The sequence below is a fragment of the Crinia signifera genome, chromosome 11 (assembly GCF_055691185.1).
Source record: "Crinia signifera chromosome 11, ASM5569118v1, whole genome shotgun sequence".
NCBI lineage: Eukaryota > Metazoa > Chordata > Amphibia > Anura > Myobatrachidae > Crinia > Crinia signifera.
Window position 1 is genome coordinate 122777068 of NC_139227.1, and position 72089 is coordinate 122849156.

A 72089-nucleotide genomic window follows, 5' to 3' on the forward strand; every position below is an offset into this window, starting at 1 on the left:
GACTCCCTGAAATAGCAGCACTCTCCCTTTCTCCCTCATTAGTCTAGCAATCTCCCTCATGTCACCTAGCCCACATTACACTGTTACATCAGTTACCTCCCCTCCTGCATTCTGCAGGAGACTCCCTGACGTAGCAGCAATCTCCCTCTCTCCCTCAGTAGTCTTGCAATCTCCCTCATATCACCTAGCCCACATTACACTGTTACATCATAGTTACCTCCCCTCCTGCATTCTGCAGGAGACTCCCTGACATAGCAGCAATCTCCCTCTCACCCTCATTAGTCTAGCAATCTCCCTCATTCAACCTTGCCCACATTACACTGTTACACCATAGTTACCCCCCCCCCTGCATTTTGCAGGAGACTCCCTGACATAGCCGCAATTTCCCTCTCTCCCTCATTAGTCTAGCAATCTCCCTCATGTCACCTAGCCCACATTACACTGTTACATTTTTTGGGGAAAAAGGGACTGAGAGACAGATACATTTACATTGAATCACCAGCGCCATTTCCCAGCACTTTACCAAGTATAGTATCTCTTACTAACTGCTTTGGGCTCATCTACATTTGGATATAAATCATTTTAAAAGATTCCTCTCAGATGTAGCAGTACACACCCATACTTCTAGGTGCCACGTTCACAATCTCTTTTCACAATCTCTCCATATATGGAACTAGACACACCCTTTAAGTGGAGCATGACACGCCCCCCTTGATGGGGCGCTGTGCAAAATTTTGCTGCCAACTATAATCTCCCTGAAACTAGTTTTCAAAAGTAGGCAAGTTATGAGTAGTTCCTTCCAGAAAGTTCTGTTCCAACATATTTCCACAACTTATACATAAACTTCTGATACAAATGTCTCTCATACGCATTATAATAACATATAAACACTTATGTTTGTGCAGCTTAACGATGTATACTGTTTATATAAGCTGCTAATCGTCTCCTCGCCTCCGGTGGTGAGTGGCTTAAACACAGTTCCAGCTCCGATTTTTACGGTTTTTGTGTAATAAGCGCTGATTTGCATGTATGTAAATATATGCAGATTGTGTGCTTAGTTTTATTCCAGCACATCTGGCTCCCCTAAAGGGAACAGGGACTGGATAAGAAAGGAATCTACATAAATTATGATGCAGATTCCAGCTCGTGGCGCCGCATAATGAGGAAGGAAATAAATAATATGTCTCCGTTCTGTTCCGTCGTAGGAAAACACGGAGGCGGCAAAATGGCTGAAGCGCAGCGTAACCGTGATTGTGCTGACAATAAAGTTACAGCAGTCACCGGCCTCATGTTACATAAATGAGCAATAGGTTAATGATCCGCTCATCAGCAATCTGTCCCCCGTTAGGTGACAGGAGACGGGCAGTGAAAAGTTTAGGAGGGGGCTTCAACAATATGGAGTCTGGGATCCCAACGTTCTACTTCCTGTATGCTACAGCTGGGAACTCCTGATTTCTGCCACTGTTGCTGTGAGTCCAGTTTCAGGTCCGCTCCTGACTGGAATCCTGGCAGTCCCCCCCTGATGGTTGCCCTGGCGATGGCTTTGCAGTGCTCCCTGAATTTCTGTTTGGGGGCAGGAAATGCCTTGTTTTCTGGGTTACACCCAGCGGCTTAACTAGTACTCTGTGGGCCCCTTTGCAAAATTTTGCTAAGGCCCCCCCATTGTCAATACAATGCTTCTTAGGGCTGATTTAGTTCAGTGTGCTATAAATAGCGCACTGTTATGGAACTTATGTTTGAGAATACTGGTACTCAGGTATGTAGTCGCAAGTACCTGCATCCTCTAAAGTGCACTGGAGAGCAAAGGGGGGGGGGGGGGTGTTGTAGAGGAGGTTAGAGGAGAAGAGGGGGGTAGAGAAGGAGATGGGGGGTGTAGAGGATGAGGGGGCTGCACAGGAGGAGAGCGGGATTTTAGATTAGGAAAGAGGAGGGTTGTAGAGGTGGGTAGATGAGAGGGGGGGGGGGTAGAAAAGGAGAGGGGGTTGTAGGCAATGTTCCCTCTAATTTTACGAAGGCTGTGTGCGGCTAAAGATTTTGGCTGTGCAACTTTGGAAGGAAATTTAAATTTTTGTGCGTCACTTATATATAACTGGAAAATGACGTTCAGCATTTGTGTTAACTTTACTTCAAAATTATATTAAACATTTAAACATTCAAAACACAGCACACAATGTAGTTAATAGGTGAAACACACATTAATTGAGTCCACAACTGCAAAAAGGGACCATTGCTGCTTTGTGCGCTCTGTTGTAATGTCTGTGCGCACGCTCGTCGAGTTGTGTGCGTGCGCACAGCTTAGAGGGAACACTGGTTGTAGGAGAGGGGGGGTTGGTAGTGAAGGGAGAGCAGGGGTTTGAACATTTTGTGAAAGACATTAACCCCCCCCCCCCCCAGTCAAAGGCATGTAGCACCGGCTACGCTCCATCTGCACCGGGCCTCCTCCTCCAGACCCCAGCGCAAGGCCTCCTCCTCCTGATCCGTGGTACCAGGCTTTCTCCTCGTAGCACAGGGACTCCTCCTCTCGGTGATCCCCAGCGCAGCACCTCCCTGTGATCCCCGGAGTGTGGCCTTCTCTCCGAGAGCCCCGGTTCCGTACCTCCTCCTCCCTGTGATCCCCTGCCAGGAACTCCTCCTCTCCGTGATCCCCGGCGCAGTGCCTCCTCCTACCTGTGATCCCCGGAGTGTGGCCTTCTCCTCTCCGAGAGCCCCGGTGCCGTACCTCCTCCTCCCTGTGATCCCCTGCCAGGTACTCCTCCTCTCCGTGATCTCCGGCGCAGTGCCTCCTCCTACCTATGATCCCCGGAGTGTGACCTTCTCCTCTCCGAGAGCCCGGGTGCCGTACCTCCTCCTCCCTGTGATCCCCTGCAAGGAACTCCTCCTCTCCGTGATCCCTGGTGCAGTGCCTCCTCCTCCCTGTGATCCCCGGAGTGTGGCCTTCTCCTCTCCAAGAGCCCCGGTGAGGTGCCTCCTCCTCCCTGTGATCCCCAGCCAGGGGCCTCCTCCTCTTCGTGATCCCTGGCGCAGTGCCTCCTCCTCCCTGTGATCCCCGGAGTGTGGCCTTCTCCTCTCCGAGAGCCCCGGTGCTGTACCTCCTCCTCCCTGTGATCCCCTGCCAGAAACTCCTCCCCATGATCCCCAGCGCAGTGCCTCCTCCTCCCTGTGATCTCCGGAGTGTGGCCTTCTCCTCTCCGAGAGCCCCGGTGCCGTACCTCCTCCTCCCTGTGATCCCCTGCAAGGAACTCCTCCTCTCCGTGATCCCTGGTGCAGTGCCTCCTCCTCCCTGTGATCCCCGGAGCGTGGCCTTCTCCTCTCCAAGAGCCCCGGTGAGGTGCCTCCTCCTCCCTGTGAACCCCAGCCAGGGGCCTCCTCCTCTCCGTGATCCCTGGCGCAGTGCCTCCTCCTCCCTGTGATCCCCGGAGTGTGGCCTTCTCCTCTCCGAGAGCCCCGGTGCTGTACCTCCTCCTCCCTGTGATCCCCTGCCAGGAACTCCTCCCCATGATCCCCAGCGCAGTGCCTCCTCCTCCCTGTGATCTCCGGAGTGTGGCCTTCTCCTCTCCGAGAGCCCCGGTGCCGTACCTCCTCCTCCCTGTGATCCCCTGCAAGGAACTCCTCCTCTCCGTGATCCCTGGTGCAGTGCCTCCTCCTCCCTGTGATCCCCGGAGCGTGGCCTTCTCCTCTCCAAGAGCCCCGGTGAGGTGCCTCCTCCTCCCTGTGATCCCCAGCCAGGGGCCTCCTCCTCTCCGTGATCCCTGGCGCAGTGCCTCCTCCTCCCTGTGATCCCCGGAGTGTGGCCTTCTCCTCTCCGAGAGCCCCGGTGCTGTACCTCCTCCTCCCTGTGATCCCCTGCCAGGAACTCCTCCCCATGATCCCCAGCGCAGTGCCTCCTCCTCCCTGTGATCTCCGGAGTGTGGCCTTCTCCTCTCCGAGAGCCCCGGTGCCGTACCTCCTCCTCCCTGTGATCCCCTGCAAGGAACTCCTCCTCTCCGTGATCCCTGGTGCAGTGCCTCCTCCTCCCTGTGATCCCCGGAGCGTGGCCTTCTCCTCTCCAAGAGCCCCGGTGAGGTGCCTCCTCCTCCCTGTGAACCCCAGCCAGGGGCCTCCTCCTCTCCGTGATCCCTGGCGCAGTGCCTCCTCCTCCCTGTGATCCCCGGAGTGTGGCCTTCTCCTCTCCGAGAGCCCCGGTGCTGTACCTCCTCCTCCCTGTGATCCCCTGCCAGGAACTCCTCCCCATGATCCCCAGCGCAGTGCCTCCTCCTCCCTGTGATCTCCGGAGTGTGGCCTTCTCCTCTCCGAGAGCCCCGGTGCCGTTCCTCCTCCTCCCTGTGATCCCCTGCAAGGAACTCCTCCTCTCCGTGATCCCTGGTGCAGTGCCTCCTCCTCCCTGTGATCCCCGGAGCGTGGCCTTCTCCTCTCCAAGAGCCCCGGTGAGGTGCCTCCTCCTCCCTGTGATCCCCAGCCAGGGGCCTCCTCCTCTCCGTGATCCCTGGCGCAGTGCCTCCTCCTCCCTGTGATCCCCGGAGTGTGGCCTTCTCCTCTCCGAGAGCCCCGGTGCTGTACCTCCTCCTCCCTGTGATCCCCTGCCAGGAACTCCTCCCCATGATCCCCAGCGCAGTGCCTCCTCCTCCCTGTGATCTCCGGAGTGTGGCCTTCTCCTCTCCGAGAGCCCCGGTGCCGTACCTCCTCCTCCCTGTGATCCCCTGCAAGGAACTCCTCCTCTCCGTGATCCCTGGTGCAGTGCCTCCTCCTCCCTGTGATCCCCGGAGCGTGGCCTTCTCCTCTCCAAGAGCCCCGGTGAGGTGCCTCCTCCTCCCTGTGAACCCCAGCCAGGGGCCTCCTCCTCTCCGTGATCCCTGGCGCAGTGCCTCCTCCTCCCTGTGATCCCCGGAGTGTGGCCTTCTCCTCTCCGAGAGCCCCGGTGCTGTACCTCCTCCTCCCTGTGATCCCCTGCCAGGAACTCCTCCCCATGATCCCCAGCGCAGTGCCTCCTCCTCCCTGTGATCTCCGGAGTGTGGCCTTCTCCTCTCCGAGAGCCCCGGTGCCGTACCTCCTCCTCCCTGTGATCCCCTGCAAGGAACTCCTCCTCTCCGTGATCCCTGGTGCAGTGCCTCCTCCTCCCTGTGATCCCCGGAGCGTGGCCTTCTCCTCTCCAAGAGCCCCGGTGAGGTGCCTCCTCCTCCCTGTGATCCCCAGCCAGGGGCCTCCTCCTCTCCGTGATCCCTGGCGCAGTGCCTCCTCCTCCCTGTGATCCCCGGAGTGTGGCCTTCTCCTCTCCGAGAGCCCCGGTGCTGTACCTCCTCCTCCCTGTGATCCCCTGCCAGGAACTCCTCCCCATGATCCCCAGCGCAGTGCCTCCTCCTCCCTGTGATCTCCGGAGTGTGACCTTCTCCTCTCCGAGAGCCCCGGTGCCGTACCTCCTCCTCCCTGTGATCCCCTGCAAGGAACTCCTCCTCTCCGTGATCCCCGGCGCAGTGCCTCCTCCTACCTATGATCCCCGGAGTGTGACCTTCTCCTCTCCGAGAGCCCCGGTGCCGTACCTCCTCCTCCCTGTGATCCCCTGCAAGGAACTCCTCCTCTCCGTGATCCCTGGTGCAGTGCCTCCTCCTCCCTGTGATCCCCGGAGTGTGGCCTTCTCCTCTCCGAGAGCCCCGGTGCTGTACCTCCTCCTCCCTGTGATCCCCTGCCAGGAACTCCTCCCCATGATCCCCAGCGCAGTGCCTCCTCCTCCCTGTGATCCTCAGTCAGGGGCCTCCTCCTCTCCGTGATCCCTGGCGCAGTGCCTCCTTCTTCCTGTGATCCCCGGAGTGTGGCCTTCTCCTCTCCGAGAGCCCCGGTGCCATACCTCCTCCTCCCTGTGATCCCCGATGCTGTCTTGGCTCCATCAGTTTGTGCAGTTCTGTTCTGTTGAGCGCCAGGTCTCGTGCTCACACTCAACAGAGCTGCACGAACCGACGGAGCCAAGACAGTGTAGCAACCATTGCCGCACTTTATTTAAAAAAAAAAACTTCAGGAGGGTGCAGGGGAATGCCTGCTGGGTGCTCGGGGCCCCCCAAGCCACCGGCCCCATAGCAGCTGTATGATCCCCTGCACCCTCTGTAGTTTCTATTCATAGGCCCATAGAGGCTCACTCGGGTGCGGTAGGAGGTGCTTTCATTCACGCGTCCTTGGAAGCAGCGGTGACAGGGCTCTATGGTGATGAGGGCTCTATGGTGATGCAGCAGCAGGCATCTATTACATGCAGACATCTCCTGCTGCAGTAGCGGTACGAGCTGTGTCATAGGACGCAACACCGGATCGCTCTCCCACCATCGGGTGGCTTGTGTAACCTAGGGAGTCACACCAGCCAGGATCTCTGTTCTACACCGGAGATTCAGGACCTCTACCCACCTGCTAAACAACGGGGACAGTCTGCTGATATCCTGCTGTCGGCATTGCAGGACCCGCATATATCACACTCGCCAGGGCAGCCGAGAGGAATGCCGGGCCCCGGTAAAATGTTGGCGGCGTGTCCTAATTGCGGGAGGCGTGACCACCTCCTGCTATTGGGCCACGCCCCAAAATCGTTTAGGGGGGTGTGAAAAACCCACTTTAATGTCGAGGGGGGAGTGTCACCCCCCCCTCAGCACATACCTACAGCATGTGCTGTGCTGACAGCAGGCTCAGCATGAGCTCTCACTGTCAGTGAGATGCTCATGCTGGGCCTGCTGTCAGCTCAGCACATGCTGTATGTGTGTGTTGCTGCTCGGGAGAGATGGAGGGGGAAGGGGGGTTGGATCAGGGCCCCCTCAAGCAAGCCTGGGCCCGGGTAATTGGTACCTGCTCCCCCCCCCTCTCGGCAGCCCTGACACTCGCAACCGCACATGAATGAGCCTCATAAAGGGCAGATCTTAGGGCCTAACCCTAATCCGCTAGGCTAATAGACATGTAGTTCCCCGTGTATGGGACTCGCCAGTCATACTGCCCATGTGCATGTAATGCTGCTATACACACGTGTATGGGCGCTCAGGGACTCACCAGTCATACAGCCCATGTGCATGTAATGCTGCTATACACACGTGTATGGGCGCTCAGGGACTCACCAGTCATACTGCCCATGTGCATGTAATGCTGTTATACACACGTGTATGGGCGCTCAGGGACTCACCAGTCATTCTGCCCATGTGCATGTAATGCTGCTATACACACGTGTATGGGCACTCAGGGACTCCCCAGTCATACTGCCCATGTGCATGTAATGCTGCTATACACACGTGTATGGGTGCTCAGGGACTCACCAGTCATACTGCCCATGTGCATGTAATGCTGCTATACACACGTGTATGGGCTCTCAGGGACTCGCCAGTCATACTGCCCATGTGCATGTAATGCTGCTATACACACGTGTATGGGCGCTCAGGGACTCCCCAGTCATACTGCCCATGTGCATGTAATGCTGCTATACACACGTGTACGGGCGCTCAGGGACTCCCCAGTCATACTGCCCATGTGCATGTAATGCTGCTATACACACGTGTACGGGCTCTCAGGGACTCGCCAGTCATACTGCCCATGTGCATGTAATGCTGCTATACACACGTGTATGGGCTCTCAGGGACTCGCCAGTCATACTGCCCATGTGCATGTAATGCTGCTATACACACGTGTATGGGCGCTCAGGTACCCACCAGTCATACTGCCCATGTACATGTAATGCTGCTATACACACGTGTATGGGCTCTCAGGGACTCGCCAGTCATACTGCCCATGTGCATGTAATGCTGCTATACACACGTGTATGGGCTCTCAGGGACTCGCCAGTCATACTGCCCATTTACATGTAATGAAGGTTATACAGCTGGCTGTAGGATGTAATGCAGGGTTGCCGACTTTCAGATTCTCCTCTCCGGGAGAAGCCCAGACAGGAGACTTTCAGCAGCCGTTTGGGGGCGGGGCTTGACAGTGATGTCATTACGCGATTGTGACATTTTAGCTCCGCCCTCTCATCTGAGACCCACGGATTGCGACATTTAATTGCCACGAATGGATTGCAATGTGCTTCCTAGGGTGCACGGACCGGGTCGCTACCACGGGTGCTGTGCCAAGAGCTGCCACTTGTTGATGGGGTAGTCAGCCCCAAAAAGACCAAGGCAAAAAGAAAAAGAAAAAAGTGGTGCTGGTTTTGATGAAATGATCATACAATTATTTAATATCAATTAAAAAAACATAACATAGATAAATTATTACAACAATCAGATAAAATGGTGATTTGATATCTGGACTGGAGGCTGAATGGAGTGGGACCAATGAATGGTTAGTCTTGGCAAATGAAGATATGGCTATTGTCTGAGATAATTCAGGTTGCCCGGTGGGCTGATAGTTACCACTGGTAGAAATTTGGTCCAATCCCGAATGCTGAATTGCAGAGTAGTCCTCAAGTAAATGCGACAGTGGGGCCAAAGTTGGTCGGGGACCCGAATGATGTGATGGGGCTGGGAGCAGTTTCAGCCACAGTTATCTCATGTCGCTAAAGGCTGCAATATCAGGGATGGCATATGATGGCAGGTGTCCTCCGGGTTGGTAGGTTGTGGGACCAACTGGTCAATGGTTTCAATTTGTTGTGACCAACCTTGATACCTGCATGAAGATGAACCCACGTGGTAACAGAAATAATGAACCGCAATTGCGGAGATGATGGATAAATTGATATCTTTCAGGGTTGAGGGTGGGCAGCCCAGAGCACTAGAAAGTCCAAGTGATGGAGGTCCAATAATGATCAGCTGGTCCGGTCCAGGCTATACCCCTAACGCGTTTCACTGCTTGTATAGGTGCAGCTTTGTCAAAGGTAGAATGAGTACTATTCACCATGGGGTTTATATACCCCTGTACAAGTGATTAAGACATAACACCTGTGTAGCTGTTTTACATATAATTAAACATAAAGAAATAAGTATCAACAGAAGGCAAACATCAATGATTCATATTTTAAAACGAATACATATCAATAATTGTAAAAACGAGTATTCCTTAATGTAGTTTAAGGATTTAATCTTCTGACAGAAGAAAAGCAAATAGCCAATCAGTTTAGGAGAGAGAGGGATTAGCATAATTCTATTGAATGGTAACCATGGTGATCGGCAATTCATCCAATTGCCACGATCAGGGGACGCAGTGAGGGGGATTTTCGGGAGACTCCCAGCCATTCCAGGTCATGCACATCGTGAGCAGGTCATAAGACGGTCGTACGACCTGCTCAGGAACTGCATCCGATCTGATCGCGACCCGTAACCACATCCGATCTGATCGCGACCCGTAACCACATCCGATCTGATCGCGACCCGTAACCACTTGTATGGTCGTTTTACAGATCCTAGCTGCTGCAGGTAGGATCTGAGAAACGACCCGCTGGGCCACGCATCGGATCAGGATCGGATCATAAATGCACTGAAATGGCCCAAAACATGCCCAATTTACATAAAATCGGTCGAGATTGTATCTAAATTGGCTTATTTTGGGCCAAATCATTCTAGTGTGTACCCCACATAAGGTACAGTGACACCACTGGGTAGCAGGATAAGGCATCTGGGTAGCAGGATAAGGCATCTGGGTAGCAGGATAAGGCATCTGGGTAGCGGGATAAGGCATCTGGGTAGCGGGATAAGGCATCTGGGTAGCAGGATAAGGCATCTGGGTAGCAGGATAAGGTATCTGGGTAGCAGGATAAGGCATCTGGGTAGCGGGATAAGGCATCTGGGTAGCGGGATAAGGCATCTGGGTAGCGGGATAAGGCATCTGGGTAGCAGGATAAGGTATCTGGGTAGCAGGATAAGGCATTCATGACTGTAAGGTTAGGGTGGCTTGAACTAGGGGCAAATTCAGGTCTTAGTTTTTGTTTTTAACTATATTGTTATACATACACAAGAGATCTTAGAATTGCCTTGGTAGGGCAACAAATGACTTGGGACATGAGCCCCAACAGGCCAAACAAATAATGTAAATTGAATTTCATCATTTAATCATCATTCAATCATTCAATGTGATCAGGGCCGGTGCAAGCCCCCCGCCCGCCCCAGCAGGGGGGGGGGGCAGCGTTAATAAACGGGTGGGATGGGGGGAGGGGAGAGGGAGGAGGATTACATACTCACCTGCTCCCCGCTCCCTGCTTTCTGGTACCTTTCTATGGTACCTCGGCGGTTCAGTACCGCCCTCCAGTGCTGCCTAGCGGTGGCGCCGGCCCTGCTTGTGGTGTTTTAAAAAACTTGCCCAACAGTGAACAGATATTAGTGATAAAATGCAGGTTATTTATTACCACAGTAGGCTGATCATGTGACTGGCATAAGCAGCCTTTGTGATGTCACTGAGCCCTGATTCAGTCACTGTTCATATCAGCTATATAGGTTTATACTGTACCCCATCTCACAATGGGGCAGATGTATTTATCCTGGACAAGAGATACAATGGAGATAAAGTAAAATGAGATAGTGAAAGCACCGGCCAATCAGCTCCCAACTGTCATTTTCAAACACAGTTCATTGGCTGGTGAACGCAAGTCAGCAGTCAGTGGACATACTTAGGGCAACCACTTAAGGTCGACAGAACTTTGGTCAACACATTTAAAAGGTCAACATTGCTAAGGTTGACAGGGTCGGAAGGTTGACGTAAGCATTAGGTCGACAATGGGAAGGTCAACAGTCAAATTAGTTTTTCATGTTTTTTTCATGCCCACTAGGGCGCGGAGAAGGAATAAAATATCCTGCCGAGCGCAGCGAGCCATGCAAGGTGACGCGATACACCCATACTGTGTCGACTCACCTCAAAATTTGGGACAAAAAAAAAAGTAATTGCCAGTTGCAACTGACATGGCCACAGAAAAGTCTTATACACGGCCTCCATCGATGGTGGAGATCTGATGGTGATGCGCTGATGGTATTTGCCACGTGGTGCTTAGCATTCTGGGTATATGGGGGTGCAGCCACCAGGTAAATCTCAGGCCCTGTGTGTAACAGGGGTCTGTGTGCTCTGTGCAGTGAATGAACTGGGGAATATTCTCTGTCACTTTCCCATTGTACAGTAGATAAAGCGGATACATATGATATATTCCAGGCAGATGTTCTTCTACTATTTCATTTGTCAATCAGTAGAGTCACAGATTGAGCCTGTCTTAATTATACTACCCCTGCTGTGTTTATGGAACAGCTCCCCTCTGCCCATATGCCAGACTGTTCCTTAAATCTTCCCAAATATGCCCAAGTATCCACCCAAATCTCCCTGCACCACTTAACCCTCTCTGATACCGTCACGCCATGCAGAAAGTGTAGCACCGTGTTCCGTTTGCCGTGCCGTAAAACTGGTCGCTGTGGCGTAGCTGTCAGTGTACTCACTACATTACAGTGACATCTTCCCTTTGGAGAAGTTACGTGCAAGCTCCCTTGAGCTGCCTTCCTGCCCCTTCTGATTCTGCCCCCTTAACGGGCATCAGGATCACATGTGACTTAACATATGTGGTCTATTGCTTATGATATATCACATGCGATCCCAGCCAAGTCTGCCTTGGTTGTTAGGCAGCAGCTGCAACTCACAGGCTCCGGTACAAAGTGCAATATATGCGGTTTGGATGCTTTTTATGCCCCAATCGTATAAAAAGTGGCCAAATCGCATCCAACATGCCTTGTGTATGGCCAGTTTTAGAGTCAAACACTGGATGGTTCCTGGATGTGATAATCTGCAGTGAGTACGGTGGTGATGCTCTGCTCCAACTCTGATGACCATAGAATGGCAAAATCCTGAGACAGTGTTTTCCACGTGTAGTGGCGGAATAAGGAGTATATTTATCAAGTGGAGATAACCCATTTTTCTGGTGTTATCACCTCTTCTCCAAACAAGATATTCCTGCGTCTGTTATTACTCAATAACGCAGCCGCCATAGCGCCTAAGTTATCATCCAATTACACGTTACGTATTCATTGCTTGTTACTGATCAATGTTGCTGTCCCGATCAATCCAAATGCTCCTTCCAAATTGATGCTGCTTAATACGCAAACATATGCTGGGTACGCACTGTGTTAATATATCTGGCGATCTATTTCATAATCCGTTTGACGTCTGCCTGATGTGTTGTGCCTGACATCACAAACATTTACATGTGCCCGAACAGTTGTGATGTCAGTCACTGACATCTGTGTATATTAGCACAGGAAAAACATCAAGATGTCGATTAATCTATCCTTAAATCTATTGAAAGTCCTGGGGGTACTCAAATATAATTAATTTAGTATTCATCCGAGATCACTTTTCACTTTCCATAACAACACTTGGCAAGTCCCCCAAGCCGGTATCCAGTTGATAAATAGACAATGTATAGGTCGAGTCAGTATGTCGACACCATGTATTGGACATGCATTTGGTCAAGAGGTCAACAGATTAAAGGTCAACATTGCTTAAGCTCGACAGGTACGAAAATTCAATTAGTTCAAATGGTAAGCTTGCAGCAGGGCCCTCTAACCCCCAAATCTGTGTTGTTACCCAGTTTGTTTTATCACTGTCTACTATTGTAAAGCACAACGGAATCTGCTGCGCTATATAAGAAGCTGTAACAGAATCTGCTGCACTATATAAGACGCTGTAACGGAATCTGCTGCGCTATATAAGACACTGTAACGGAATCTGCTGCGCTATATAAGACGCTGTAACGGAATCTGCTGCGCTATATAAGACACTGTAACGGAATCTGATGCGCTATATAAGAAGCTGTAACAGAATCTGCTGCGCTATATAAGACGCTGTAACGGAATCTGCTGCGCTATATAAGACACTGTAACGGAATCTGCTGCGCTATATAAGACACTGTAACGGAATCTGCTGCTCTATATAAGACACTGTAACGGAATCTGCTGCGCTATATAAGACACTGTAACGGAATCTGCTGCTCTATATAAGACACTGTAACGGAATCTGCTGCGCTATATAAGACACTGTAACGGAATCTGCTGCGCTATATAAGACCCTGTAACGGAATCTGCAGCGCTATATAAGACACTGTAACGGAATCTGCTGCGCTATATAAGAAACTGTAACGGAATCTGCTGCGCTATATAAGACACTGTAACGGAATCTGCTGCCCTATATAAGACACTGTAACGGAATCTTATGCGCTATATAAGAAACTATAAATAAATAAGAAACTATAAATAAATGGTCGAGGTGACAATTTTTAATACATGGATGGTCTAGATGATTTTTTTTAAGTAGAATTCCCAAAACTTGCTTGATTTACAGTCCACTTAGATGAAATGGGAAGAGTAACCTCTTACATATAATAAAGTGGAGTGCTGACAGAAAGTGGTTGAAGACTGCAGATTAGATGGCATTATGCGGGACTCTGGAAGTGACATCACTGACGGGGGGGGGGGGGGGGGTGCCACAGTTCATACAAATGGTCATTACGTTGTCTGAATGTGGGCGTTCCTTTGACTACTGCTCCAGACCCACCAATTATAACCCGTCAGCTCATATCCTCCTGTAAGTAGATATTTGCATATTCTCTTCCCGCGTCCAGTAAACCACAGCAATGATACAAGAATGATGAATCGTTATTATTATGGCCCACTATCCGTGCGGGAAAGGAGACCTGCGCTCACATAACAATCTATTACCAGGTGCGGCACAGACAGTCCCGGACAGATGAATGTAGCTGCTGGGGATAACGACAATCATTTGTTCAAAGTGAACGGATCAGATAACGGCTCAGTCCATCACACGTACGAGTATAACGGGAGCTGTGGATGTAAACACTCAACGCGTTTCGCTGGTTTGCATTATAATAATACACTCCAAACACTATAGGGGCCTTGGTCAACTTCACATAGGGACTACGATACCTTTGTTATTATCGGGGACCCAGGGTAAATGTAGATTCCTTTATGTCAGCATCCAGATACTTCCCTGTATCGTATAAATCTCTGCAGAGAGGACACTCTGTGTTATCGCCAGGTAACAGCCGGCACTATAGGCAGACACCTGATCTATAGACGCACTTATATTCCCCGGATAAACACACACACCCGCAACATTAACTCTTTCCTGGGCAGGTGGACATTTCAGGCAGATCACCTCGCTGGAAAGAAGTTTAATTAATCTCCTATTTAATTTATGCTAATCATGAAAGCAAAGACACAGCACCGTATCTCTCAATAATTAGGCAGGATTTTCCATTATTTAACAGTTCAAGCCTCAAGGTGTTTGCCAGTTAATTAGCGCGGCTCCTTGTTTGGGATTATGCTGCGCTGCCTCTCACACTATCTCTTCATCGCCATCCTGTATAATAGATCATTAGGAGCATCCCTATACCTTTTATGTTACACTTCCTTTATCTCCCATGCTTACTGACGTGTGGAAAGATGGCCTCCTGACTATGGAACCCAGCGGTCAGTTACGTCGCTGCCAAGATTCAGGAACTTCCAAGTCACGAAAAAAATAACCTGATTCCCCCTAATTATTTTATTTCCAATTAGTAGACTGTGAAAGTCACTCCTCATTCGTGTTTTACCTGCTGTGCCCTTCATCAGTATTTAAAAATATACCGACCTATATTTATATTACAGTCGCCATGGTTCACGTAGGCAGAAAGGTGCATGCACTAATATAACGGTTGTGACTAGTTCCCCTTCGCTGTAAGGACCTGGGGAGGAAAGGGGGGCGGGGAGAGGAGGAGCAAGGTCGGAACAAGGGACCCAAACGGACCCGGTAGCGGCTAGTTCCCCTTCGCTGTAAGGACCTGGGGAGAAGAGGGGGCGGGGAGAGGAGGAGCAAGGTCGGAACAAGGGACCCAAACGGACCCGGTAGCGGCTAGTTCCGCTTCGCTGTAAGGACCTTGGGAGGAGAGGGGGCGGGGAGAGGAGGAACAAGGTCGGAACAAGGGACCCAAACGGACCCGGTAGCGGCTAATTCCCCTCCGCTGTAAGGACCTTGGGAGGAGAGGGGGCGGGGAGAGGAGGAACAAGGTCGGAACAAGGGACCCAAACGGACCCGGTAGCGGCTAGTTCCGCTTCGCTGTAAGGACCTGGGGAGGAGAGGGGGCGGGGAGAGGAGAAGCAAGGTCAGAACAAGGGACCCAAATGGACCCGGTAGCGGCTAGTTCCCCTTCGCTGTAAGGACCTGGGGAGGAGAGGGGGCGGGGAGAGGAGAAGCAAGGTCGGAACAAGGGACCCAAACGGACCCGGTAGCGGCTAGTTCCCCTTCGTTGTAAGGACCTGGGGAGGAGAGGGGGCGGGGAGAGGAGGAGCAAGGTCGGAACAAGGGACCCAAACGGACCCGGTAGCGGCTAGTTCCCCTTCACTGTAAGGACCTGGGGAGGAGAGGGGGCGGGGAGAGGAGGAGCAAGGACGGGACAAGGGACCCAAACAGACCGGTAGTGGCTAGTTCTCCTTCGCTGTAAGGACCTGGGGAGGAGAAGGGGTGGGGAGAGGAGGAGCAAGGTCAGAACAAGGGGCCCAAACGGACCCTCGTGAGCACGCTTCGCTCACCACGCTTCGGGCACAGAGGGCTTGTTCCTTCACTATCCGTGCCACTACACCCACTGGGGGTGAGCTGTTGTTTTGTTTGCAGCCGCCGCGTCCTGAGTTACGCGGTGGCTGCACACAACAAGGACCAGAGGAAGAGTAATTCGATGATGAGTTAAGAATTGCATGTTTTTTTTTTTTCTCTAGGCATCCAGAAACCTATTCGCATGGTAGGATTTTTCAGGACAGGCGTCGGAATGGAGATACAGACCTGTTCGCACAGCGGCCAAATTCGCCCCCTGTACCACGTCTGAATCAGGCCCATACAGAGAGGCATTCTGTGCAAATTAATGAATTAACGGTATCTTCCATTTGTATCCGTTGTGCTGTTTTACAACCTGCTTCCAGCTGCGGCTTTGTAGGTAAATGTGTTTCTTCACCATCTGCTGCGGACCCCTGCTGCGCACAGGCATTTATAAATGTCACATCTACTGTTTTAAAGTACCTGCGCCTCGGCTAATTTGTGAAGATGATTTGTTCTGCGGTGTCACTTTACCACGTTAAAAACAATCTTTTTCCCTGGTTAAGTTTTTTTTATTTTTTTTTATTATTATAGGTCTACGGCAGGAACCCGCGCAAAGTGTCCGTCAATCTCTCCAGTAGGTGACAGGTTTTAGGCAGTTGCACAATTTCAGCAGCAAATAATCCTCTTCGCGGGTTTTAAACAGATTTCATGAAGCGCCTCGTTTCTCCTGCAACGAGATCACTGCGGCTAAATGAGGTCATGTCCCCAACTGTTCTGATACATCGATAATTTTCGCTATTAACTTTTCTATCGCCCCCTGGTTATGAGAGTAAGAGTTTACTAATTGGGCCTCTAACCTATCAACGTGTAAGCTGGAGAATTGATCTGGCCTGTATCAAATGCGTCGGGTCTATAGTTAGCTGCTTTTCACTTTGTTGAAACAATGTTGTTTCAGTCAGCAGATAAAGGCAGAGCTTTGAACTACATTAATTAAACCGAAAAATATATGGTAGTAGTGTACTAAGCATCAAATCCGTGAACATCCAAACCCTTAGCGGTACATACTGGCATTAAGAATGCAGGTATATTCCTAGAAATGGGATTCACATCACAAAGGACAACTCTCCCAATGACAGGTGTCCTTTTGATAGAAGGATTTCCGTGTTTAGGACCTGGGAGCCCTTCTGTGCATGTACATGTAACACGCCACCGCAGGAATAGCTGGGAGGGATCCAGTGGGATTCCTCCCCAGGATAATGCAATAATAATCACAGAGGCTTCTATTGGTTAAAGCCATAATGCCATCTAAAGATGGCACTACCCACTGGGTCCAGGCTCCGGAATGTATCTACATAGATGTTCAAACTCACTGCCTATGGGGGAGGGGGGGGGGGTATGGGTCATAGGGTTGAAACACATTAAGTAGACCACTAAATGTCATCCACTAAAGGTCGACACCTGAAAAAGGTCCACATTATTAAGGTCGACAAAGTCGGAGAGTCGACACAAGCATTAGGTCAACAATGGGAAGGTGGACATGAGTCCACCAAACTCTGCCTTGCGAATCAACCAGAATACCCCCCTTTATGTCTCTGCGAGCTTTGATAAATACCCCCCTTTGCCCGCTATCTCCCTTAGTAACAACAGTGGAAAGATACAGGCATCACAATGTATTTCACCATTAAGTAATCAGAGAGTATTATAATAGATATTGTAATTTATAACAAGTTACCGGTAACAGCTCATTGCTCCTCTGTCCTAGGGAATAATCAGATTATTGCCGGCAGGGACACTGGTGTTAGATGAAGCTCCGGGCTGCGGGAATAGCGCCCAGATAGTAACTGACACATGATAACGTGTATAGGATGATATAGGTGATATTTGTTATAATACCCGTCAGCCGGCTGTGTCAGGGCTGCTCAGAGACACTGTTAGTGTCAATGTCAAGTGAGACTTTCATTACAGTATCCCATTATGTTGCTCTATCCGCCAGCACAATGTTATCCTGACTGCAGCACCGCGCCAGGTGACGCGTCAGGATCGCAATTTAAATCTTTTACACATGGGTGCCCCTAATACGTTAAGACAAAATGACCTAACACGGAGCTGTTCCAAGTAAGAGAGTGGGATCCATGATTGTATTACATAGTAATGCATCTGTCAGGCAAGGAGCCTGGTCTGTGCTACAGGGACAGGGGGTAGGTAGGGGGTGAAGGGTCAGGGAAATCTCTAGGAAAGTGGGCATACTGCCATTTTCCCAGTGATTTCGGCTGCTATGTGGCGCCTATGCAGGACGCCAAATATAATGATACCAGTTAATGTACTTTCACTTTGAGCTGTGACAGTTTTTAGCCACAAACTCTCCACCCCACCTAGAGGGGTAGATTTATCAAACAGCGCTATGGGGCATATGCGCTATCCCCGTGCGCTAAAGCAGCGGATAGCGCTTCCCTCATCTATCACATCCGCTGTGCGGGTGCTGTAACGGCGGCGCTATGGGGAAGGAGGGATAACATTATATACGTTCTCTAACTGGGCACCTGCCTAATATCCCTTATTTATTAAGATGCTGAATGGCCGCGCGATCCTCTGTTTTTCGCATGGGCATATCGCCAGAATGATCTGGCGCTGCTTTCTTCTTCGCCGCTTGCTGGTCTTCGGCGTCTGCCAATTTAAACTGCGCATGCGCCGGGTACACAGCATCCCCGGCGAACATTACCCGGCGCATGCGCAGTTTGAATTTGCAGACGCCGGAGACTAGCAAGCGGAAAACTGCGCATGCGCCGGGTACACAACGCGAGGCCAAGGTATCTGGCGCATGCGCAGAAGACGCCGCCGGACGCCAACGCATATTTCGTTATGGGAGGGAGCGTATCCCCAGCAGGAGGGGATACGCTCCCTCCCATAACGTACGGCCACACAATAATAAATTCGGGCGAAAGTCAGGTTCTCTTCACTACGATAAAGTGGTGAAGCGAACCTGCGCCCTTAAGGAACAGTAAAGGAATATGAACAAATTACCCCCCCAGTCCCTATCTGCCCTTCCTCCAATCTCTATCTTCACAGTTGCCTCTCTCTATATCCAGCAAGTTTGAAACAGATCTGTGTCCCTGCAAAAACTACATTCACTTTCTGTCATGACATCTTTTAGCACACAAAAAGAGTAATTTGGTCCACTGACTGGCCTCCAGTGGTCAGTAGCGGTACTTCACATCAGACGAGAGAAATCGCATACGATCCCCCTTGAACCGGTCGGCAGTTCCTTGGGCAGCAGGATCACTTACGATACATCCTATGCGGTTCTTTTAAATACAATGCAGGGCCACCAATAGGGGGTGCTGTGGGTACTGGAAGGGCCTGGGCAGCTCATTTTGCCCACCGCAACCCCCCGACTGCCTCCGCTGCGCTGAACAAAACAGTTTCTAGAGCGCAGGCTTATTCAACCGAGCCAATCAGAGCAGCTGCCGGTACGCAAGCTCTGATTGGCTCACCAGCCGGTGCTGCATTTTAGTTGGCTGCCGGCATCCTGAGTTGATGAAGCCTGTGCTCCAGGATCTCCAGGCTGCAGCTCAGCGGAAGAGGAGATGGGGAGCAAGTGCCGAGTTACGGTAAGTCAAGTGAGATGGGGGGGGGGGGGGGGCAGACTGGAAATGAGTCCTGGAAAATTCCTGATGGCAGCCCTGATACATTGTGCCCTATGCGATCTGAGCAAGGCCTTCAGATCTGATAAATCTTTATGGCAGCCCTTGCGATCTCCGGCTCCGATCTGATGAGACCGGGACCACTCATCGGATCGGAATCTGGATGTAAAACCCATGGGATTTTACATTTTTTATCCGATTTCTCAGCCATATCCATCGGAATAGGATGAAAAGTGTGTGGGGGCCTTATCCATGGAATATGGGGTTGACAAATCTAATGTGCAGCCAATGCGACCTCCCGACTCGATCTGATGCACGCGGGACCGTGCATTGAGTCGGACGGGATGTCAAGTACATGAGATTTATCATCCCAATCCATCAGAATCGGGTCAAATCAGACCAAATCTCACTACTACACTAGTGTGTAAGTCAGCCTTCATTTCCACTGGTTCAGGATTTGGCTTGCAGCACTTGTAGAGGGCTAGTCAAGTTGGGTTATGCTAGTATGGTTTTGGTTAGGCTGGAAGGGGGTAGTAGGGTTAGGCTGTAGGAGGAATCGGTTAGGGCTGGCTGCAGGTGGGGGTGGTAGGGTTAAGGTTAGGCTGTAGGAGGGATCGGTTAGGGCTGGCTGCAGGTGGGGGTGGTAGGGTTAAGGTTAGGCTGTAGGAGGGATCGGTTAGGGCTGGCTGCAGGTGGGGGTGGTAGGGTTAAGGTTAGGCTGTAGGAGGGATCGGTTAGGGCTGGCTGCAGGTGGGGGTGGTAGGGTTAAGGTTAGGCTGTAGGAGGGATCGGTTAGGGCTGGCTGCAGGTGGGGGTGGTAGGGTTAAGGTTAGGTTGTGGAAGTGTTGTAGGGTTAGGCTGTAGGAGGGATCGGTTAGGGCTGGCTGCAGGTGGGGGTGGTAGGGTTAAGGTTAGGTTGTGGAAGTGTTGTAGGGTTAGGCTGTAGGAGGGATCGGTTAGGGCTGGCTGCAGGTGGGGGTGGTAGGGTTAAGGTTAGGCTGTAGGAGGGATCGGTTAGGGCTGGCTGCAGGTGGGGGTGGTAGGGTTAAGGTTAGGCTGTAGGAGGGATCGGTTAGGGCTGGCTGCAGGTAGGGGTGGTAGGGTTAAGGTTAGGCTGTAGGAGGGATCGGTTAGGGCTGGCTGCAGGTGGGGTTGGTAGGGTTAAGGTTAGGCTGTAGGAGGGATCGGTTAGGGCTGGCTGCAGGTGGGGGTGGTAGGGTTAAGGTTAGGTTGTGGAAGTGTTGTAGGGTTAGGCTGTAGGAGGGATCGGTTAGGGCTGGCTGCAGGTGGGGGTGGTAGGGTTAAGGTTAGGCTGTAGGAGGGATCGGTTAGGGCTGGCTGCAGGTGGGTATGGTAGGGTTAAGGTTAGGCTGTAGGAGGGATCGGTTAGGGCTGGCTGCAGGTGGGGGTGGTAGGGTTAAGGTTAGGCTGTAGGAGGGATCGGTTAGGGCTGGCTGCAGGTGGGGGTGGTAGGGTTAAGGTTAGGCTGTAGGAGGAATCGGTTAGGGCTGGCTGCAGGTGGGGGTAGTAGGGTTAAGGTTAGGCTGTCGGAGGGATCGGTTAGGGCTGGCTGCAGGTGGGGGTGGTAGGGTTAAGGTTAGGCTGTAGGAGGGATCGGTTAGGGCTGGCTGCAGGTGGGGGTGGTAGGGTTAAGGTTAGGCTGTAGGAGGGATCGGTTAGGGCTGGCTGCAGGTGGGGGTGGTAGGGTTAACGTTAGGCTGTAAAGGGATCGGTTAGGGCTGGCTGCAGGTGGGGGTGGTAGGGTTAAGGTTAGGCTGTAGGAGGTATCGGTTAGGGCTGGCTGCAGGTGGGGGTGGTAGGGTTAAGGTTAGGCTGTAGGAGGGATCGGTTAGGGCTGGCTGCAGGTGGGGGTGGTAGGGTTAAGGTTAGGCTGTAGGAGGGATCGGTTAGGGCTGGCTGCAGGTGGGGGTGGTAGGGTTAAGGTTAGGCTGTAGGAGGAATCGGTTAGGGCTGGCTGCAGGTGGGGGTAGTAGGGTTAAGGTTAGGCTGTCGGAGGGATCGGTTAGGGCTGGCTGCAGGTGGGGGTGGTAGGGTTAAGGTTAGGCTGTAGGAGGGATCGGTTAGGGCTGGCTGCAGGTGGGGGTGGTAGGGTTAAGGTTAGGCTGTAGGAGGGATCGGTTAGGGCTGGCTGCAGGTGGGGGTGGTAGGGTTAACGTTAGGCTGTAAAGGGATCGGTTAGGGCTGGCTGCAGGTGGGGGTGGTAGGGTTAAGGTTAGGCTGTAGGAGGTATCGGTTAGGGCTGGCTGCAGGTGGGGGTGGTAGGGTTAAGGTTAGGCTGTAGGAGGGATCGGTTAGGGCTGGCTGCAGGTGGGTGTGGTAGGGTTAAGGTTATGCTGTAGGAGGGATCGGTTAGGGCTGGCTGCAGGTGGGGGTGGTAGGGTTAAGGTTAGGCTGTAGGAGGGATCGGTTAGGGCTGGCTGCAGGTGGGGGTGGTAGGGTTAAGGTTAGGCTGTAGGAGGGATCGGTTAGGGCTGGCTGCAGGTGGGGGTGGTAGGGTTAAGGTTAGGCTGTAGGAGGGATCGGTTAGGGCTGGCTGCAGGTGGGGGTGGTAGGGTTAAGGTTAGGCTGTAGGAGGGATCGGTTAGGGCTGGCTGCAGGTGGGGGTGGTAGGGTTAAGGTTAGGTTGTGGAAGTGTTGTAGGGTTAGGCTGTAGGAGGGATCGGTTAGGGCTGGCTGCAGGTGGGGGTGGTAGGGTTAAGGTTAGGTTGTGGAAGTGTTGTAGGGTTAGGCTGTAGGAGGGATCGGTTAGGGCTGGCTGCAGGTGGGGGTGGTAGGGTTAAGGTTAGGCTGTAGGAGGGATCGGTTAGGGCTGGCTGCAGGTGGGGGTGGTAGGGTTAAGGTTAGGCTGTAGGAGGGATCGGTTAGGGCTGGCTGCAGGTAGGGGTGGTAGGGTTAAGGTTAGGCTGTAGGAGGGATCGGTTAGGGCTGGCTGCAGGTGGGGTTGGTAGGGTTAAGGTTAGGCTGTAGGAGGGATCGGTTAGGGCTGGCTGCAGGTGGGGGTGGTAGGGTTAAGGTTAGGTTGTGGAAGTGTTGTAGGGTTAGGCTGTAGGAGGGATCGGTTAGGGCTGGCTGCAGGTGGGGGTGGTAGGGTTAAGGTTAGGCTGTAGGAGGGATCGGTTAGGGCTGGCTGCAGGTGGGTATGGTAGGGTTAAGGTTAGGCTGTAGGAGGGATCGGTTAGGGCTGGCTGCAGGTGGGGGTGGTAGGGTTAAGGTTAGGCTGTAGGAGGGATCGGTTAGGGCTGGCTGCAGGTGGGGGTGGTAGGGTTAAGGTTAGGCTGTAGGAGGAATCGGTTAGGGCTGGCTGCAGGTGGGGGTAGTAGGGTTAAGGTTAGGCTGTCGGAGGGATCGGTTAGGGCTGGCTGCAGGTGGGGGTGGTAGGGTTAAGGTTAGGCTGTAGGAGGGATCGGTTAGGGCTGGCTGCAGGTGGGGGTGGTAGGGTTAAGGTTAGGCTGTAGGAGGGATCGGTTAGGGCTGGCTGCAGGTGGGGGTGGTAGGGTTAACGTTAGGCTGTAAAGGGATCGGTTAGGGCTGGCTGCAGGTGGGGGTGGTAGGGTTAAGGTTAGGCTGTAGGAGGTATCGGTTAGGGCTGGCTGCAGGTGGGGGTGGTAGGGTTAAGGTTAGGCTGTAGGAGGGATCGGTTAGGGCTGGCTGCAGGTGGGTGTGGTAGGGTTAAGGTTATGCTGTAGGAGGGATCGGTTAGGGCTGGCTGCAGGTGGGGGTGGTAGGGTTAAGGTTAGGCTGTAGGAGGGATCGGTTAGGGCTGGCTGCAGGTGGGGGTGGTAGGGTTAAGGTTAGGCTGTAGGAGGGATCGGTTAGGGCTGGCTGCAGGTGGGGGTGGTAGGGTTAAGGTTAGGCTGTAGGAGGGATCGGTTAGGGCTGGCTGCAGGTGGGGGTGGTAGGGTTAAGGTTAGGCTGTAGGAGGGATCGGTTAGGGCTGGCTGCAGGTGGGTGTGGTAGGGTTAAGGTTAAGCTGTAGGAGGGATCGGTTAGGGCTGGCTGCAGGTGGGGGTGGTAGGGTTAAGGTTAGGCTGTAGGAGGGATCGGTTAGGGCTGGCTGCAGGTGGGGGTGGTAGGGTTAAGGTTAGGCTGTAGGAGGGATCGGTTAGGGCTGGCTGCAGGTGGGGGTGGTAGGGTTAAGGTTAGGCTGTAGGAGGGATCGGTTAGGGCTGGCTGCAGGTGGGGGTGGTAGGGTTAAGGTTAGGCTGTAGGAGGGATCGGTTAGGGCTGGCTGCAGGTGGGGGTGGTAGGGTTAAGGTTAGGCTGTAGGAGGGATCGGTTAGGGCTGGCTGCAGGTGGGGGTGGTAGGGTTAAGGTTAGGCGGGATCGGTTAGGGCTGGCTGCAGGTGGGGGTGGTAGGGTTAAGGTTATGCTGTAGTAGGGATCGGTTAGGGCTGGCTGCAGGTGGGGGTGGTAGGGTTAAGGTTAGGCTGTAGGAGGGATCGGTTAGGGCTAGCTGCAGGTGGGGGTGGTAGGGTTAAGGTTAGGCTGTAGGAGGGATCGGTTAGGGCTGGCTGCAGGTGGGGGTGGTAGGGTTATGGTTAGGCTGTAGGAGGGATCGGTTAGGGCTGGCTGCAGGTGGGGGTGGTAGGGTTAAGGTTATGCTGTAGGAGGGATCGGTTAGGGCTGGCTGCAGGTGGGGGTGGTAGGGTTAAGGTTAGGCTGTAGGAGGGCTCGGTTAGGGCTGGCTGCAGGTGGGGGTGGTAGGGTTAAGGTTAGGCTGTAGGAGGGCTCGGTTAGGGCTGGCTGCAGGTGGGGGTGGTAGGGTTAAGGTTAGGCTGTAGGAGGGATCGGTTAGGGCTGGCTGCAGGTGGGGGTGGTAGGGTTAAGGTTAGGCTGTAGGATCAGGGTGTTTTGTTTTTTTTAAATACCCCGTCGCAGGGACAGAGCTTTCTCGCAAGCATGCGATAATTTATATATCCGTGCGATTTAATCAATTATCGGATTGCGGATTGGATTGATATTATCACACAAACGAGGCATTGAGTCTCCCGACCCGTTAGTCCTCATTAGTCACAAAGCTGTGAATTGTTCCACTAGCCCTATGATTAGACAATTTACACGGAAGCCACAAAGAGACATCAGATGTGACCTGTGACAGGTCCCGGACCTGCGAAATGGATAATAAGCTGTACTGGATTCTGGCCGTAACCTTCCTCGCTGTAGGCAAACAGGCCAAGGGGATGGGGCACTAACAGATTAGAAATTAATTGGTCTCATTAACATTTTGTGATTATAATGGCTTGTAATCGATACCCTATGCTAATACCACTATTGATGTGCGGTGCAAAGGTCGCCGGCTGTGTTTACATCAAGATAACGGATGTATTTTCTTTGGTGGAATTGAAACGAGGACATTAATGCTGGGTCAATTCCTTGTCTTTACCATATTTTCCTGATTACACAATTAATTCCCTTTTGTAGCTCATTAATGCCTGGCTGAGTTACAGAATTGAGCTTCTGTATTACGGACACTGTTCTGCTAAGGGTACGATGGCTGATCCCGGAGACCGATGGAGAATTCTAATTTCTCAGAAGTTCTGCTCTAGAAAGAACTATTTAAAAAACTATGTAACAGGGTAAAACCCGGACTATTAAATGCAGAACTTTGATGACAAACTTGGGGGGTTATTCTGGTTCACTCTCAAAGGCACAATCACTCTCTAATGGACAAAACTATGTGCATTGCAGGTGGGGCAGATGTAACATGTGCAGAGAGAGTTAGATTTTGGTGTTTTCTTGTTTCTGTGCAGGGTACACTGCTTCTGCCATTTTTCAAACAGCCTGTAAAATGGACGAAGCTGATTGGCTAGTATTTTCAGCAACATGTTGATATGTCATATCAATATCTATCTATCTATCTATCTATCTATCTGGCTAACAGCTCCTCACCAACACTAGAGACCACTCGATGGACCAAATTACTCCTTTGTATGCTAAAAGATGTTAGAACAGAAAGTAAAAGCAATTTTTGCAGGGACATCGGTTTCAAACTTACTGGATATGGAGAGAGGGAGCTGTGAAGACAGAGATTGGAGGTAGGAGCAGATAGGGACTGGGGGTGGGGTGCAGAGTTTGTGTCTAAAAACTGTCACAGTTTAAGTATGAGTAAAACCCTGTCACAGCTCAAAGTGAAAGTACATTGTAGAAGCGTAATTTTGACAGGCTTTTAACTAATGTTGACACAATTTATGTGTTGACATCAGGGTTGCCGACTTTTCTAGTCTTCTCTCCGGGAGAATCCTGGAGAGGAGACTTTCAGCAGCGCTTCGGGGACGCCATCAAGCCCAGGGGGCGGGGCTACATTTATGAGATTATGATATTTTAGCCCTGCCCCCTCCTTGGAGACCCGCGGATTACGGTATTTAAATGCCGTGGTCGGGGGGAGGGCGCCACGATTGGGGGGCGGAGTGGGGGTCCCCCATAATCCAGGAGGGTTCCCACTTTAAGGGGGCCAGGAGGTGATTTTCCGGAGCTTCCCGGCCATTCCAGGAGGGTAGGCAACCCTGGTTGACATTCCGAATGTCGTTATTTTTAAACTCCTCCATGTTTACATCATTAAAAATAGTTTTTGCACTACACACAACTTTTCGTGTTCCTTGGCATTTGACAAATAGGACATAGTAGGAAAAGTTGACATTCAGAATCTCAACACCAGAATGTCAACATGAACATTAAGTCGACTTGTAAAATGTCAAAATTCCCGAAAATTGACATGGTCAAAATGTCAACAGGTTCATAATATGGACAATTAATGGCACATTTTTGTGATATTTTTAGAGTTAGGGTTAAGTTTAGTGCAATGGCAATTTGCACCCCCTGCCAAAAAAACCTTTCTAGAACCCCCCTCCCCCATAGTACTTGTTGTCAGGGGTCTTTGTCAGGGGTCCTCCACTTTGGCCACTATCCAGGGATTGTGGTTCCGGTGTGGGCAGCTGTTTCCACCTGCCCGCTTTATAATATTTAAAATGTCCCTCACAAAATGGCTGCCGCCTCCTCTAGCATCCTTAATAACTGTCTCCTCTTAAGGGGTTGGCCATTTTGGAATGGACATCTCTCCCACGGTGCTGCTCCTCAGGCAGTCAGCTGCTCTCCTCTGCACAGTTGTCCCCACAGTACCCCTAGCATCCACAAGCAGCACAGCGCCTCCAAGCCACTGCGGGGATCTGTGGGGACTGTTACTAGGCCACTGGATTAGTGTTTAGCTAGAATATGATGGGTTGCTATGGATAATGTCACCATTTCTAAAAACCCACACTTTAGTAAATATACCAGTGACTGGTACCAGGATATAGGCATTGCCTTTTAATTATAATTATCATTATTATAACATTTTCTGTTGAGCTTTGCAATTTCATTAGAAACCAAAACACACAAAGCACCGTTTAAAGACGTCGTTAAACACTGGAGTGATAATTAGGAGGCTCTCTGCGCTTTTCACGGAGGTTAATTTTGGACTTTGAATGGATAGGGGTGCGAGGTCAGGCCCGTGGCACGTCTGAGGAACCTATTAAACAGATTCTCCTTCAAACGGGATTTAACGCTCAGGAGGCTCCTGTGTCCTATTAATTCCGAGCCTGGCGCTCGGCCAAAACAACTCTCCTAATTCATGGCTAATTTATATCAGCGCTACCTAGAGACCATTTATTTCTACGGCACGAAGCGTCCACGTTGCTTAAATGGATTATTGTAGGGGGGCTCTAGCCAGGGACACGGAGACATTGATTGGTCCGTCTCAAGAGCCTGGCGTATACCGGCCGGGTTTCCACCTGACCTTCTCCGACAGAGGCACCATGTTCTGGGCCTCTGTGGCGGCTGCGGGCTTCTGTAACCCCTCGTAATTAACGAAAGAGATTTCACGCGAGCGAGATTACTTTTGCCATGAAATAAAAGTATTAATTTTTTTTTTTTTTAAATGGCCACGGAAGAAAGTAAGACATAATTCAGCAATTAATTAAACCTGCTTCACTAATCTGCTTTCTCCGGCTTTTGTTGCATCTAATTCCAGATGGATCTTTTGTTTTCGCTTTATAAACTTTGCACAGCTGGGCGGGTTATTTGGCAAATTGCCGCCGAGTCCCTTTATAGACAACCTGTCTGTACGCGGGTTAAAGGAACCGTTCTCCGGTGGACATCTGTACTGTAATTATGCAAAGTAGCGATTCGATCATAGATTTCCACAAATGGCGTCCCCACAGTTCTGACTTTGAGATGTCCCGTATATATTTTTGGATGAAACAATTTCGTGTTTGAAATGAATTGGCGGAGATTGGCAATAGCATGGCGGAGATTTGATGCATAGCTATAAGTGTGGACCAAGAACCCCAAAATGGAAATAGGCCCTTATTGTGGTTCACTCGCAAAGGCAAATTCCTTCTTAAATGGTCAAAACCATGTGCACTGCAGGTGGGGTAGATGTTACTTGTGCAGAGAGAGTTAGATTAAGGGGTGGGGTTTTACTTCAAAGTGAGATCTATATTGCAGTGTAAAAATAAAGCAGCCAGTATTTACCCTGCACAGAAACAAAATAACTCACCCAAATCTAATTCTCTCTGCACATGTTACATCTGCCCCCCTGCAGTGCACATGGTTTTGTCCATTTCAGAAGGAATTTGCCTTTGCCGGTGAACCAGAATAAGGGCCATAGTGTAACCCTGACCTATACCGTATAAATTTAGTATATACTGTATTCAGAGGGATTGGATATGTGGCAAGTGGCAGAACTAAGGCAGAGCGCTCTGCACGGAGCCTGTGGACAACTAGAGCCCCATTCTGGGAAACGGTGCTTGTTGATCCACTGCTTTCCCCACTTAGGAGGTTATTCTGGTTGGTGCGTAAATTTCCGAATTCTTTCGGAGCGGACCGCACGCCACGCTGTGCGGACATCGTACGAAGAAACGCCAACAGGTCCTCCGCATTCGGACGGACTCACTCTTTAAGAAGAGGGCGTGTTTACTGACTACATCCAAACCTTGTGTGTGTGGTGGTCACACACATATTCTGCACGGTCTTACAGCGTCTGCACGGTCTTACAGTGTCAGAACGGGAGGGAAGCTGCCCGTACGCACCGATGCGGTGTATTTCCGCAAAACTATTACTAACACATACTAAAGCTCACTTACCAACAGTTATAAACACAGTGTGTGTGTGTGTGTGTGTGTGTGTATTTTGTTTTTTGGATAATGTTATTCGCTGTACAATAATATTACATTTGTGTCTTGCAAGGATGTGCACACTACAATAACATACATCTATATACAGTATTTACCTTTTGCAAGTGATAAATATATTAAACTATTTACATTGGTTCAGGTGCGGCAGTACTAATTGGGCGTTCCGAATGCCTAGCGCATAACCGAGTGGTGTCCGCAAAGCAATACTTGCTTATGGAGACCGCATATTTTCTGCCTTTTGGTTCGTTTGCAGTCGGTGTTCTGTCCGAATGTACGCCTACCAGAATGAGTGCACTCCCTGGTGTACGCCCATGTTTACGCCCAGTTTAGCCCACTTTGAAACTACGCCCCTGTGTAGTTCCGAATGACGCCCATATTACGCCTATATTTCCCGAGTGAATGCGGTGCACATTTCTGTACGGTATTAGTGAGAACGAGTACTTAGACCGTGCGTGGCACATGCGCATAGCGTTGCCCATGCATGCGCAGACGGCTAAAAAACGCCATCCGAAAGAATTCGGAAATTTATGCATCGACCAGAATAAGGCCCTTACTATTGCAGCGTACCCCACAAATCTTTGCAGTTTCCTTTAAAAATGGGTGTATGTGTATCCATAATATCGTCACGGTTGTAATGCCGACATGCAACACTGATTAAAGCCGACACATCTAGAACGACGAAAAATGTTCCAGTTGGTTTAATTTGACTTAATTGGTACAGTGGTAAGGTGACTCCATTATTGTCTTCCAGACCTGGCTCATCCGTCAGCCATTTTGGCATCTCTGACCTCTAACCCTAGCCGCCCCTCCCACATCCTACCCCGCCCCCTAGTCCTTCCCTCCTGTAGCCTAGCCCTAACCCTCTGCGGCTGCAGCCTCAGCTATAATCGTATGACTGCGCATGCATACGGTACGCTATACGTGAGCCATCCGCGCAGAGGCAGATGGCAATGGCTAGCCATCATTGGCTGCTTGCAGTGTGATTAACACCCTGCTGCCGTTTGGGGGCGGTAACCTAATGTTTTTTGGAACACAGGCATTCCCCGGGCACTCCTCCAAACGGCCATCGCAGCGCCAAGTAAGTCCTGGCTTACTCACGCTGCGAACAGTGCGGAAAACCATTCGGTGGTGAACAATCGTGAATGATTTTTCCCTCATGTGGAATGTGTGTGCGGGGCGCAGCCCTGAATGGGGCCCTTTGTGGATCTGCAGCGAACATAGCGCTAGAAACACGCTCTCATTACATAACGCTGTCCTGTGCTACTTGAAGTTTTTACACTTTATCCATTAATTCCCCCCCTCCCCCCAACAAAGCCTTAAAAAAGTTGTCAGGAGTAACCCGGAGTAAGGCGCTGCGTCCGTCTGTCGGCGGAGATTAAGCCTGCTTTATTGCTGCTCTGCAGACACTGCGATCCTTTGGGATCTCATTAAGAGCGAACGGCTTGAATCCTGTTAGGTGTGGTAGATTAATTGCCCCTTATCTGCTTCTAGACAATAAAGAAATGTGATAGAAATGTAAAACGCATTTTTTTATCCGATGCTCTGCGCCGAGTAGGGGAAACGTAGCTCGGCTCCGGCTTAGATGGAAGCGCTGAACGGCACAAACAATCCAGGAACCCTGGGTGGAGGGACCGCGGCCCAGTCACGTTCATTCTGAAATGTCTACGATAGCGGTCGCGTTATTCCTGAGAACATGGAACTTAACAGGAACGCGTTTCCCCAGTGAGTGTCGTCTGTGCTCTGAACGCCTGATTGGAAGTTTAGGGGCACGGAGGAGGCGTGAGTCCCACAAGTGACACGCGGTGGCTACCGAGAAACTAATTCACCAGAAATGGCTGCTGATCGGGGAGCGACGCTGACAGACAGAATCCTCAGAAGCTAGACAGAGAGAGTCCCCAATATTTCCCGGATGTCCGCCATCACATGCGTCTGCTTACATACGGATCATGCAGCGTACGCCATCTGCGCCTCGTCGCGCCAGGCTGCACATAGGTCCCGAACAGACCTGCCTGCTAGGCTGTGATGTCATCCTCCTGCCCATGAAACGCTGGGTGTCCGCTCCGGAACCCCCATGCCTGTCAGTCAGGCAGCAAGCAAAAGGCGTTCGCTGTGGGGGTCTGCACACGAACAGTAAAGCCTGTGCACAGTCCCCCAACATCGGAGACTGTCCGAATTCGCTGCTCAATGAGCAAGTCTGAATCGTTCCCTTAGTTTGTATTACTGTAAGCCGGGTTCGCCAATGCTATAAGTATCTACACCTGATTCAGTGCAGCCTGCCCAGATGCAGCTCTGATAAAATGCTGATTCGTGATCGAATTCTTAGTATTAGGGCTCGTTACACTAGATGAAGCAAGGGCTGCATAGGCATGAGGGCATTTAAGAACCTGTGAATTTTGTGATTGTCTCAATAAAGGGGCGGCTTTCATATAAAGCATACTGTACCTCCCTAACATACAGGGTTAGCAACCCCGCACACTCCTGCAGCAAAACCATGCTGGGACCCAAAAAGGAGGTGTGGCCTCTACAGAAGTAGGCGTGGCTTCACAGGATGTTATTGTGAGCCATGCCTCCCATTTCCGGTATTGGGGGAGCGTCAGGTGGTCACCTCTCTGTGAGCCAATGGCCATGCCCCCAGCCCCTCTTTCTCCAGTGAATAGATCTATTCACAGCTGCTTTGCTAATTAGTCATGAGGTATTTCCCAACTGCCCCTCACCCCCACCATGGGAGACAGCTGCCCGCTGGTGGGACTGTGGAACAGTCCTCAAAATGGGACTGTACCGTGAAAATGGGGACACTTGGGAGGTATGTATAAAGCTATAAAATACGTGTTTGATTAAATTATCTTCTGAGTAGCGATTCCCTGAAAGACGCTAGAGGTCCAGAAAGACCTGTAGCCTCTGTCTTCTCCAAGTAGCCATTTTTGAAAGACCGTTTTTAGCAGATTCCATGCAGAAGACCAGACCGCATGGAATTTGCAGAGAACCTGTGTCCCTGCGGCGCCGACTCTCCCAATCCACTTTTTGGGCTGCGGCAGCATAGTTACACCACTGATTCTAGACATTTTAGTGGTCCATAAAACCCACCAATTGAAATTGTGCCAATGACTGGCAGGAAACCTCTCGTCCTAACGTTTACTGGCCCTCCGATACCCTTCCCAAGTCTTAATGGGTTAATGAAGTACTGGCCCAGAATTCTCACCCTCCGCTGAGATTCCACCCACCAGCTTGAGACATCACCTGCATCCACTATCGCACAGGGGGAAAGTTTCACCAAAACTAAAAATGCCGTAAAAAAAGTTTTCGGGGTTTTTACCGCATTTTCATATGCAGCAAAGCCCCACTGCCGGGACTTCACTGCGGGGGGTTACGCCAGTTCTAGATGGTGTAACCCCATGGAAGCCTATGGGCTTCCCTTCGCGTCCCCTGCCGCTCTGCGCGCCCCCCGCCGATCCACGCCGCACCCCCCTCGCCTGTGTCCGGGCAGCCTCCTGTTGTGCTGCCCGGACCAGTGACCTCCTCCACCCGGAAGCTGTGCAGGGAGGAGGAAACGGAGCCTTACAGCCAGGTAAGGGTGCAGGGAGGGAGGGGGGAACCTCGCCGGCCATTGCCTTTGAGTTAATAATCGCAAATGTTACTGCATAAGGGATTATTAACAATGCGAATGCCGGCGATGTGCGGCAGGGGGTTTTAGAAAATCCTGCCCAGGGTTTCAAATTTGGTCCTCAGGACCCCACACAGTGCATTTTTCTAGGTCTCCTCACAGAATCACAAGTGAAACAATTAGCTCCACCTGTGGATCTTTTAAAATGTGTCAGTCAGTAATGAATGCACCTGTGCACCTGCCGGGTGACCTGGGAAACGTGAACCGCAAGGGATCCTGAGGACCGAGTGTGAGAGCCACTGCTCTATCACATTTGCTCTGTACAGTTTTCATCTCCGTGCAGACAGAACAGAAAGGTTACATTTCCAGCAAGGGCACCTGAGATGAAATACTGCTCTTTACATCAACTTTTTAACTAGAAAAATAGTCCAACCATTCCCCTGTAATACACCTCTGGGCCTTCCCTTATGACTCCATTTCCTTCTGTAATATCGCAACGCTTCTATAATTGCGGAGCGTAATAGAGTCTAATAGAATTTCATTCGGTCCTCTGAATGGTCTACGGCGTCTCTGGTCGCTCTCAGTAAAATAATGATTTTTAATGTCCGCGCAACGGTTTCCCGTGACCTTCTTCAATCTTTGGGTGGATCAGAAAATATATTGATTCAATTACATGGAGATGACAAATGAAGTTAAATGAAAGAAAGAAAAGGTCAGAATATATTTGAAAATGTAAATCTTAACAATGTCTATTGGGTCCGGTCCCCTGACCCCCGTCCCCCCCCAAAAAGAAAAAAAGTAATTTCTAAATGTCGTTAGTTTCTAATAGCGTAAAGTTGGCATCTCCTGAGCCGGTAATTGTACCGCAATCTTGGCCTTCTTATCAATTCTTAATTCCCGGTTGATTGTCGGACGACCTCTCCTGAAGAGAATGGGATTTTTATTCCTCGCTTTGTCTAAATATTTTATTTATGAAGCTTCCTAACGATTGGCCACGGAAAAGACAGTGTAACAAATGAGCGTTATATCCCTACGAGTAAGCACGCTCGAAGCAAAAGCTTCGAAAGCTAGTCTGCTACCTTCTGTGTTTGTGCATGTGTGAGAAAGAGATGTAGTTTCAGCCTCTGCCAGCAGATGGCAGTGTTTTGGAGACACACAGACACTAGACATATATATACATGGTAATGCATAGCTGGAAATACGTTATCAAGCACAAGACCAACGCATATAATATACCGGTGTACCCCACATGTTCGGATGTCTGGAAACACAACTTTGACCTTTTCGATTAACTACGGTGAATCAGTGTTTGTTTTGTATGGCCGGAAAGTTTCCTTATATTTGCTTTTTGATAGATCTGTCTCGATCTTTCTGTTGGGTTTTACAGGTAAACAGCTCTCGGTAATGAGGTGAAATCTGTTTCCATTTGCTGTAAGTGCACTTTCCCCGGTCCTGGTGAGCCGAGTGATTGCAGAACTCAATCATTTCCAGGTGCGCAGCTTCCACTCTCCATCTGTAATTTTATATATATATATATACTGTTCTATCTCTGTTGTCCGCAATATGAAAACAGGAATGCAGAAACTTGTGTTGGTTGGAAAGAGCAAGTTAAATAAAGTTTTAGGGGTAGATTTATTAGGCTCAGTGAAGTGATAAACTGTCTGGTTTTTATCACCATCCAATCAGCTCCTACCTGTCATTTTTCAAACCAAGCCTGTAACTTCACAGGTAGGAGCTGATTGGCCGGTGATAAAAAAAACAGACAGTTTATCACTTCACCGAGCTTAATAAATCTACCCCTTAGTTCCATAAAGATGACCACAAAACTACGTAATGAAGTAACGGGCCACAAAAAAATGTATTTCTGAACAGTCACACAGAAAAAAAACTTCTGTTCCATTCATAGGTGCCGATTCTGTGGGTGCTCAAGGGCCCGGGCACCCACGGAAATTGATGAGCACCCACGGGTCCGAGTCCTGCTGCTGGGCCGCCATATTAACTTGCTAATTTGCGGCTGCAGTACCCGCATCGCCGGACCCGCCACCTGGCAATAGTATGACAGGATGGCGGGAAGAGTGTATTCCGTCCGCGGAGTAATATGTGGATGTGGGCCGGCCAGCATGTGCGTGCTCTGGGCGTGCTGTGCGGCTGAGTAGCATTTATGTACCTGCACTGAGGGGGGGGGGGGGGGGCATTTATGTATTTGGATCTGTGGGAGCATTTATGTATTTGCCCGTAATGTGTAAAAAGGGAACTCTGCTGCTGCAATTTGACAATTGGAGACAACTGTGCTGTGTAATATAAATTAGTATTATTTTGAGGCCACGCCCCTTCCCCATGAAGCCACTCCCCTATATTTTTGGCTTGAGCACCCACCAGCAAAAACCTAAATGGGCACCTATGGTTCCATTTTTTGTGTGTTACAGCTGTTTCACTTCTTGTAGGGCTGTAGAAGGGCTTTCCTGCACCCTGGGTAATGATGTCACGACACATGTGATGTCATAATGTCACACTCAGCATACTGACTGGTGGATGGCTGGAGCTATACACCATGTGCTTGATCTATCCACCCAATCAGAGTGCTAACAGCCATTCACTGAATATATAGTAGCCAGTCACTCCATATATATCACAGGAACGGTCATCAAGTGGCTTATCATCGATGGTCTCCATTCATGGTTTTATTGGTGTTTAACTTGGAATGTTAACAATGGTTTGCATCAACAATGTCCATCAGTGTTTGTGGTACTGTACATGGTGGACCAATCAGAAAGCGGGGGGTTTGCACTGCCCACCCCTGGATAGGCAGCAGCTGCACAATCCCAACATCTGAGAAATGGTAGTCATGACTGCTGCATGGCGAAGCTGTGCCACCACCAAAAAAGGGGCATGGTCTTCTTCTCCCGTTATCCCGAAGCAACCTGATGATTGCAGCAATTATCTTCTTCATTCCAAAGCTAATTTCCCCTGGTGTCTCATGTAGGATGGGCCCTAAACCGTCCTAGGATTCTAGATTTGGTGGCGGTCCGTACAATACGGGATCTGCAGACGCTCTGAGCGTGAGTAATGCAGACAGAGGGAGAATGACCGCGCAGGGTAGTAAATGACAGCGCGTGAAGCATAAGAGGCCGTTATGTTATTGATAGTAGATTTAGGTCCAGTACGGTACAGCTGTAATGAGCCATTAGACTGAAGCTGAAATACTGATGATAGCGTACGCCATTGTTTTATCTCCAGATAGATTATACAGGATGGCGTGGCGTTCGTGTGATTATTGGCCTGTACAGGAGCATTTATTGCCAGATAAGCACCGCAGGACCCATGTAAAGGAATTGCAGCATTTATGCTTAGGATTTAGCAAATATTAACACAATAAAATTAAAAATTATATATTCCCTTAGAAATACAGGCATATTATTTACAGCAGTCCTGGCCAAACTGGTCCTCACAATCTACCAACGGTCCATGTTTTCCAAATCACCTAGCGGGTGCACAGCTGTAGTCATTACTAACTGTCCCATTCTCCGGACCACCTAGCTGGTGCACAGCTGTAGTCATTACTAACTGTCACATTCCCCAGATCACCTAGCTGGTGCACAGCTGTAGTCATTACTAACTGTCACATTTCCCAGATCACCTAGCTGGTGCACAGCTGTAGTCATTACTAACGGTCCCATTCTCCAGACCACCTAGCTGGTGCACGGATGTAGTTATTATTACTAACTCACATTCCCCAGATCACCTAGCTGGTGCACAGCTGTAGTCATTGCTAACTGCCACATTCCCCAAACCACCAAGCTGGTGCACAGCTGTAGTCATTACTAACTGTCACATTTCCCAGATTATCTAGCTGGTGCACAGCTGTAGTCATTACTAACTGTCACATTTCCCAGATCACCTAGCTGGTGCACAGCTGTAGTCATTACTAATGGTCCCATTCTCCAGACCACCTAGCTGGTGCATGGATGTAGTTATTATTACTAACTCACATTCCCCAGATCACCTAGCTGGTGCACAGGTTTAGTCATTACTAACGGTTACATTGCCCAGATCACCTAGCTGGTGCACAGCTGTAGTCATTACTAACTGTCACATTCCCCAGATCACCTAGCTGGTGCACAGCTGTAGTCATTGCTAACTGCCACATTCCCCAAACCACCAAGCTGGTGCACAGCTGTAGTCATTACTAACTGTCACATTTCCCAGATCATCTAGCTGGTGCACAGGTGCAGTCATTACTAACGGTCCCATTTCCCAGATCATCTAGCTGGTGCACAGCTGTAGTCATTACTAACTGTCACATTCCCCAGACTACCTAGTTAATGCACAGGTGTAGTCATTACTAACTGTCACATTCCCCAGGTCACCTAGCTGGTGCACGGGTGCAGTCATTACTAACTGTCACATTCCCCAGACCACCTAGCTGGTGCACGGGTGCAGTCATTACTAACTGTCACATTTCCCAGACCACCTAGTTAATGCACAGGTGTAGTCATTACTAACTGTCACATTCCCCAGATCACCTAGCTGGTGCACAGCTGTAGTCATTAGTAACTGTCCCATTCCCCAGACCACCTAGTTAATGCACAGGTGTAGTCATTACTAACTGTCACATTCCCCAGGTCACCTAGCTGGTGCACAGCTGTAGTCATTGCTAACTGTCACATTCCCCAAACCACCAAGCTGGTGCACAGCTGTAGTCATTACTAACGGTCACATTTCCCAGATCATCTAGCTGGTGCACAGGTGCAGTCATTACTAACTGTCACATTTCCCAGATCATCTAGCTGGTGCGCAGCTGTAGTCATTACTAACTGTCACATTCCCCAGGTCACCTAGCTGGTGCACTGGTGCAGTCATTATCAACTGTCACATTACCCAGACCACCTAGCTGGTGCACGGGTGCAGTCATTACTAACTGTCACATTTCCCAGACCACCTAGCTGGTGCACAGGTGCAGTCATTACTAACTGTCACATTTCCCAGATCATCTAGCTGGTGCACAGGTGTAGTCAGTACTAACTATCACATCCCCCATATCACCTAGCTGGTGCACAGCTGTAGTCATTACTAACTGTCACATTTCCCAGACCACCTAGCTGGTGCACAAGTGTAGTCATTACTAACTGTCACGATTCCCTGACCTCCCAGCTAATACACAGGTGTAGTCATTATTGTCACATTTCCCAGACTACCTAGCTGTGCACAGGTACAGTCAGTACTAACCGTCACATTCCCCAGACCACCTAGCTGGTGCACGGGTGCAGTCATTACTAACTGTCACATTTCCCAGACCACCTAGCTGGTGCACAGGTGCAGTCATTACTAACTGTCACATTTCCCAGGTCATCTAGCTGGTGCACAGGTGTAGTCAGTACTAACTATCACATTCCCCATATAACCTAGCTGGTGCACAGCTGCAGTAATTACTAACTCACATTCCCCAGACCACCTAGCCAGTACACAGGTGTAGTCATTACTAACTGTCACATTTCCAAGACCACCTAGCTGGTGCACAGGTGCAGTCATTACTAACTGTCACAATTTCAAACATGCTACAGTCATTCCTAATATAGATCCATTATGCATAGTACCACTTATCTCCGGTATACAGGCAGGTGTGACATGCATAGTACCACTTCTCATGTTATTGATATACTGTATGTCACATAGTTGTTTGGATGGTTTCATTCAGTACCACTTCTGCGCTGTGCGGCCGGATATGTTATGACATCTGTCTGGTACCACTTCTCATGTGTTGTTTACTGATATATGTCATATAGCATAGTACAACCTGTCCTGTTTTGTATAAAGTGATAGTATACACGGCACAGTACCACTTAACTTTCCTATATATATAGATATCTGATGACTACATAGCGACACTTCTCATGTTCTGGGTGGATACTGGGACACTTGACAACGGCATAGTACAACCTGTCCTGTTCTGTATACCGGGATAGCTGATGACTGCATAGTACAACTTGTCCTGTTCTGTATACTGGGATATCTAATGACTGCATAGTACAACCTGTCCTGTTCTGTATACCGGGATATCTGGTGACTGCATAGTACAACCTGTCCTGTATACCGGGATAGCCCATGACTGCATAGTACAACCCGTCCTGTTCTGTATACCGGGATATCCCATGACTGCATAGTACAACCTGTCCTGTTCTGTATACCGGGATATCTGGTGACTGCATAGTACAACCTGTCCTGTATACCGGGATAGCCCATGACTGCATAGTACAACCCGTCCTGTTCTGTATACCGGGATATCCCATGACTGCATAGTACAACCTGTCCTGTTCTGTATACCGGGATATCTGATGACTGCATAGTACAACCCGTCCTGTTCTGTATACCGGGATATCTGCTGACTGCATAGTACAACCTGTCCTGTTCTGTATACCGGGATATCTGATGACTGCATAGTACAACCTGTCCTGTTCTGTATACCGGGATATCTGGTGACTGCATAGTACAACCTGTCCTGTTCTGTATACCGGGATAGCCGATGACTGCATAGTACAACCCGTCCTGTTCTGTATACGGATATATCTGATGACTGTATAGTACAACCTGTCCTGTTCTGTATACCGGGATAGCTGATGACTGCATAGTACAACCCGTCCTGTTCTGTATACCGGGATATCTGATGACTGCATAGTACAACCTGTCCTGTTCTGTATACCGGGATATCTGGTGACTGCATAGTACAACCTGTCCTGTATACCGGGATAGCCCATGACTGCATAGTACAACCTGTCCTGTTCTGTATACCGGGATAGCGGATGACTGCATAGTACAACCCGTCCTGTTCTGTATACCGGGATATCTGATGACTGCATAGTACAACCTGTCCTGTTCTGTATACCGGGATATCTGGTGACTGCATAGTACAACCTGTCCTGTATACCGGGATAGCCCATGACTGCATAGTACAACCCGTCCTGTTCTGTATACCGGGATATCTGCTGACTGCATAGTACAACCTGTCCTGTTCTGTATACCGGGATATCTGATGACTGTATAGTACAGCCCGTCCTGTTCTGTATACCGGGATATCTGATGACTGCATAGTACAACCTGTCCTGTTCTGTATACCGGGATATCTGATGACTGCATAGTACAACCTGTCCTGTTCTGTATACCGGGATATCTGATGACTGCATAGTACAACCCGTCCTGTTCTGTATACCGGGATAGCTGATGACTGCATAGTACAACCCGTCCTGTTCTGTATACCGGGATATCTGCTGACTGCATAGTACAACCTGTCCTGTTCTGTATACCGGGATAGCCCATGACTGCATAGTACAACCTGTCCTGTTCTGTATACCGGGATATCCCATGACTGCATAGTACAACCCGTCCTGTTCTGTATACCGATATATCTGATGACTGTATAGTACAACCCGTCCTGTTCTGTATACCGGGATAGCTGATGACTGCATAGTACAACCCGTCCTGTTCTGTATACCGGGATATCTGCTGACTGCATAGTACAACCTGTCCTGTATACCGGGATAGCTGATGACTGCATAGTACAACCTGTCCTGTTCTGTATACTGGGATATCTGCTGACTGCATAGTACAACCTGTCCTGTTCTGTATACCGGGATATCCCATGACTGCATAGTACAACCTGTCCTGTTCTGTATACCGAGAAATCTGATGACTGCATAGTACAACCTGTCCTGTTCTGTATATCGGGATAGCCCATGACTGCATAGTACAACCTGTCCTGTTCTGTATACCGGGATATCCCATGACTGCATAGTACAACCTGTCCTGTTCTGTATACCGGGATAGCTGATGACTGCATAGTACAACCTGTCCTGTTCTGTATACCGGGATATCCCATGACTGCATAGTACAACCTGTCCTGTTCTGTATACCGGGATATCCCATGACTGCATAGTACAACCTGTCCTGTTCTGTATACTGGGATATCTGCTGACTGCATAGTACAACCTGTCCTGTTCTGTATACCGGGATAGCCCATGACTGCATAGTACAACCTGTCCTGTTCTGTATACCGGGATAGCTGATGACTGCATAGTACAACCTGTCCTGTTCTGTATACTGGGATATCTGCTGACTGCATAGTACAACCTGTCCTGTTCTGTATACTGGGATATCTGCTGACTGCATAGTACAACCTGTCCTGTTCCGTATACCGGGATAGCTGATGACTGCATAGTACAACCTGTCCTGTTCTGTATACTGGGATATCTGCTGACTGCATAGTACAACCTGTCCTGTTCTGTATACCGGGATATCTGCTGACTGCATAGTACAACCTGTCCTGTTCTGTATACTGGGATATCTGATGACTGCATAGTACAACCTGTCCTGTTCTGTATAGCGATATATCTGATGACTGCATAGTACAACCTGTCCTGTTCTGTATACCGATATATCTGATGACTGTATAGTACAACCTGTCCTGTTCTGTATACCGGGATATCTGATGACTGCATAGTACAACCTGTCCTGTTCTGTATACCGGGATATCTGATGACTGCATAGTACAACCCGTCCTGTTCTGTATACCGGGATAGCTGATGACTGCATAGTACAACCCGTCCTGTTCTGTATACCGGGATATCTGGTGACTGCATAGTACAACCTGTCCTGTATACCGGGATAGCCCATTACTGCATAGTACAACCTGTCCTGTTCTGTATACCGGGATATCCCATGACTGCATAGTACAACCTGTCCTGTTCTGTATACCGGGATATCCCATGACTGCATAGTACAACCTGTCCTGTTCTGTATACCGGGATAGCTGATGACTGCATAGTACAACCTGTCCTGTTCTGTATACTGGGATATCTGCTGACTGCATAGTACAACCTGTCCTGTTCTGTATACCGGGATATCCCATGACTGCATAGTACAACCTGTCCTGTTCTATATACCGGGAAATCTGATGACTGCATAGTACAACCTGTCCTGTTCTGTATACCGGGATAGCCCATGACTGCATAGTACAACCTGTCCTGTTCTATATACCGGGATATCCCATGACTGCATAGTACAACCTGTCCTGTTCTGTATACCGGGATAGCTGATGACTGCATAGTACAACCTGCCCTGTTCTGTATACCGGGATATCCCATGACTGCATAGTACAACCTGTCCTGTTCTGTATACCGGGATATCCCATGACTGCATAGTACAACCTGTCCTGTTCTGTATACCGGGATATCCCATGACTGCATAGTACAACCTGTCCTGTTCTGTATACTGGGATATCTACTGACTGCATAGTACAACCTGTCCTGTTCTGTATACCGGGATAGCCCATGACTGCATAGTACAACCTGTCCTGTTCTGTATACCGGGATAGCTGATGACTGCATAGTACAACCTGTCCTGTTCACTGGGATATCTGCTGACTGCATAGTACAACCTGTCCTGTTCTGTATACTGGGATATCTGGTGACTGCATAGTACAACCTGTCCTGTTCCGTATACCGGGATAGCTGATGACTGCATAGTACAACCTGTCCTGTTCTGTATACTGGGATATCTGCTGACTGCATAGTACAACCTGTCCTGTTCTGTATACTGGGATATCTGCTGACTGCATAGTACAACCTGTCCTGTTCTGTATATAGGGATAGCTGATGACTGCATAGTACAACCCGTGTTGTTCTGTATACCGATATATCTGATGACTGTATAGTACAACCTGTCCTGTTCTGTATACCGGGATATCCCATGACTGCATAGTACAACCCGTCCTGTTCTGTATACCGGGATATCCCATGACTGTATAGTACAACCTGTCCTGTTCTGTATATAGGGATATCTGATGACTGCATAGTACAACCTGTCCTGTTCTGTATATAGGGATATCTGATGACTGTATAGTACAACCTGTCCTGTTCTGTATACCGGGATATCCCATGACTGTATAGTACAACCTGTCCTGTTCTGTATACCGGGATATCTGATGACTGCATAGTACAACCTGTCCTGTTCTGTATACCGGGATATCTGATGACTGCATAGTACAACCTGTCCTGTTCTGTATACCGGGATATCTGATGACTGCATAGTACAACCTGTCCTGTTCTGGATACCAATATATCTGATGACTGTATAGTACAACCTGTCCTGTTCTGTATACTGGGATATCTGATGACTGCATAGTACAACCTGTCCTGTTCCGTGTCCCGGGATATCCCATGACTGCATAGTACAACCTGTCCTGTTCCGTATCCCGGGATATCCCATGACTGCATAGTACAACCTGTCCTGTTCTGTATACCGGGATATCCCATGACTGCATAGTACAACCTGTCCTGTTCCATGTACCGGGATATCCCATGACTGCATAGTACAACCTGTCCTGTTCCATGTACCGGGATATCCCATGACTGCATAGTACAACCCGTCCTGTTCCGTATATCGGGATATCCCATGACTGCATAGTACAACCCATCCTGTTCCGTATACCGGGATATCCGATGACTGCATAGTACAACCTGTCCTGTTCCATATATCGGGATATCCCATGACTGCATAGTACAACCCATCCTGTTCCGTATACCGGGATATCCGATGACTGCATAGTACAACCCGTCCTGTTCCATATATCGGGATATCCCATGACTGCATAGTACAACCCGTCCTGTTCCATATATCGGGATATCCCATGACTGCATAGTACAACCCGTCCTGTTCCGTATACCGGGATATCCCATGACTGCATAGTACAACCCGTCCTGTTCCGTATATCAGGATATCCCATGACTGCATAGTACAACCCGTCCTGTTCCATATATCGGGATATCCCATGACTGCATAGTACAACCCGTCCTGTTCCGTATACCGGGATATCCCATGACTGCATAGTACAACCCGTCCTGTTCCGTATATCGGGATATCCCATGACTGCATAGTACAACCTGCCCTGTTCCGTATACCGGAATATCCCATGACTGCATAGTACAACCCATCCTGTTCCGTATACCGGGATATCCCATGACTGCATAGTACAACCCGTCCTGTTCTGCATACCGGGATATCTGATGACTGCATAGTACAACCCGTTCTTTTCTGCATACCGGGATATCTGATGACTGCATAGTACAACCTGTCCTGTTCCGTGTACCGGGATATCTGATGACTGCATAGTACAACCCGTCCTGTTCTGCATACCGGGATATCTGATGACTGCATAGTACAACCCCCGTCCTGTTCCGTGTACCGGGATATCTGATGACTGCATAGTACAACCCGTCCTGTTCCGTATACCGGGATATCCCATGACTGCATAGTACAACCCGTCCTGTTCCGTATACCGGGATATCCCATGACTGCATAGTACAACCTGTCCTGTTCTGCATACCGGGATATCTGATGACTGCATAGTACAACCCGTCCTGTTCTGTATACTGGGATATCTGCTGACTGTATAGTACAACCTGTCCTGTTCTGCATACCGGGATATCCCATCACTGCATAGTACAACCTGTCCTGTATACCGGGATATCTGATGACTGCATAGTACAACCCGTCCTGTTCTGCATACCGGGATATCTGATGACTGCATAGTACAACCCGTCCTGTTCTGTATACCGGGATATCCCATGACTGCATAGTACAACCCGTCCTGTTCCGTATACCGGGATATCCCATGACTGCATAGTACAACCTGTCCTGTTCTGCATACCGGGATATCTGATGACTGCATAGTACAACCCGTCCTGTTCTGTATACTGGGATATCTGCTGACTGTATAGTACAACCTGTCCTGTTCTGCATACCGGGATATCCCATCACTGCATAGTACAACCTGTCCTGTATACCGGGATATCTGATGACTGCATAGTACAACCCGTCCTGTTCTGCATACCGGGATATCTGATGACTGCATAGTACAACCCCCGTCCTGTTCCGTGTACCGGGATATCTGATGACTGCATAGTACAACCTGTCCTGTTCCGTGTACCGGGATATCTGATGACTGCATAGTACAACCTGTCCTGTTCTGCATACCGGGATATCTGATGACTGCATAGTACAACCTGTCCTGTTCCGTGTACCGGGATATCTGATGACTGCATAGTACAACCCGTCCTGTTCCGTATACCGGGATAGCCCATGACTGCATAGCCAATGCGGCTGCCGGTACGCGAGCTCTGATAGGCTCACCAGGTGGTGCTGCATTTTAAGTGGCCGCTGACATCCTGAGTCGAAGAAGCCTGAGCTCCAGGACCTCCGGTCTGCAGCTCAGCGGAAGAGGAGATGGGGGGAGCAGGGGGCAGGTTATGGTAAGTCAAGTGAGATGGGGGGGGGGACTGGAAATGAGTCCCGGGACCCAAAATTCCTGATTGTAGGCCGGTGAGCAGATCCCTGTGCTCTGCTTGGTGAGCGGGGTCTCTGAAAGATGTGGCTGCATTTAAGTTAACTTGGCAGCACCTGACGAGATTGTGGTGTGGACACTGTGAATGTCGATATGACCATCTACCTTACCACATCCCCAACCGTACACCCCCCATGCATTTGCCCCATCTGTACAAACACACAATAGGAAAGTTCTATCTCCTTCCTGCAGTATGAACTCTTTCCCTATGTACGACAGCGACAGAGGCTCAACCATGAACCCCACTGAGCTACGAGGGCTCTTGGCAACGGTCGCTGCTCCGTAGCGGAGCGAGAAGACTCAGCTCTCCACAGCAAAGCTCACTAATTCCGCTCAGCCTTGTTACCAGAATAATTTGCTCCCAAGTTCGGGAATGAACTCTGCGCCCAAGTAATTAGGAGCTCTTAAAGTTTCCAGTCCTTTGTTTAAAGAATTTGTCCTTGTGCTCTCTATGCCCCATCAGCTACCTAATTAGCAGAGTCGTTGCGTGATTAAAAATTCTCCCAGAGATTCTGCTGGATATTTGCCTTTCTTAATGAGTGTTTGTGGACAGCTGGGAGCTCTCTGATTCCAGGACCTCCGATGCATCGCGCAGACCTCTGTCAGGGCCCAGGAGTGAGAGCTGTCAGTTTTTAATGTGGATGAAAATTGGTCAAAAGCACCGTGGTCCTTGAGGAATGAAAGGCCTTGAAATATAAATGAAGATGAATATTCATATTTAGTTCAATAAGTGCCAACTATTAATATACATGTCTGTCTGTAAGTGGAGTCAGAACTTATTCGATTGTGCTTGGCATATTTCAGCTCCTAATTCACGTTTACTTTACTTCATCTTGAAGTGGGAAAAGTTTTACGAAACTTAATAAAAGTGGAAACGTTTTCCCATACAGCAGATTCTGTCAGTTATATCATTTATGGCTCTTCATGTTGTTTAATGATGAGACATGTGTGGGGTGGGGGGGACACTGTTGGCAGTGCCGTTAGGGTAATAGGAAATACTCATAATACACCCTATAGGTAAAAGAGATTGAACACCTGCGGAATGGTGCTCTCCTGCAGCAGAAATTGTAAAAGTATAAAACTTTAGTAGGCCAGATGGATGCGTTTGGAGAACGTCTGAGGCGGCGGCAAAACTAGAAATTTTGCACCACCCTGTCAACAAAGTTTATTGCGCCATACATTAAATATATACCTAAATGCTTGTTGCCAGGGGTTTCAAGCTAATTGACAGGTTGCCAGGGAGTCACATGCTGGTTGCCAGGGGTCACATTCTGGTTGCCAGGGGGGTCACATGCTGGTTGACAGGGAGTCACATGCTGGTTGCCAGGGGTCACATTCTGGTTGCCAGGGGGGTCACATGCTGGTTGACAAGGGGTTACATGATGGTTGCCAGGGGGTTACGTGCTGGTTGCTAGGGGGTTACGTGCTGGTTGCTAGGGGGTTACATGCTGGTTGCCAGGGGATTACATGCTGGTTGCCAGGGGTTTAGTGTTCACAGGACTGCCAGCACTCCGCATGGAATCTGCAGAGGCCCCGCGTCCCCGCAGCATCAGCTCCCCACTGCCATCGCTTGAGCTGTGGTGCTATAGTTACACCACAAATCTGATACCAGAGTGTACAGCGCTTACAGTAACGCATGGAGGTGGTGGCCTATTCTGTGGGTCCCTTTCAGCTGGTTTTGCAGATAATTCGTTAGCGTAGATGGACTGGCCAGATCTTAGCCCCGTTGAGAACCTCTTTAACGTATTGTAGCGACAGGAGCGCTCTAGGCTGACTCAACCTTCTTCGGTGTCACAGTTGGTAACACTAACTTTACATACTATACGTGGCTGATTAAGGTGCCATGGTGATGAGGGCACCCGCGCAGCCTGACCACACCTCCAGCCTACCTGGAGCCCTGCCTCCTCAGTCACCCACTGTCACCCTGCCGCCCCAGTCACCCACTATCTCCCTGCCAGCCCAGTCACCCACTGTCACCCTGCCTCCCCAGTCACTCTGCTGCCCCAGTCACCCACTGTCACCCTGCCTCCCAGTCACCCACTATCTCCCTGCCAGCCCAGTCACTCTGCTGCCCCAGTCACCCACTGTCACCCTGCCTCCCCAGTCACTCTGCTGCCCCAGTCACCCACTGTCACCCTGCCTCCCCAGTCACCCACTGTCACCCTGCCTCCCCAGTCACTCTGCTGCCCCAGTCACCCACTGTCACCCTGCCTCCCCAGTCACCCACTGTCACCCTGCCAGCCCAGTCAACCTGCCGCCCCAGTCACCCACTGTCACTCTGCTGCCCCAGTCACCCACTATCTCCCTGTCACCCTGCCGCCCCAGTCACCCCTGCCTCCCCAGTCACCCACTATCTCCCTGTCACCCACTATCTCCCTGTCACCCCTGCCACCCCAGTCACCCACTATTTCCCTGCCACCCCAGTCATCCACTATCTCCCTGTCACCTTGCCACCCCAGTCACCCACTATCTCACTGTCACCCCTGGCACCCACTATCTCCCTGTCACCCCTGCCACCCACTATCTCCCTGCCACCTTTGCTTCCCAGTCACCCACTATCTCCCTGTCCCACTGCCTCCCCAGTCACCTATCTCCCTGCCACCCCAGTCACCCACTATCTCACTGTCACCCCTGTCACCCACTATCTCCCTGTCACCCACTGTCACCCTGCCACCCCAATCACCAACTGTCACCCTGCCACCCCAGTCACCCACTATCTCACTGTCACCCCTGCCACCCACTAACTCACTGTCACCCCTGCCACCCCAGTCACCCACTATCTCGCTGTCACCCTGCCACCCCAGTCACTCACTATTTCCCTGTCACCCCTGCCACCCACTATCTCACTATCACCCCTGTCACTCACTATCTCCCTGTCACCCCTGCAACCCCAGTATCTCCCTGCCACTCTGCCACCCCAGTCACCCACTATCTCACTGTCACCCTGCCGCCCCAGTCACCCACTATCTCACCGTCACTCCTGCCACCCCAGTCACCCATTATCTCACCGTCACCCCTGCCACCCCAGTCACCCACTATCTCCCTGCCGCCCCAGTCACCAACGGTCCCACTGTCACCCTGCCACCCACTATCTCACTGTCACCCTGCCGCCCCAGTCACCCACTATCTCACCGTCACCCCTGCCACCCCAGTCACCCACTATCTCCTTGTCACCCTGCCACCCCAGTCACCCACTATCTCCCTGTCACTCCTGCCACCCCAGTCACCCACTATCTCCCTGTCACCCTGCCGCCCCAGTCACCCACTATCTCACTGTCACCCCTGCCACCCACTATCTCACTGTCACCCTGCCACCCCAGTCATCCACTTTCTCCCTGTCACACTGCCTCTCCAGTCGCCCACTATCTCCCTGTCACCCCTGCCGCCCCAGTTACCCACTATCTTGCTTTCACCACCTGCCTCCCCAGTCACCCACTATCTCCCTGTCACCTTTGCTTCCCAGTCACCCACTATCTCCCTGTCCCACTGCCTCTCCAGTCACCTATCTCCCTGCCACCCCAGTCGCCCACTATCTCACTGTCACCCACTATCTCACTGTCACCCCTGCCACCCCAGTCACCCACTATCTCCCTGCCACCCCAGTCACCCACTATCTCCCTGCCGCCGCAGTCACCAACTGTCCCACTGTCACCCTGCCACCCCAGTCAACCACTATCTCACTGTCACCCCTGCCACCCCAGTCACCCATTATCTCACCGTCACCCCTGCCACCCCAGTCACCCACTATTTCCCTGCCACCCCAGTCATCCACTATCTCCCTTTCACCCTGCTGCCCCAGTCACCCACTATCTCACTGTCACCCCTGCCACCCCAGTCACCCACTATCTCACTGTCACCCCTGCCACCCACTATCTCCCTGCCACCCCAGTCACCCACTATCTCCCTGTCACCTTTGCTTCCCAGTCACCCACTATCTCCCTGTCCCACTGCCTCCCCAGTCACCTATCTCCCTGCCACCCCAGTCACCCACTATCTCACTGTCACCCACTATCTCCCTGTCACCCCTGCCACCCACTATCACCCTGCCGCCCCAATCACCAACTGTCACCCTGCCACCCACTATCTCACTGTCACCCCAGTCACCCACTATCTCACTGTCACCCCTGCCACCCCAGTCACCCACTATCTCCCTGCCACCCCAGTCATCCATTATCTCCCTGCCACAATGCCGCCCCAGTCACCCACTATCTCACTGTCACCTTTGCTTCCCAGTCACCCACTATCTCCCTGTCCCACTGCCTCTCCAGTCACCTATCTCCCTGCCACCCCAGTCACCCACTATCTCACTGTCACCCCTGTCACCCACTATCTCCCTGCCGCCCCAGTCACCAACGGTCCCACTGTCACCCTGCCACCCCAGTCACCCACTATCTCACTGTCACCCTGCCGCCCCAGTCACCCACTATCTCACCGTCACCCCTGCCACCCCAGTCACCCACTATCTCCTTGTCACCCTGCCGCCCCAGTCACCCACTATCTCCCTGTCACTCCTGCCACCCCAGTCACCCACTATCTCCCTGTCACCCTGCCGCCCCAGTCACCCACTATCTCACTGTCACCCCTGCCACCCACTATCTCACTGTCACCCTGCCACCCCAGTCATCCACTTTCTCCCTGTCACACTGCCTCTCCAGTCGCCCACTATCTCCCTGTCACCCCTGCCGCCCCAGTTACCCACTATCTTGCTTTCACCACCTGCCTCCCCAGTCACCCACTATCTCCCTGTCACCTTTGCTTCCCAGTCACCCACTATGTCCCTGTCCCACTGCCTCTCCAGTCACCTATCTCCCTGCCACCCCAGTCGCCCACTATCTCACTGTCACCCACTATCTCCGTCACCCCTGCCACCCCAGTCACCCACTATCTCCCTGCCACCCCAGTCACCCACTATCTCCCTGCCGCCGCAGTCACCAACTGTCCCACTGTCACCCTGCCACCCCAGTCAACCACTATCTCACTGTCACCCCTGCCACCCCAGTCACCCATTATCTCACCGTCACCCCTGCCACCCCAGTCACCCACTATTTCCCTGCCACCCCAGTCATCCACTATCTCCCTTTCACCCTGCTGCCCCAGTCACCCACTATCTCACTGTCACCCCTGCCACCCCAGTCACCCACTATCTCACTGTCACCCCTGCCACCCACTATCTCCCTGCCACCCCAGTCACCCACTATCTCCCTGTCACCTTTGCTTCCCAGTCACCCACTATCTCCCTGTCCCACTGCCTCCCCAGTCACCTATCTCCCTGCCACCCCAGTCACCCACTATCTCACTGTCACCCACTATCTCCCTGTCACCCCTGCCACCCACTATCACCCTGCCGCCCCAATCACCAACTGTCACCCTGCCACCCACTATCTCACTGTCACCCCAGTCACCCACTATCTCACTGTCACCCCTGCCACCCCAGTCACCCACTATCTCCCTGCCACCCCAGTCATCCATTATCTCCCTGCCACAATGCCGCCCCAGTCACCCACTATCTCACTGTCACCTTTGCTTCCCAGTCACCCACTATCTCCCTGTCCCACTGCCTCTCCAGTCACCTATCTCCCTGCCACCCCAGTCACCCACTATCTCACTGTCACCCCAGTAGCTCCCTGCCACTCTGCCACCCCAGTCACCCACTATCTCCCTGCCGCCCCAGTCACCAACTGTCCCACTGTCACCCCTGCCACCCCAGTCACCCACTATCTCACCGTCACTCCTGCCACCCCAGTCACCCATTATCTCACCGTCACCCCTGCCACCCCAGTCACCCATTATCTCACCGTCAGCCCTGACACCCACTATCTCCCTGCCACCCCAGTCACCCACTATCTCCCTGTCACCCTGTCACCCCAGTCACCCACTATCTCACTGTCACCCCTGCCACCCACTATCTCACCGTCACCCTGCCACCCCAGTCATCCACTATCTCCCTGTCACCCCTGCCGCCCCAGTTACCCACTATCTTGCTTTCACCACCTGCCTCCCCAGTCACCCACTATCTCCCTGTCACCTTTGCTTCCCAGTCACCCACTATCTCCCTGTCACACTGCCTCTCCAGTCACCTATCTCCCTGTCACCTTTGCTTCCCAGTCACCCACTATCTCCCTGCCACCCCAGTCACCCACTATCTCCCTGCCGCCGCAGTCACCAACCTGTCCCACTGTCACCCTGCCACCCCAGTCAACCACTATCTCACTGTCACCCTGCCGCCCCAGTCACCCACTATCTCACTGTCACCCCTGCCACCCCAGTCACCCACTATCTCCTTGTCACCCTGCCGCCCCAGTCACCCACGATCTCACTGTCACCCCTGCCACCCACTATCTCACTGTCACCCTGCCACCCCAGTCACCCACTTTCTCCCTGTCACACTGCCTCTCCAGTCGTCCACTATCTCCCTGTCATCCCTGCCGCCCCAGTTACTCTCTATCTCCAAGTCACCCACTATCTTGCTTTCACCACCTGCCTCTCCAGTCCCCCACAATCTCCCTGAAACCCTTGCCTCCCCAGTCACCCACTATCTGCTACCACTGCCTTCCCAGTGACCTAGTATCTCCCTGTCACCCCTGCCTCCCCAGTCAGCCACTATCTCCCTGTCACCCCTGCCAACCCAGTCACCCAATATCTCCCGGTCACCACTGCCTGACCAGTCACCCACTATCTCCCTGTCACCTCTGCCTCCCCACTCACCTACCTTCTCTGTTACCACTGCCTTCCCAGTCACCCACTATCTCCCTGTCACCCACTATCTCCCTGTCACCCACTATCTCCCTATACCCTTGGGGGTACTGTTGTGCTGCCATGCCCCTTCTTATGAGACCACTCACCTTTTTGCAATGCCCGCTGTCCCTTGAAAAACTTTACATACATACATAGACCTACTGTACACATACATTCAGGGTTTTCTGTCTGCTCTAGAGTACTACAGTCCCTATATTATTAGCAGAGATTTTTACTTACTGGTAAAAACCTTCCACAGACAACAAGCCAAGGTCTAGGCCAACATGCACTGTCCAGATCATTTCCTGCAAAGACTTTAGAAAACAGAACATGCAGGTGCACACCCTACATACTGAACACTGCCACAGAATAATCATACCGTGTTTCCCCGATAATAAGCCCTACCCCGAAAATAAGCCCTACCCTTAAGTTTGGACACTGGTCCAAAAATAAGCCCTATCCCAAAAATAAGCCCTATCAAAATTTCCCTTAGCCGAGTGCGTGTACTAACTTCTAGGACCCCATCTCCACCCCCGTTAACCCCCTTCACCGCCGCCTTGCTTGTACAGTACTGTACTGTACCGTAGACGCCATTGAAGCTCCCAGTCCCAGGGATGCACTGTGCCCTGCACATGACGTCACCGCGCACATTACGCGGCTTCTGTACACGGCAGGAGCAGCGGTAAAGGCAGAAAACAAGAAGAAGAACTGGAAAGTGCTGTACTGTAGCTGAGGAGCAGGACTTGGGGGAATGATACTTTAAAAGGAGGACTGGGGGCTGTGAAAGCAGGATTGGGGGCATGGTTGTGTAAAAGGAGGACTGGGGGCTGTGAAAGCAGGACTGGGGGCATGGTACTTTAAAAGGAGGACTGGGGGCTGTGAAAGCAAAACTGGGGGCATGGTTGACTAAAACAAGCCCTACTCCAAAAATAAGCCCTATGGCAGTGGTTCCCAAACTGTGTGCCGTGGCTCCCAGGGGTGCCACGGAGTAGTTGCAGGGGTGCCCTGGGTTGGTGGTCCAGGACAAATTCAAATTATATATAGTTAATGTAATAAGTAAAATCAGTGCTTGTGACTTCCAATTATAAAATATGTGGGTAAACAGAAGTGAATCATGTTCCTCACCACATAACTGGACCTAAGGATGACATATAAGCGCAACTTATTTAATTATATATTTTTTTCTGAAGTTCTTGGGATCTAACTTTTGGCCTAGGGGTGCCGTGAAAAAAATTCTGATACTCTAGGGTGCCGTGATCCACAAAAGTTTGGGAACCACTGCCCTATGGTGTTTTTTTTATAAAAAATAAAAATAAATAAGACAGTGTCTTATTATCGGGGAAACACGGTAGTACAGTACAGATCAGGTCTCCCTTATCCCTGTATTCCAAAAACAGAAATATACACGTGTTTGTTTCAGAATATTTCAAGGCTTTTTTTTCCCCGCCCTATTTTTTCATATTTACCTCATCCCCCGATGTTCACGGCGGCCTCCGGGATCCTCTTCAGTGGCATCTCCGGTCCCAAGGGTGCATTGCGCGAGTGCGCCGGTGGTGTCACAATGCACCCCTGGGACCGGAGATTCCACTGAAGAGGATCCTGAAGGCCGCCATGGATGTCGGGGGACCATCGGGGCACCATCAGGAGACCAGGTAAGTATGGAAAAATATATATTCCAAAAACAGAAAAAATCCCTTATCCAAAATGCGTGGTCTCGAGCATTTCGGATAAGGGAATACGCAACCTGTATTCTCTGCAATATAACAGAATAAATTTGAGGTGCTTGGCATCATTTTCCCCAAAACAATGGGCTCACCAACCACGACCAGGTGACCTGAATAAGATTCAAGTCCTTAGTGTTAGGACGTCACCCAATGAGGTCACCTGGTCACTTCCCAAACTCCCTGTACCCAGGGCCAGGTGAACAATGGGGCGCGTGGAGCTGCAGCCCCAGGACTTTATATAAAATAGGCCCGCCATCATGATAGAATGATGACCACCAGCTGGTCGGCCATAAATTATAAGTATTAAAATTACATTCCTATTTTACACATTTATACAGTTTTTGTGAGCAATTTACACAGAGGTAAAAGAATTATAATACAAAGCAAAGTTGGAAATGTTACCATCAATCTATGATAGGGATCTATAATAACAGAATAATAATTACAGAAGATGATACAGTCTGTCCCCCGATCCTAGGATGCAGAGTTTGCAAAGATCACATTTGGAAATTTTATTTTGCAGCTTAATATGTTGAAAGTAGTGTAAGGTAACTCCTGTCTTTATGTCTTAGTTGTCTTAATTAGAATCTGGAGAGATGTCAGATAAAATAGGCAGCGGTAATGTGTACCGTTAGATATAGCGCTCGTCTCTGGCGACGGTACCGTAAGGATATCTGCAGCTGTTTCACTCAGGAACATTAAGATAATATCAACTATTATTCAAAGTATCAGGCATTTGTCAACTTAATTGATTCATGTGTTTTTTCATGTCAGTCCTGAAGCTTCGCACGTTTCATTTAAAGTTTGTTCTCCCTTACGGCCCTGTGTAGGGAGAGGTGCAAATCCAGCTATTAGGGGACACAGTGGCATTGAACATGTCGCCAGGTGCAGAATGTTGAGGTGAAATGGCGGTATTCTGCATGGACTGGCAGCAGAGGGTTAGGGATAAGATTTAGGTGGAGAGTTACGTTTTGGGAGAAGTCTAGGGTTAGCCACTAGGGGGCGTGCTAAGGATAGGCCTAAGCTTGACGGGAAGGGTTAGTTTTAGGCTGCGGGAGGTTATGTGCTAGGGAAGACTTATGGGTATGCACCATGAAACGTAAGGGTTAGGCTACAGGATGGATACAGAAAGATAGGGTTATGGTTTAGGGGGGTCAGCTTTCGGCTGTGGGAGGGGAAGTTAGGGGTTTGCACTAGGTTAAAGGTTAGGCTATTGTAGGAGTGGGTTAAGGCCATGCCCTGGGGAGGGTTATGATTAGGAGGTTAGGCTGTGGGAGGGGATTGTTAGGGTCAGACACTAGTGGTAGGGTTAGGCTGTGGGAGGGGATTGTTAGGGTCAGACACTTGTGGTAGGGTTAGGCTATGGGAGGGAGTGTTAAGGTTAGACACTAGTGGTAAGGTTAGGCTGTGGGAGGGGAGTGTTAGGGTCAGACACTAGTGGTAGGGTTAGGCTGTGGGAGGGGATTGTTAGGGTCAGACACTAGTGGTAGGGCTAGGCTATGGGAGGGAGTGTTAAGGTTAGACACTAGTGGTAAGGTTAGGCTGTGAGAGGGGAGTGTTAGGGTCAGACACTAGTGGTAGGGTTAGGCTGTGGAAGGGGATTGTTAGGGTCAGACACTAGTGGTAGGGTTAGGCTATGGGAGGGAGTGTTAGGGTTAGACACTAGTGGTAAGGTTAGGCTATGGGAGGGGAGTGTTAGGGTCAGACACTAGTGGTAGGGTTAGGCTGTGGGAGGGGAGGGTTAGGGTCAGACACTAGTGGTAGGGTTAGGCTATGGGAGGGAGTGTTAGGGTTAGACACTAGTGGTAGGGTTAGGGTGTGGGAGGGAGTGTTAGGGTTAGCACTAGTGGTAGGGTTAGGCTATGGGAGGGAGTGTTAGGGTTAGACACTAGTGGTAGGGTTAGGCTATGGGAGGGGAGTGTTTTGGTCAGACACTAGTGGTAGGGTTAGGCTGTGGGAGGGGAGGGTTTTGGTCAGACAATAGTGGTAGGGTTAGGCTGTGGGAGGGGAGGGTTTTGGTCAGACAGTAGTGGTAGGGTTAGGCTGTGAGAGGGGAGTGTTAGGGACAGCTCAGTCACTAGTGGTAGGGTTAGGCTGTGGGAGGGAAGTGTTTTGGTCAGACACTAGTGGTAGGGTTAGGCTGTGGGAGGGGAGTGTTTTGGTCAGACACTAGTGGTAGGGTTAGGCTGTGGAGGGTGAGTGTTAGGGCCAGACACTAGTGGTAGGGTTAGGCTGTGGAGGGTGAGTGTTAGGGTCAGACACTATTGGTAGGGTTAGGCTGTGGGAGGTGAGTGTTAGGGTCAGACACTAGTGGTAGGGTTAGGCTGTGGGAGGGAAATGTTTAGGTCAGACACTAGTGGTAGGGTTAGGCTGTGAGTAGGATAGTTAAGGTTAGATACTATATTGAGCGCTAGGGTTAGGCTGCAGGAGGGGAGGTTAGGGTTAGACACTAGCAGGGCAGTTAGGGTATGAGAAGGGAGTTTAGGTTATAGGATGAGGGTTAGTCATACTTTGCCCCAGACCTGACACATGATCCATTTGTGTCCCTTCAAATCATCCTGACCTGTCACCACTGGACCTAGAAAACATCGCTGGAGCCACCGAAACAACGTACCTGATAAGTCACAACTAGATCACCAGGGCCGTTTTGTCAGCATTATATTCATGTCATCAGTGTTGACATGATGAATTTTCACATGGTCAATGTTGACACATGATCAGTGTCTACACATGTCAACATTATGACCATGACAAAATTCTCATGATGCAAATTCACATTATTTAGTCCCACCTCCTCCATACAGCGCTGCAAATCCCTGCATAATCTTCTAATCCTGCTCGCTTTACTAGGAAGTATATGGGAGGCGTAAAATTAGCCCACTCTGCCTGGAACACGCACCCTGGTGGGGGTGACCTGGAAGGCGCACCCTGTGGGGGTACACACCTGGAAAGCACACCCTGGGGGGGAGAGGTGACCCTGGAAGGCACACCCTGGGGGGGGAGAGGTGACCCTGGAAGGCCCACCCTGGGGGGAGGGGTGACTTGGAAGACGCACCCTGGGGGGGGGGGGGGGGAGTTTTGACCTAGAAGGCGCACCTCTGGGGGGAAATGACCTGGAAGGCACACCCTGGGGGGGGGGTGACTTGGAAGGCACACCCTGGGGGGAGGTGACCTGGAAGGCTCACTTTGGTGGGGGAGACCTGGAACACATACCCTGGGTAAGAGTTCTTTTAGCAAAGTGGCAGCATAACAAAATTAACACGATTGTGATTGACTTACAATTTTATATGGTCCATTTTGTTTAATAATATTTAAAACGATGAAAGTGATTTATTCGCCTTTGTCTCCAGTTAACCGAAAAAAGGAAGAAAAAAAAATGGAATTATTTGATATAATCAACAATTTCCAGAAAGTTACTTCGGTGCCATCAACTCGAACATTTCACTTCCCATCCCCGAAAATCCCATTATTTTTCTTCTGCTTTAATTGGTAAATATTAATTCCGTACAGGAAGCGCACGTCATCGCAAGATAAACGAGTCCAGATTTTATGTGTTAGAATTTATCAGTTTCCTGAATATAATGAACAGGGGTCCGGCTGGCAGTTATTAAACGGACTACGTATTTGTACAGTATTTGTACAGCATTATTTATTAGGCAATAAAAAGGCTCCACGATAATTAAACTTCAAATTAGTCACCAGCAAACCATCTGCTGTCAGTGCCGGCTACGAGACAATATGTCCTCTGTTTATTTTTTCCTTTTTCAATCGGCAATAAAAACCGCCGTTAAGTCAGGCGCCCTCAAAACCCAACTGTACTTTTTTCTTTTTACATTTGAACTTATTCTAAAAAAAAATTTGTGTTCCACCGCAACCGGATAGGGCGAAATAATAAATAAACGAAAAAAGAAAAAAAAACACCATAAAGTCTTTGAAATTCAAAAGTGACAAATCCGCCAATGAAAATAGGACAAGACGACGGTGATTAAAACCCATCTTTCCAATTTTACAGTAGTTTAAGAATATAAATGAAAGTCTGGTAACTTTGACCCGCGCATCAGCAGTTTTGTACTTGGAAATTAAATTGCGCCGTGGGTTTCTTAAATGGCCACAATAGATAGTGAAACCCAAGTAATATCGTTGACAGAGTCTAACCGGGGTTATTATCTGTGGCAGCCACTGGGGCCCGCCTCACCTCTGGTGCTAGGGCATTATTTCTGATTTCATTAAAGAGTCGATTATGCGACGTACTGCAGTTTCCGCGCTCTTTATGTGCCGTCTGTAAAGGCTCTTGTTGTTTTTTCTATTCCTGATACAATTCTTTTGCAACCGCAAAACAAAGGGAGCCCCAGACTGCTCTGAGCTTTGAATAGGAACTGTCTGATTGATAAGCTAGCTGCAGCCAAACCTGCTCTCGCTAATTGCCTTTCAAATGCCCTCATTAATCAAAGTGAGAAGAAACTCTGACGGGAGGCCTGTCACTGTATCCAGGATTTCTTTCCACTCACCTCACAGTGTGAGGCCAAACCCTGCCCTTTTAAATGCAAGTCGGCTGCCTGCTTGCCGCAGAGTGCACCTGGGCACAGCCGGGAAAGGTCTGCCCAACTCCGAGGCACGATCTGTCTCAAGAGGCCAATTTAGCTGTTATTTAATGATTCATAACTTTCATGTTTGTAAATGAGCACTAGGCATAACACAGATAAACAAATTTAATTAGCCTCCTCGTCTCTTAAACAAGTTGCCTCCTACTCGTGTGTGTAGTGCGGCCAACAAGCTGAGCGCCATGCTACCATGCTATCCAGCGCCAGGGCACAGCGAGAGGCCGAATAATATTGTTCCAAATGATTTCCAGTTCTGCCGTCCTGCCGTCTCTGTCAACGATCCTAATAGGGCCCTTGTGTGGTCTCTTGTTAGATAAAATCGTTAGATGTTGTGTAAACAAGACGCCAAAATGTTGTAATATCGACGGTTCAGATTTGTTGGGATTTTTTCGGTTTTGCTTTTCTTGCGCTGAGCGGTTACTCGGATTTAGGAGGGCGATTCAGGATCCGAATCCAGCTCCAGCCCCGATGGCTGGGATTTGCGCATGCACATTTCTGTTCGGTGGGTGGGTGGGCAGTGTTAAGCCACTTGCTAAGCAGCGAATGACTGCTGCTTAGCAAGCAGGACTGAATTACCCCATAAATTCAATATAGAAAGAGTGCTATGGCTCAGATTCGCTGGCAGGTACCAATCCTCTTGGGGGGTCTCCGGTAAAAGCTTTGCTACCGGAAAACAACACATGTGCTTAGAAAATGAGGCGGCCCAACGCACCAGGCCTGTCAATGGGGATGGACTGTGGATAACGTTCCCACTCATTCTTTATGCATGCGTGGGAAAAGAGGGTGCTGCCAGGTATGGGGGCGTGTCCTGACATTAAACCCGGTCTTTGAGTGGATCACCTATTACAACATGGCCGTACAATCGCGAAGAATCGCGAAGGCCACGTTGGACCATGGCGATGGACTGATGGGTGACACACATTTTTTAGGTTTGAAGGGTGGGGGAGCAAGATATAATTTCACTAGGTGATTCATCGCCTCTTCACACCGCCGTGAGGGGCTGCGCCCCCTTAATTTGTGAACATTTGTATATGAGAAAGATGGTTAGAATTGTATGACAGATGCCTGTATTGCAACATGAGTTATAGGTGAAATGTGTTACATAGAGAGCATATGATGTGGAAGGGGATGTGTATTGTTTTGTTTAATTAAAAAGCGGTTACAGAGTAAGATGTACATTGATAGTGTGGATGGTACAGTGACATTTGTGGGTGTGGGGGGGAAACGGTCATCTATTAGGTCGACAGTCATTAGGTCGACATGGACCAAGGTCGACAGGGTTAAAGGTCGACATGGGTCAAGGTCGACATGACTTTTCACTGTTTTTTGAGCCGACATGTGCCGACAGGCGGTATTTCATGCCCTACCATTCACTAGGGCGTGGAGGGAAAATAAAATAGTGTGCCGAGCTTAGCGAGGCACCGTGCCCGAAGCATCGCGAGTGAAGCAAGGGGCTGCGTTCAACTCCAACTGTGTCCATGTCGACTGTGTCGACATTCGGGTAAAAAAACAGTGAAAAAGTCATGTCGACCTAATGACTGTCGACCTAGAACCATGTCGACCTTGACCCATGTCAACCTTTAACCCTGTCGACCTTGGCCCATGTCGACCTTCCGTGGTCGACCTAATGAATGTCGACCTAAGTGTGGTCTAACAGTTATACCGTAACCGTGTGGGGGGGGGGCTGTGTGTGCGTGTTGTTTAGGTGTGTGTGTGCAATAGTATAGTAGGGTGTTTTTGGATCAGCGGCTCCCCACTGGCGGAGGTCACGACACAGGAGAGCAGGAAGCTGGGTAGTGATAGGGGTGTGTGGGCATACGGGGGACTAAAGAGGAGGGTGGGGACACTGTGCAGCTTCTGCAGTAGGTGAGGGTCCAGCGTGGCAGCACAGGAGTACAGGACGGTGCCCCTGAGTCAGTGTCTCCTCCTACAGGGTGGGAGTTAGGGTGCATGAGAGCAGGAGGCTGGGCTATGAGGCATGATAGGGGCATGTGGGCAACACAGGGTGAGCGGGTCCCCACTGGCGGAAGTTACGGGGCAGGAGAACAGGAGGCAGGGCAGTGATAGAGGTGTGTGGGCATGAGGGGTAGTAAAGGTTTTTGGCTGTTGAAGAGTAGGATGGGCATTGGTGCAGACGCTATTGATGGTTGGCATTGATGGTGATTTTGCACCCTGCCATCGATAGTAGTAAAATATTACTTGGATAACCATCGATTGTTGTAGCTATCGATGGTCATCCATTATATCTGACTGAATAGGCCATGGGACAATCAGAACTTGGTGGCGGGACTTCCAGGTGTGGGGGGGCGGAGCTATGCTCCATGTCCCGGCACCTTAAAAAAATTTGAAACTTGATCGGTTCTCCTTTGCCACTGGAGGAGGGTGGGGGACAGTATGCAGCTCCCGGCAGTGGGTGAGCGTCTCCTCCCACTGGGAGGGAGTGAGGGTGCATGAGAGCAGGAGGCTGTATAATAGTGTTATGTGGGCAAGACATTGATAAAAGTTGTGGCGCTGGTGCAGAGGACCGTGGGGACACTTCTGACAGTGGGGGAACCTGCAGCGCGGCAGCCAGGCCGGATTTCCCACCTAGGAGCGGCACCTGCTTGTGGCGGTACAGGATCCCCCATTCTCACGGGGTTACGTGAAAAGCGGGAGCTCGGTCGCGGGGGTCCGCTGGGGGGTGGAATTGCCGGAAGGGTGTCAGGGGGGTCTGAAAATTGTGGGAGAGGGGGGGCGCAGGGTCCGCGAATTGCGGGAGGGTGCGGGGGTCCACAAATCGCGGGAGGGGCGGTGGCATGAATTGCAGGAGGGGGTGTTGCGAATCAAGGGAGCAGGCGCGGGGAGTGCCGTAAATCGTGGGAGGGGGAGGGCGTGAATCGCGGGGGGTGTCGCGAATCGCGGGAGGGGGCGTGAATCGCGGGAGGGGGGGGTCCGCGAATAGCGGGAAGGGGCGGGGTCCACAAATTGCGGGAGGGGGGGGCGTGGGGGTGCCGTGAATTGTGGGAGGGGGGGGAGGGGGTGCCATGAATCACCGGAGGGGGGGCCCGTGAATCGCGGGAGGGGGGGTCCGCGAATAGCGGGAGGGGGTGGGGATCTGCAAATTGTGGGAGGGTGAACCGCGGGAGGGGGGGTGCCCGGAATCACGGAAGGTGGGGAGCGCGGGGGGTGTGTGTCGCAAATCCTGGGAGGGGGCACCGTGAATCACGGGAGGGGGGGCCGTGAATCGCGGGAGGTGGGTCCGCGAATAGCGGAGGGGGTCCGCAAATTGCGGATGGGGGGGTGCGGGGGTGCCGTGAATCGTGGGAGGGGGTGCCGTGAATCGCGGGAGGGGGGGGTGCCCGCGAATCACGGAAGGTGGGGAGCGCGGGGGGGTGTGTGTCGCAAATCCTGGGAGGGGGCACCGTGAATCACGGGAGGGGGGCCGTGAATCGCGGGAGGGTGGGTCCGCGAATAGCGGGAGGGGGTCCGCAAATTGCGGATGGGGGGGTGCGGGGGTGCCGTGAATCGTGGGAGGGGGTGCCGTGAATCGCGGGAGGGGGGGTCCGCGAATAGTGGGAGGGGGCGGGGGTCCGCAAATTTTGGGAGGGGAGCGGGGGGGCTCCACGAACCGCGGGAGGGGGGTGCCCACAAATCACGGAAGGTGGGGGTCGTGGGGGGCCCAAGAATGCGGGGGGGGTGTGGCCGCGAATCGCGGAAGGGGGGCGCGAATTGCGGGAGGGGGGGTCACGGGGGGATCCGTTAATCGCGGGAGGGGGGTGCCCGCGAATCGCAGGAGGGGGGTGTCACGCGGGGGTGCCGCGAATCGCAGGAGGGGGGGTCACGGGGGGGTGCTGTGAATCTCGTGAGGGGGTCGCGGGGGGTGCCGCGAATCGAGGGGGGCACGAGTTGCGGGAGGGGGGACGCGGGGGGGGCCCGCAAATCGTGGGAGGGGGGCCCGTGAATTGCGGAGGGGAGGTGGCAGAGGGGGGGGGTGTGCGGGCAGACCTGCCGCTCACCTGGTGGCTGTGCAGTAGCAGTGTCTTTGCCTGGCAGCATGGGGAGGCAGAGGGAGTCTGGCACTGTGGGCTGGTTCTCTGTCACTATGTGAGTGTGTGTGGGCGGAGTCAGAGGCTCTGATAGGCTATTAGCCTATGACTCCACCCAGTGTTATAGACACACTCACACATTGAGTGACAGATGTAGCCAAATATATAAGAGATAATGAGCAGATAGATCTTGTCCCTAATCAGGGCCACTGTGGCATTCTGCAGCTGAGCAAATACTAGGTGCATATTACTTCCCTCCACTGCTACCAGCCAACCGCCAGGACCCTCAGACAATGACTTGGGGAATTAGTACTCACTTCCCCCCGCTCTTGGCATCCTGAGAGCAGTGGTAGGTTGACAGGAATTGGGAATAAAGTGCTGCCACCCATCTCCTCTTACAGATACGTGACATTACGCCGTCTCTATACACAAAGTGTAATTATCGGGGAGAAATCAACAGCGCATTTCTCCATATGAAAACCTGCACATTTGGTAACCAATCTCTGCCAATGGGGCAAATCCGCAGTAAAACCATCTGCAATTAGCTTAAATCAGACGGATGCCACAAATGTAAAACATGTCTTCTCAGAAATATGAGGTGTGGCAAAACGCATCGGGTAATGAGAGGCGGGGCTACAGCCATGCGATTCACCACCGATTGTGTCAGATAGTCACGGACCACATGGGAAGGTACAGTAAATGCAGCCGTAAGACTATGCAGGTCTGTCTAACTATTTATCTATGTAGCATCAATAGGTCGACGCCAAAATGTCGACACTGACAAAATGTCGACATGCAAAAGGAAGACACATGAAAAGGTTGGCATTAGTTTTTTTTTTTTCCTTCATCTTTTGGACTCTCTCATACTTCAACAGCCACATGGACTAGAATTGAGAACCATGCGGGGATTGTGCTGCACCTATTTGGGTCCATATTGCCGGCATTGACACCAAACAACTTTAAAAAAAAGAATGCTGACCTGTTCATTATGTCAATGTTTCTTATTTCGGCGTTTTGTTTGTGTCAGCATTTTGCAAATGTTGACCTTTTGCAAGTCAACAGCGATATATTTTATCAATGTAGACAATTTTGTGTCGACCTATTGAATGTCTACCTAGATACTAGACCTTTCCACCCACACCTGCAGTGTATATGTATATCACCAGGGGCGGGGGGGGGGGGGGGTGTTGTGGGCAATATTGAACTGAACTTCAAATGATTGATTTCAGATCATTTGCTGGCAATAACTGAAGCGATTCATATTCCCTGACTACGGCCTTGGCAGTTTTTGCATATCTCACACACAGCAACGTTGGCACAAAGGGTTAATGTAATATAGTGCATTTATTGGGAACGACCTTTGTCCCACGGATCACACATGCACAACCGCCCTTAGAGGACAAGGCTTCCTTAACCACCACCTCTGCGATAGGCCAGCCACAGAGAATACTTCAAACCTGAGGCCGCCGAACCGGACACCTAGATCACCTGCAGAACCATCCCATTAGCAGCCTGCCACAATCCTGCGTCGAAAATACTTCATTATCACAACGTTCCAGGGTGAAGTCAACGCTTTCATCTCTGTCTGAGTAAAAATCAGCCAACTAAGTATAAAATAGCTAATTTCCCGATAATAAAAAGCCTTTAGTTTGCCTTTTTTGAGCAGATATCTTTTTTTCCCATTCTCCGTCTATGAGAAAAATGCCCTACAGTCTTATTCTTAAAATGTTCTCCCAGCTAATGGTAATGTTTAAAGCATTGGTTGAAAGTTCACACATTTAAAATTTGATGCATCTCTTTCCACTTTCTCCGACAGATTAACATTTCAAACGTGTTATAAATGTTTCAACTAGAAATTGTGTAAGTGGGAATAATAATGGATACTGTATAAGACTCTTAATTTCAACAGCGCTGTCAGCATTCAATTACGGTATGAAAGCAATCAGTCCGACACCCTTGAATAATAAGCAGTTTTATGAATCCATTTCCCGGGATCCAGGCTGTGTGGGGGAAATTTCGAGGCATCGGGGACTATTTGTTTGAAACGTGTCGCTGGATTATCAAATAATTGCGCGTTTTGGCCCTGAACGGCCTCTTCAGACGCCGGCGGATGATACGCAATTTTACACAACTCCACTGGAAACAGGTTAGCCCAGGAACGTAGACGCTGAGTGTGGAATTAGGCCGACCAGATGCATTAATAATGGGAACAGAATACTTGAGTGTCCATAATTCGTTTATATTACAAATATGTCCCAGTGGGCATTTTACGCGGAATCATCAAATATTGACAATTTTCTAAAGAATTTAAAGGGGTATTACTCAGAAAAACACAATGGAGGGAAATAATGGGGGGGGGGGGGGGGGGGGGGGGGTCAGTGGTGTAACTGGAAAATTAGCACCCCAGTGCCATAAAAGGGTTCAGGCGCCCCCCTTATACATTAACTACAATGTTTTTACCTATGTGCTCATTGCCAGGGGTTACATGCTCGTTGTCAGGGTTACATGCTCGTTGCCAGGGGTTACATGCTCGTTGCCATGGGTTACATGCTCGTTGCCAGGGGTTACATGCTCGTTGCCTGGGGTTACATGCTCATTGCTGGACTTACATGCTCATTGTCAGAGTTTACATGCTCGTTGTCAGGGGTTACATGCTCCTTGCCAGGGGTTACATGCTCCTTGCCAGGGGTTACACACATGCTTATTGTCAGGGGTCACATGCTCATGCTCGTTACCAGGGTTACATGCTCGTTGCCAGGGGTGACATGCTCGTTACCAGGGGTGACATGCTCGTTGCCAGGGGTGACATGCTCATTGTTAGGGGGTTACAAGCTCATTTCCAGGGTTAGGTGCTGAAGGCATGCCAATGCTCACGTAATCTGGGACTTCTGGTTAGGGTTATACGAGCTGCGCTCCCCTGATGGAGATGTAAGACCCAGTCGAGCGTCCAGCATCTGTCTCCTCCATGGTGACAGCCGGCTCCCCTCTGCCAGCGCTTGGTCTGCAGTGGCATTGCTATGCCGCCGAGAGTGGTGCACCTTTGTTCGTAGCCTGTGCCACAGATGGGCATCTCGGCCCCGGGACCGAACCTGTACAGCAGGAGATAGCAACGAGAGAACATTCTAAAATGTTAGGAATACACTATAGAAGTTGGAAATTCAAATTTCAGCACTGTGGAACTAGACCTCCCAGCATGCCCGGCCACAGATTTGCTATTAGGGCATGATACTGTGAATGGTGTCCTCCTATTGGACACACTGGAGGGTGGAACATCTTTGTAATGTACAATTGTGTTTAATAAATAGAGTTGCTGTCCAAGGTGCTGATGTCAGCTCTGTGTGTATCCGTCATACAGACTTGTGAGAGCGACAATTTAGTAACAGGATTCAAGAAAAGGTTTTTGCAGGCGATTTATTTATTATTTATTTAACAGTTTCTTATATCGAGCACACATATTCCGCAGCGCTGTACAGGGAATATTATTACCAGTTATTATATAGCGCACACATATTCCGCAGCGCTGTACAGAGAATATTATTACCAGTTATTATATAGTGCACACATATTCCGCAGCGCTGTACAGAGACTATTATTACCAGTTATTATATAGCGCACACATATTCCGCAGCGCTGTACAGAGAATATTATTACCAGTTATTATATAGCGCACACATATTCCGCAGCGCTGTACAGAGAATATTATTACCAGTTATTATATAGCGCACACATATTCCGCAGCGCTGTACAGGGAATATTATTACCAGTTATTATATAGCGCACACATATTCCGCAGCGCTGTACAGAGAATATTATTACCAGTTATTATATAGTGCACACATATTCCGCAGCGCTGTACAGAGACTATTATTACCAGTTATTATATAGCGCACACATATTCCGCAGCGCTGTACAGAGAATATTATTACCAGTTATTATATAGCGCACACATATTCCGCAGTGCTGTACAGAGAATATTATTACCAGTTATTTATATAGCGCACACATATTCCACAGCGCTGTACAGAGTCTATTATTACCAGTTATTATATAGAGCACACATATTCCGCAGCGCTGTACAGAGACTATTATTACCAGTTATTATATAGCACACACATATTCCACAGCGCTGTACAGAGAATATTATTACCAGTTATTATATAGCGCACACATATTCCGCAGCGCTGTACAGAGATTATTATTACCAGTTATTATATAGCGCACACATATTCCGCAGCGCTGTACAGAGAATATTATTACCAGTTATTATATAGCGCACACATATTCCACAGCGCTGTACAGAGAATATTATTACCAGTTATTATATAGCGCACACATATTCCCCAGCGCTGTACAGAGAATATTATTACCAGTTATTATATAGCGCACACATATTCCGCAGCGCTGTACAGGGAATATTATTACCAGTTATTATATAGCGCACACATATTCCGCAGCGCTGTACAGAGAATATTACCAGTTATTATATAGCGCACACATATTCCGCAGCGCTGTACAGAGAATATTATTACCAGTTATTATATAGCACACACATATTCCCCAGCGCTGTACAGATAATATTATTACCAGTTATTATATAGAGCACACATATCCCGCAGCGCTGTACAGAGAATATTATTACCAGTTATTATATAGTGCACACATATTCTGCCGCGCTGTACAGAGACTATTATTACCAGTTATTATATAGCGCACTCATATTCCGCAGCGCTGTACAGAGACTATTATTACCAGTTATTATATAGCGCACTCATATTCCGCAGCGCTGTACAGATAATATTATTACCAGTTATTATATAGCGCACACATATTCCCCAGCGCTGTACAGAGAATATTATTACCAGTTATTATATAGAGCACACATATTCCGCAGCGCTGTATAGAGACTATTATTACCAGTTATTTATATAGTGCACACATATTCTGCAGCGCTGTACAGATAATATTATTACCAGTTATTATATAGCGCACACATATTCCGCAGCGCTGTACAGAGAATATTATTACCAGTTATTATATAGCACACACATATTCCGCAGCGCTGTACAGGGAATATTATTACCAGTTATTTATATAGCGCACGCATATTCTGCAGCGATGTACAGAGTATAGTTGAACATTCACCTCAGTCCCTGCCCCAGTGGAGCTCACAATCTATATTCCCTACCACATGTACACGCACACACAGACATTCTAGGGTTCATTTTTGGGGGAGCCAATTAACCTACCGGTATTTATTTGGATTGTAAGAGGAAACCGGAGTACCCGGAGTAACCCACGCAAGCAGAATATACAAACTCAGCACAGTTAGGGCCATGGGGGTAGGCAGAGGCTGAAGGATGCCAGGAAACGAGAGTAAGATATTTTTGGCCAAGTAGAACATATGTCAGATGTGAGGCCCTGTCTCCAGGCTCTTGTAATAATGATACTGAGTGAAGCCTTCCATTATAATGTATACGTTGGAACAAACCCCTGAGAGAGGCCAGCTGATGTGCAACTGATTCAGGATATTGTAGCGTCAGTCTACAAAGGCCGTCAGGGCCGTAACTTGTGGTGCGAGCGCTACCACTGCACAGATGCAGGGCCCAGGAAATGGCGCCGTTGCTGCCCCATGGTATCTGCTTTGCAGAGCTCTTGGAATTGCACCTTGCAGACAGCAGCCCGACTGCACAGCCTTCCGGCACCATGAATCCCGTAGAAAGGATGCTCCGGACAGAGTATTACTTCCTAGAATCGGTGGCGCCACCCCCTACGCATGACATCACAGGTTTAGGGGGCGGGGCTGCACTGTTATGCTTTAAACCACACATCATTTGGTGGGCAGTGTGTGTATACGCCAACATTTATTCTTGGAACCCCTTAAATACAGTACTCACACAGATAAGGAGCCAACAGCCGGCAGACCTCGCAGCCAGCAGACCTCCCAGCCAGCAGCTGACAGACCTCCCAGCCAGCAGACCTCCCAGCCAGCAGACCTCCCAGCCAGTAGACCTCCCAGCTATCAGACCTCCCAACCAGCAGCCAGTAGACCTCCCAGCTATCAGACCTCCCAGCCAGCAGCCTGCAGACCTCCCAGCTATCAGACCTCCCAGCCAGCAGCCTGCAGACCTCCCAGCTATCAGACCTCCCAGCCAGCAGCCGGCAGACCTTCCAGCCAAGAGACCTCCCAGCTATTAGACCTCCCAGCCAGCAGACCTCCCAGCCATCAGCCAGCAGACATCCCAGTCAGTAGCCGGCAGACATCCTAGCCATCAGACTTTCCAGCCAGCAGACCTCCCAGCCATCAGCCGGTAGACCTCCCAGCCAGCAGCCATCAGACCTCCCAGCCAGCAGCCTTCAGACCTCCCAGCCAGCAGCCGTCAGACCTCCCAGCCAGCAGCCATCAGCCGGCAGACCTCCCAGCCAGCAGCCGTCAGACCTCCCAGCCAGCAGCCGTCAGACCTCCCAGCCAGCAGCCATCAGCCGGCAGACCTCCCAGCCAGCAGCCGTCAGACCTCCCAGCCAGCAGCCATCAGACCTCCCAGCCAGCAGCCATCAGCCGTCAGACCTCCCAGCCAGCAGCCATCAGACCTCCCAGCCAGCAGCCATCAGACCTCCCAGCCAGCAGCCATCAGACCTCCCAGCCAGCAGCCATCAGACCTCCCAGCCAGCAGCCTTCAGACCTCCCAGCCAGCAGCCGTCAGACCTCCCAGCCAGCAGCCATCAGCCGGCAGACCTCCCAGCCAGCAGCCGTCAGACCTCCCAGCCAGCAGCCATCAGACCTCCCAGCCAGCAGCCATCAGCCGTCAGACCTCCCAGCCAGCAGCCGTCAGACCTCCCAGCCAGCAGCCGTCAGACCTCTCAGCCAGCAGCCGTCAGACCTCCCAGCCAGCAGCCATCAGACCTCCCAGCCAGCAGCCATCAGACCTCCCAGCCAGCAGCCGTCAGACCTCCCAGCCAGCAGCCGTCAGACCTCTCAGCCAGCAGCCGTCAGACCTCCCAGCCAGCAGCCGTCAGACCTCCCAGCCAGCAGCCTTCAGACCTCCCAGCCAGCAGCCATCAGACCTCCCAGCCAGCAGCCGTCAGACCTCCCAGCCAGCAGCCCTCAGACCTCCCAGCCAGCAGCCGTCAGACCTCCCAGCCAGCAGCCCTCAGACCTCCCAGCCAGCAGCCGGCAGACCTCCCAGCCAGCAGCCGTCAGACCTCCCAGCCAGCAGCCGTCAGACCTCCCAGCCAGCAGCCAGCAGACCTCCCAGCCAGCAGCCGTCAGACCTCCCAGCCAGCAGCCATCAGCCGTCAGACCTCCCAGCCAGCAGCCATCAGACCTCCCAGCCAGCAGCCCTCAGACCTCCCAGCCAGCAGCCGTCAGACCTCCCAGCTAGCAGCCCTCAGACCTCCCAGCCAGCAGCCGGCAGACCTCCCAGCCAGCAGCCGTCAGACCTCCCAGCCAGCAGCCAGCAGACCTCCCAGCCAGCAGCCGTCAGACCTCCCAGCCAGCAGCCGGCTTCCTCACACTTCTCTGACGCTACTTAACAAACACAGATCTGTCAGCTTCCAGGACTACAGCTTCCTGATTCCTGACACACCCTCTTCCAGCACCTGTTCCTGTGTAAGCCACACTGAAACATGATGATTACCGGCGTGTTCATTACACAGTTACAAAACAGTAAATCCAGGCTAGCCTACCCTCCCAGAATGGCCGGGAGGCTCCCGAAAATCGTGTCTGCCTCCCGGCCCCCTGGAAAGGTGGGCAAGGCTCCTGCTTGCCGATCAGAGCCCCTGCACCCCCCTTCCCTGCTGATCATATTACCGGCGTTTACCGTAAATCGCGGAGAGGGGGTGGGGCTAAAATGACACAAATTCGTTACGCATCATTTAGCCCTGCCCCCTATTTGCGGACCCGCTAATTGCGGTGCTTGCGTGGAATGGGGGCGTGGCTTTGAGTCAGCCGCCTTGTTCCCGCCCCCACCAGGAGATTCGGCTGGCCTCTCCAGGACACAGATACATAAGTAGGTGAAATGTTAATTGTTACCCTCTTTCAGATAGGTGCGTGTCCATTCGCAGCAGTGGGACGCACGTGCGTGTAAGATGCTCAGGTGTCGCAGCCAAGACGTATCGCTCTGGTGGGCTCCATCTGTATATAAACTAAGTACTGCGAACACAACAGTTGCACTTGCAGCACATGAAGTAGAATGAGGCCCTATGTCTGAATCTCCGCATACAGCGTCAAATAAGAATGTTTGCAGCAATTTCTGCACCTTCTACTGACGCCCGGACAAGAGGTGCTGCAGCAGCCCTGCTTTCCGTCTGTCTGGGAGTAGCCCAGCGCCTTCCATCTGGCATATGTTACAGAGGTGCGGGCTGAGCTTATTCAGCATTATCTTTACAAATGAAATGCAAATCTTATTTCTTGCGGTATTCCAAATGGAGGTGTTAATTAAGCAATGCAAATAGATGGCGGTGATTTACATATAATATGGGCGACGTGCTATTTATTTACATAATGTCAGCTGGATGGGTCAATACGAGATGAGTTAATCATACACGGTAAGATAGTGCTGCTATGGTGGCACCAGGCTCCCGGTATACACAGGAGATGCATTTCCATCACTGCTGCCACCTCTCCTTACACTTATCTGCACCATCACTACGCTGTAAGTGGGCCCCTACATTGGGATGGGATTATCTGATATATAACAGGGTATCCCGTCTGTTTTGCACATGTGCAGTGGAGAAGGCGGCATGCAGACACCCCCTGCTGGCAGCACCTTCTAACTGCAAGTAATGGCACACAGGGAAACACCAGAGGAAGACAGATGGTAAAGGAGGAAGAGGGGGAGAGAGATAGGGAAGAAAAAAGGAGATAGGGGATGGATAGAGGTGGCAAGATTGAGAGGAAGGGAGACATATATGCAAGGAGAGAAAGGAAGATGACATGAGAGAGGTAGAGATGTACTGTAAGAGAGAGGGATATGGGAGAGAGAGAAGGGGAGGAGAAGTGATAAAGTGCCTGGTACTTTATCACCGACCAATCAGTTTTCAGCAGTCCCTTTTTAAACCCAGCCTGTAACCTAGTAGTCAGGAGCTGATTGGCCGGTGATAAAGTACCCAGCACTTTATCAATTCTCCTACCTTATCACTGCTTCATACATCTACCCCAGAAAGCCTGCAGGTCTGTGCACAGTTACTAGTGACCCGGGGAAAGATGGGTCCAAAATACTAGTTCTTAATATTTCAGAATTGTCTCTTGGAAGGAAGACGAAGCAGTTCCATATACATTTATACAGTACATAAATAATATAAGCCTAGAACAGATGACTGTGTACACTAAATAAACCAGTGTCAGGCTGTGGTATTGCACCAGTCACAGTGCGCAGTGTTCGCTGCTTTGTAGAAATCTGCTCTGTGTGCAGTACAGTCCTTCATAAAACATTTACATCATTTACACCAGACATATTACCCTTCCCATCTTGTGCGGCTGCATCTCTCATCTTACAACAGAGGCTGATTTGTCTCATACATTTAAACATTGCAACAGGGGCAGTTTACACTAATCCGGGACTAATAGGACTTTAAAGGGACCGCAAAATGCAAATATTGCATGTTCTTGGTTGTTGCAATCTCAGCAACGCTGTACAAAGAGGAGACTCGGGAAATGATCGGAAACAATTAACATGATTACTAAGTATATTTCACATTTCTACTGTATGGAGACGTGTGCAGACATATCTATATATTTATATAGCAGAAGGGTGTCCTATTTCTAAGATGCCATTGATTGAGAAGGGCACATCATACACCAAATTAAAGTTTTTGGTCTGTAGATTTGATGGTAGATTGGTGTTGTAATGGGTGCTTTGTCAATTGGCAAAACCTCTGCCTGCAATTTACAATGCATCACTATTGTGCTCTGGAAAATGCATCACTATTGTGCTCTGGAAAATGTAACAGTTGGTGAACTCCATAGGTGCTCACCTACTTTTGAAAACTAGAACTAGAGTGTAGGATGCACCACTGAGGGGGCATGTCACACTCTGCCAAAAGGGCTTAAATACATGTTGTTGCAAGATATTTCTTTATAACATAGGTAACAATATATTTTGGGATGTTTGCAAGTATTGAACATGGCTGTCTCGTGTTTTGCAACTATATATATATTCACTGTTATCTCTTCTCACTCACTGGTATCTCTTTTCTTCTCACTCAGCACAGTATACATGATTAATGTGATGCATATGCAATAAATTCCAAATGCAATTTGATCTTGTGTACATTCATCCCTCAGGATATATCTCTTTTCAGGGGATTAAATGTCATTTTATTGTGAAAACTGGACTGTCTGCAAATTGGCCAAATCATTATGCACACCAGATACTCTAATTATCAAATTAATTAACTGAGGACAGACTACTAACAAAAAAATGTACATTCAAGTCAAACACTAGCAGAAGCAGCATGCTATGGGTGTGTGCACAGCAGCTCAGATAAGAAGACCCTCTGTGAGCATATGCTTCTGTCTCTCCATTCAGGGGTTCAGGGGCAGATACAGCAAATCAAAGTGATTATAGCAAATCACTGTAATTGTAAAGTGACTCCTTAGTGGAACCCCTGGAAGAATCCGAATACTCTTGGAGATTAGTAGTACAATGCAGAGAAACAGGAGATTTATGTCTGAAACTGGAGCCTCC